This window comes from Chamaea fasciata, unplaced genomic scaffold (assembly GCF_029207755.1).
Source record: "Chamaea fasciata isolate MVZ Bird 193981 ecotype frontalis unplaced genomic scaffold, bChaFas1.0.hap1 SCAF_4, whole genome shotgun sequence".
Lineage (NCBI taxonomy): Eukaryota > Metazoa > Chordata > Aves > Passeriformes > Sylviidae > Chamaea > Chamaea fasciata.
Genome location: NW_027094089.1, coordinates 58,914,576 through 58,986,664, shown reverse-complemented (window position 1 = coordinate 58,986,664; position 72,089 = coordinate 58,914,576). Strand labels below are relative to the sequence as shown.

At 38.0% G+C, this 72,089-nt stretch overlaps 1 protein-coding gene and 1 pseudogene across 2 annotated transcripts; both read left to right on the top strand.

Annotated features, from left to right (window-relative positions):
• Positions 1-12,992: 12,992 nt before the first annotated feature.
• Positions 12,993-68,374, top strand: LOC136288481 (DNA excision repair protein ERCC-6-like 2). Of its 2 annotated transcripts, XM_066181695.1 has the most exons (18): positions 12,993-13,121; positions 15,617-16,041; positions 19,557-19,676; positions 21,107-21,300; positions 23,843-24,004; positions 25,162-25,369; positions 26,775-26,915; positions 28,438-28,551; positions 29,944-30,063; positions 36,625-36,696; positions 37,881-38,026; positions 43,303-43,398; positions 44,750-44,849; positions 47,742-47,894; positions 48,575-48,655; positions 49,981-51,175; positions 51,875-52,029; positions 68,183-68,374. In XM_066181695.1, the coding sequence occupies exons 1-18, from the start codon at positions 13,100-13,102 to the stop codon at positions 68,372-68,374; spliced, it is 3,696 nt and encodes a 1,231-aa protein (XP_066037792.1). In that variant the 5' UTR covers positions 12,993-13,099. The 2 variants fall into 2 exon arrangements, with proteins under 2 accessions (XP_066037792.1, XP_066037793.1); XM_066181696.1 differs by lacking the exons at positions 48,575-48,655; positions 49,981-51,175; positions 51,875-52,029; positions 68,183-68,374 and having other exon boundaries at positions 47,742-47,900.
• A 1,429-nt stretch (positions 68,375-69,803) lies between these two features.
• On the top strand, positions 69,804-71,266 carry LOC136288482 (DNA excision repair protein ERCC-6-like 2; annotated as a pseudogene).
• Positions 71,267-72,089: the final 823 nt, after the last annotated feature.

Here is a 72,089-nt window from a genome sequence, read left to right as displayed (position 1 = left end):
TAGTCAGAGTATTTTTGAGGGAGAAATAGTTAACAATATAAGGAATATCTGACTCATTGGGTTAAAGTCTCAAGGTGTTATCTATTTTTTATGGATATATTGTTGTGCACATATTTAAGTGAGCAGCATTTCCAAACATTCTTAGTTAGCATTTTCAGGCTTTTATTTTACAATTGAGGATACAAAAGAGAAGAGTGACTTGAATATTTTTAACTTATTAAGAATAACCAGAAGATGAGAAATATGCATCCACTTAGGTCAGAAATGGTGCCATATCTTATAGCACTGGGCAGCAGGACAAGCCGGATTCTATCTAAGCAATCTGACTAGTATCTACAGCTCTTAATTTTTAAATAATAGCACAAGCAGTTAGCCAGACCTCAGTCTGACCTCCACAATTACTCAAACACTCACAGAATGAGCAAGGGTGGAAGGCCCTAGAGAGCATCTAGTGCAACTACGCCTACTCCAAGTAGGATCATCTTAAGCAGATTGCACAGGCCTGTCTCCAGATGAGTTTTGACCCTCTTCAAGGACATGGATTCTACATCCCTCAGCAAACTGCTCCAGTGTTTGGCCACTTCCACAGCTGAAAAGCTTTTCCTTATCTTTAAATAGAATTTCCTGTTTCAGTTTGCACCTGTTGCCTCTTGCCCCGGGGACCAAAGCATGGATCCATCCTTTTAATATCCTCTCATCAAGTGTTTGTGCACAGATAAGATCTCCCAAGACTTTTGTCAAGTCTACACAGTTCCAACTACAACCTCTTAAACCTCATGGCCTTGGATTTTTCTCCACTATCTTCATGTCTTTCTTCTCGTAGGGAGCCAGGAACTGTACACAGCACTTCAGACGTGGTCTAACCTGTGCTGAACAGAGCATAAGGCTCACGTCCCTTGGGCTGCTGAGAAATGCTCTTCCTGACACAGCCTAAGACACCAACAGTGTCATGCTGCTGGATGCACCACTTTCACGCTGCTGGATATTCATGTACAAATTGACGTCCATCAGGACCCTTAAGCCATTTTCTGCAAAGATGCCTTCCAACTACTGAACCTCCAGCCTATAGTGTTGCACAGGGTGACTTGACTGCTGGTGTGGGACTCTGTTGAACCTCATGAAATTATTACCTACCCATTTTCCAGCATGTCACTGCCCCTCTTGCATGGGACCACAAGTATTTGGTTTGTTAACCACTCCTCCTGACTGAATATCATCTGTGAGCTTACTGAGAATGCTCTCTGTCCTACCATCGAAGTCCATTAATGACTAATAATCCACTAATTACGGGACTGCAGCTGGACTTTCTGCTACTGATAACACTCCTTTAAGTCCAGAAGATCAGCCTGTTTTCAACCACCTCACTGCTCATTTATCTAGTCCATTTTTCACCAGCCTGTATACTGAGGATGTTACAAGAGAAAACAGTGAAGGCATTGCTGATCAAGACAAATAGCATATACTGTTTTCCCATAATCCGTAAGTCAGCAAACTCCTGAAGTCCAGGGTCATGATCCTGCCATTTGATTTGCCTTGTTGCCTTCTCTCAAGATCCTGGACTCCAATATTTCATGGTCTCCTCAGACCAGGCAGAGCTCCACATATCCCTCCTGTGGTCTGACATAGAAGGTCAGACCTGTGCCCTACTGTCCTGACCTTTTCGCTCTAAATCCTGCCCACTCGGGCGTTCAGCTGTGTGAGCTATCCTTCCACGTCTCTGTGATACCAAGGAGGCTGTGGCCATGCAGCTGCACAGCAGGGCTCTAATGCCTTTTTCTTTGTTCGGTGTGGATGTGATTCAGAGCACCGAGTCAGGCTCATTTTCATGAAAACTCTGAAAGCTTCTTCAATACTGTTCATGGGTAACGTTTAAAACACTGTGGCAAATAAATAGTTGAAGAGACAAAAGGCTTTCCAAAATGTTAATTTGGTGAATATCACATTGTGAAGTTCCTCTTTGTGGCAATTTTAATGCTGCCATGCAATTTGAATTAATGCCAATTAATTGAACCACCTCTTCTTTCTCCTAATATAAACAAACAACATTTCAAAGAATTCTAGGTGCCTGTACTTCCTATGCGTTTTTGTTAGACTTTCAAACACTGAGAACCAGTATTGCTTTGCGGAGGATGCTGTAAATGTAACTAAGCTGCCCCTTTTAGATGTACATCAGTTAATTTTTCTCCTTTGTCTGTCAAAGATGAGTGAACAGGAAGGCCACAATGTTACATGTGAAATGCTTTCAGGGATATAGCATATATTTAAAAAGTGCTTATCCCCATAATGGTATCTGCTTTGGTTGTTATCTGAACCTAACACTTCTCTTGTGAAATCTAAACTAAGTCAGATATGAGCAGAGTTCAAATTTTAATATGGAGTTTGGATATATTCAACTTTTCGGTAACTGCAACAGCTTTCAAAGTGTAATCTTTTACAAATCTTTTCCTGAAGAAACACAATGTGAGATATTTTTGACATCCCAGAAAATAACTTCTAACTTGTGCTAGAAAGATCCCTGAAAGGACTTACGCAGTCCAAAAACTTTTAAAGATATGTGACAGGGCTTAATATTCTCTGGCCTTGGGAAACATTTTCATTACGGGCCCAGTCTAAAGAGGGTATTAAATGAAAGAAGCCCTAATCTCAATGGGATAGGTTGTTTTCTAGCTTCTTCTTCAAAGTGAAGATACAGAAACTGCTTGTATTTGGCAAGAGAAACTTTAAAGGTAAAAAGAAAACTACCTGTTCACACATGGCCAACCAACTGTTCCTGTTAAGGTTGCTTTCCTCCCTTTGCCCTCCCCGCCTGAATGGAAAAGCTTCAAGAGTGTCCCTAACTGTAATGGAGACTTGTCCTAATGACCTCATCAGGATTTTCAGGTGAAATTCTGTTTCCAGCTAAGCCACTGAGGACTTATCATTGACATAAAAGCACAATGGACCCTTGAACGGTATGCAGAATTTTTCTGCCTTTTTTAAAGAGAAATTGAAGTGCTTAAGAAAGAATTTAATGTTGCTCTATTAAGCACAAACACTATTGTAAGAATCAAATGCAACCTCATAGAATAAACACACATTTATTTTCAAACACAATCCAGTTTAAAAGCTTCCTTAGATTTAGAACTTACATTCTTGCTCCATTTTCAAATATGCTCTCAGGATCAGGTCTATTAGGTACGTGAGGTCACGTACAGTTTACATGTTTCTTCACTGAGAATTTTAAAATCTGGCATGCCACTCCTTTCAGTTCTGGGATTTTTTTTTTTGTGGTTGGCATAGTTCTTGTCATGTTCCTTTGAAATGAATGCATGACTACATGCATGTATTTAAAATAGTGTAACATTGGTACTGTATTATGGTCTACCACTGAACAACCTCCTGCAATATATGTGGTGCTCAATATTCATGTAGTTCATAGTTGCAGCAACTGTTGTTAGTGCTTTCATGCTTGCTATATTCCTTTTAGACTAATTTAACTGGCTGAGCAAACACCACCCATCTTTCATTAATCTCTTGTAAAACAACATTCTGGTTAATAGCAGACAACTTAAAGAACAACCCAATGCTGCTCTAGGCTGCACAAGTCTGTGAACTCTTAGAGCAGACAGGCAGCCTTTTGCATGTTTGCTGTAAGCAGAAACACCATGGAGACCTATACCCCCCTGCCTTGCCTTGCTTCTGAAATACTGTAGCATGCAGAATTTTGATCAGTTAGTCTAACTATCCATCTTCATTGTACAGAATTTTGTGGCATAGGCCAAAAGAATCCAGTTTTTTTTTTACTGTTAATGTTCAATCACCTGTAAAAGTTCACCAAAATTATGTAAGTTGAAAGATAATTAAAAGGAATGGAGAAATCATCCCAAATTTTTTGTCTTCTGCATTAAAAATCAAAGCTAATTTAAAAACAGATCTTGCACGCTCCTTACACATTTGCATTTAACTTTCAGAAGTGAAATTTATATAGAACAACTGAATGCATGCAAAGGTATCTTGTCAAAGTAATAGCAAGGATCTGGGAAACCATACCCTTCAGGTATGGAGTATACAATACTCCATTGTATTGGAACTGAGATTTGAGTCAATTTGGATAGATTTCTTGATGGGGCCCAATTTTTTTTTTCAGCAAGAACAGGATAATTACTACTGACTGCATTTGTAAACTGAAAAATGATGAAGTAAGTGAGTCTTCTTCGTTTTGACTTTTTAACCTTTTAGTGTTGTGTGACAACTGAATCCTGTTTTCCCAGGAGTATTTGATTTATGAATTCATTGTCCTTCTTGAAGCCTATTGATTAGTCAGAATACACAAACATAAGTTGACAGGCCTCATGATTTATCAGTTCCTTGAATCCGGCTTCTGCTTATCAAAAGGGATGTCTATCTGTCTTACTTCAGCAATATCTGGTTTAACTAAAATCTTTAATTCTTCAAAATTAATGTTTCATTTCCCCACTTCCTCTTTAAAGTGAGTAAATTCTTTTATTCAATATATAGAGTCTTCTTCATCTATCCAAGTTGTACAACTAGTGTCTCTCAAGACCAATCCATACGCTTTCGATAGTGAAGTTAAGGCTGTTACTCTTCGTAGCATCCTCCAATTCCAAATAAGTATCACTACAGATAAAACTAAACTTATACTAACTAAAATAAGTAACACAACTATAGGGTGGACTAAGGTATTTAGTATACCGGTTGCTGTCGGAGACCACCCAAAAAGCTCATCCCACCAATGATGAGACACATGTTCCTCAAGCCTTTTAAAAACTCCTTTGATGGTCTCTGTGTCATGGTGTATTGTAATTAACATCTTTTTCCCCTCTTCCTTAATTTTTTTAAAGATTTCTCTCAATTCAGGATGTCTCATCAATTGAGTGACTAGAGTCAGATTCATTCTTATGGGCACAGGCAGTATCTTCTCCACAGTGGTTAGGTTAGTCTTTATATATTGATGTGATACTACAGGTGCTCGATAGGAAAAATCACATCTCCTAACAAAATTACAAACATACAAATTGAATTGTGTCTCTTTTACAATTTGGTTATCTACCCTTATGATGGGGCATGCTGTCCTTAGACAGACGCACCCCTGTCCTGTATACACCAGTGAAGTTTTCTGTTTGCCTGGATGTGTTTCAAAGTGACAAATATTTTGGTCTGTATCCAAACAAATGTCTTTGTCACTTTCTAATGTCCCTTCACATATGTATCCTAGTTGTCTCCTTGCAGTACAGAGTTCTAGATTAACAGTTTGCTATTTTCTTTCAATTTCTCGTGCCCACATCCTGTGTTCAGAAGGGTACAATACAGCTCCCTCATGGTTTAACCCTAAGGGCACTATTGGGTGTATTAGGTCCACTGAGGCATTGTGTATGGTTAAAACAAAGACTGTCATTATACTAGTCTCAGGGTTATAGGTGAAATTGACTAACACCCACCAAGACTGAAGCTCCTTCTCCATATCAGAGGCATTGTCCCAAATAATTTTGCGAATTTCGGCAGGAAATGTTCCCTGTCCACCTTCTCTGATAACTGCAGCAGCCACTGATTGCATCCACAGTTGTGCCTGAGTACACCCTAGAGGCAGTGAAATGTTTTCACTAGCTGCACCTAGCGCATTAATTATTGCCTCATGATCTCGCCCTTCTGTGTTTTCCCATTCTGGTAGTACTTGGGTCAATTTCCAATGATTGTTACCCAGTGCAAGTAGAGAGGATTGCAAAGGTTGCTGTAGTTGAACTAAATCATTCCTTACTGAGGCTAATTTATTCCTCAGTACTTCTGAATCTATGGTATTTAGGACTCCCAATCTTGTTCCTAGCAATCTGGTGAGATCCTTCTTACTTCTAAAATTAGAAGGCATACTCTTTTGGAGCCAAGTGGTCCAGTCCAAAAAGGAGTTCTTGAGAGATGGAGCACATTCTGGTTATTTACTTGTACTCCCATTTTTACTCATTCTAAAGATCACTTTGGGTTAATTATCAGCCCAATTTTGGTCTTATTGCACACTCTTCTATTTTGAGTCTAAACTGAGGGCATTTACTCGAGTATTTGTCACAGCATTCAGGACTAATTCAGATGGATCTCATGGGTGGGTGGTAAGCCTCATGGAACCCGTCCTGTACAAATGCATACTTACAACTCCACACATTTCTTCTTTCTCACAAGCTTGCATTTGTGACTTTTAGCACCTTATTTAAAGCCTTATGAGAGTAAGCATCGTAAGCACTCCATTCACACCTGTTTATCTCAGTCACATTGTACCTATGTGGTACTGCATTGATTCTTGTTATAGTTACAGTAATTACTGCAATAATTACAATTTTCCACATAATGTCCATGATAACTATTAGTCTATCTATTTGTAGTTCCGAGTGAGCTTCAGCTTCAATTCGTTATCGCTTGGTGTGATCTTCCAGATCCCTTCTGGGGCTTTCTTCACTTGGGAGTGATGGATCCAGGCTTTCTGCTCTTTGATCTTGATTGCAGTGAAGGTAGTAAGAAGCACCTGGAATGGTCCTTCTCACTGTGGTTCCAAGGTCTTTTCTGCAAAAGACTTAACATATACATACTGGCCCATCTAATTCTCTGTTTTGAGCTCCGACCATATATTTCTCAATTTCTCTAAGTTGTCTATTCAGGGCCTCCATATAACTATGTAGGGTCTCTTTCCCTACTTGCATAGGTGTTGTTCCTTCTTGAACTGCATATGGCCTTCCATACAGTATTTCAAGAGGGCTTAGTTTCTCTTTTGCCCTTGGTTTTGTCCGAATTTGCAATAATGCCAATGGGAAAGCCTGGGGCCAGGGCAAATTTACTTCTTGCCCCAATCTCACAATTTGTTGTTGAATCAAGTGGTTCATTTTTTCCACTTGACCGCTAGATTGAGGGTGGTATGGGGTATGCAATTCCCCATCTATTCCCAGGTGATTACTTATTTGCTGCACAATTTTTGAAATAAAGTGTGGCCTTCTATCTGAGGATATGGTGGCTGGAACTCCAAACCTCGGTATTATTTCTTGTAACAGTGCTTTGGTTACCTCTCGAGCCTTAGCTGTTCTGGCAGGAAAGGCTTCTGGCCAACCTGAAAAGGTATCGGTTAACACCAATAGGTAACGATATCCTCCCTTCCTGGGCAGCTCTGTAAAGTCAATTTGCCATTGTTGCCCAGGTCCACAGCCCTTCCCAATCTGTCGCACTTTAGGCTTCGGAGTATTTTTGGGATTAGTTTGGAGGCAAAGGCTACACTGACGGGTTACTTGTATCACTGTACTCTGCAATTTCCTGGCCATGATCCTTTCTTTTAAATGGTTATACAGGGCATCTATTCCTCAGTGTGTTTTCTCATGCTCCCTCTGTACTAATGCTCACAACAAATAGGAGGGTACTACAAGTTTCCCTTCTTCTGTTACAGCCCATCCCTCCTGGTTATAACTTGCCTTTTCTGCCTTAATGAGTTTCTTATCCTTTTTATTGTATATTGGCTTACCCTCAATAGAAATTTTTCCATCTGGAATTAATGCTGCTTCAATTGTCTCATCAGGTATCTCACCTTTTGCTGCTTCTTTTGCCTCTCTATCTGCCAGCATATTCCCTTCTTCCAATTCTGAACTCACCTTCTGGTGTGCTTTGATATGCATGACGGCTACCTTCTCAGGTAATTGTACTGCCTCCAACAGTCTCAATATTTCTTGTGCGTGTTTAATATCCTTCCCTTGTGAGTTTAACAGTCCTCTTTCTCTCCAAAAGGCTCCGTGGGCATGCACGACTCCAAATGCATGCCTTGAGTCTGTGAAGATATTAATTCTTTTTCCTTCTGCCAGCTCTAGGGCTCGAATTAAGGCAATTATCTCAGCCTTCTGTGCAGAGGTATTCGTTGGTAATGGTTTGGACTCTATTACCTCTCTGCTTGTGGTAACTGCATACCCAGCATGCCTCTTCCCACTGAAGACATAGCTGCTCCCATCAGTAAACCAGGTTTCCGCATTTTCAAGCGGGTTATCTTTCAGATCCGGGCGACTGGAGTAGGTGGCTTCAATGGTCTCCAGGCAATCATGGATCACTGGTTCTCCCATACTTCCGCTGAGGAAGGAAGCTGGGTTCACAGTGTTAGTTACCACAATCTCAACATCATCCTGTTCCACCAGTATAGCTTGGTACTTCAGGAATTTCTGTGGGGAGAGCCAATGCCCCCCTTTCGCTTCCAGGACTGTAGACACTGTGTGAGACACTAGCACTGTCATCTTCTGGCCCAGGGTGAACTTGCATGCCTCTTGGATGTTCACTGCCACCGCTGCAACGGCTCTGAGGCACCCTGGCCATCCCTTAGCTGCCGTATCTAGCTGCTTAGAGAGGTAGGTAACTACCCTTCGATATGGGCCCAGGTTTTGTGCTAGTATCCCTAAAGCGATCCTTTGCTTCTCGTGAGAAAACAAAAAGAATGGCCTACTTACATCTGGAAGTCCCAAGGCTGGTGCTGACATGAGGGCTTTCTTTAGCTGGTCGAAGGCTCGAGCTGCTTCTTTGGTCCACTGAAGATCTTTGCTTCCTTCCGTGATCAAGGCATACAGAGGTTTAACAAGTAATCCATAATTATAAATCCACACTCTGCACCATCCTGTCATGCCTAAGAAGGTTCTCAGTTCTTTCACTGTCTGAGGCTTTGGGGTCTGGCATATTGCCTCGTTACGATTTTGCCCTAAGGTTCTCTGTCCAGCACTCACTTCACAGCCCAGGTAAATTACTGTTTGTCTTACCATTTGGGCTTTCTTCTGGGACACCCGATACCCCTGCAGGCCCAAAAAGTTTAGGAGGCTTACCGTCCAGTCCACACATGTTTCCTGGGTCTGGGTGGCTATTAGGAGGTTATCCACATACTGGAGCAACTGTCCTTCTCCTGGTGGAGGTTCCCAAGACTACAAATCTTTTGCAAGCTGTTCCCCAAATATGGTGGGGGAGTTTTTGTACTTTTGAGGCAAACACACCAAGTGAGCTGAGTTTTTCGTCCAGTTTTGGGGTTCTCCCACTCAAATGCAAAGATTTTCTAGCTGGCTTCATGGAGAGGGAGGCAAAAGAAAGCATCTTTCAAATCTAAAACAGTAAACCAGGTTAGTTCAGGGATTAAACGAGTTAACAATATATAAGGGTTAGCAACTACTGGATACAAGTTTTCAGTTATCTTATTAACAGCCTTTAAGTCCTGTACTAGCTTGTATGATCTGTTAGGCTTCTTCACTGGCAAGATGGGAGTGTTAAAATCAGACTGACACTCTTTTAGTAGTCCTATCTTCAAAAGTTTTCAATAATTGGACTAATCCCTTCTCTGTCTTCCTTCTTTAGGGGGTATTGTTTAACTTTTACTGGCTGCCTTCTTTCTTTAAGTTTGACCTATACTGACAGTGCATTCTTTGCCTTGCTTGGTATGTCAGAAGCCCACACCCCAGGAAACACTCGATATATTATTTTCTTGAAATTCTCTTCTTCATTGGCAACTTCAATTTCTTTGGTTATCATTATTCAGCTTAACAGTTCTACATATTGTTGATCTTTTACCTCCAAAATAATTTTCCTATTCTTAAATATTATTTTTGTCTCCAGCTGCTCTAGCAGATCTCTGCCCAAAAGTGCAGATGGAGCTTTAGGCATATTAAAAAAAATCAATGAATTCCCCATTGTTTTCCAATATATACTTCAATGGTTTGCAAAAAAATAAGCTCTTTCAGATTGGCCAGTCGCTCCTTTTACCATAACATAGTCATTGGTTACAGGTATTAGGGCCTTATTCAGCACTGAAAATGTTGCCCCTGTGTCTATAAAGAATTCTTGGGGGGTTTTTTTTGTTTTTTTTTTTGTTTTGTTTTGTTTTGGTTTGGTATTTTTTAATGCTTTTTGATCTTATTCTAATTCTTAAGTTTCACTTGGTATTCTTCTGGTACAAAAATATGCTGGCCATACTCAACTTTAGGAATTTATACTGGTTTCTTTAAGATCTCTGAAATCCCGTTTTCCAGCAACTCAAATATTTTACCGCTGCGTAGGCTTATAGTTCCACTCTTAGGTACTAGCCACCTGTACCTTTATCGGACCCACAAGCCTTGACAGACTGCACCACGAAGCACAGTCCGCCGATTACAGTAGCAGCCCCTCCTTGGGCAGGGGAACTCTTCTGAACCAGCCTCTCAATTTTTGTGTCTCCTATTCCTGGGCATATATCAAAATCAACACAAGAGAGGAAAAACAAAGAAACAAAACTAAACAAAAACTAGTTTGTTAACCTTAAAAAGGAAAAAGTTAGCTGTACTTTCAGCTGTTGAGGAAAGAATTATGGTTAAAAAGCAAAAAAGGAAAAATCAAAACAAGGCTCGAGGCATAAAAAAGCAGAACAGAATTTTTCAAAATAAGGCTCGAAGCATTACCTGTTGAGAAAAGAACTTATGGTTAAGAAAAGGATAAACGTCTTTTTATTAAAGCAAACAAACAAAAAGCAGAAACAAACAAACGAAAACTTTTCCAATCAGTCAGGCACAGTTTTAGGCTCGCAAAGGAAGCAGACAAGGTGGGGGGGAGATCCTCTATGATTCTGAATACATTCTTAAAATCCCACAGACTTCGGCTGGGACACAGCACAGACCCTCCTGCAGGAAAGCGGGGGCGGGGCTCGATCCCACACTCCCCCTTCGCTCTTCTGCAGTCGCAGCCGAGGACTACAGCACTTCGAAGATATGATCACACACTCTGGCAATTGCAAACTTCCATTCGCCAAAAATCCCTCGGCGTTTTACAAAGAGCTGGGAAACATAGCCTTAGGCTGTAAGTTCAACCTGTTGTCTGACTACCAAGGTGACACTAAGTACCCTTGATCACCGGCTGTGTCAGGCATGGATGCGAAGAGACGGAAAAAAACCTCCTTGCCTGTTTTGTTCCTTTTTTTTTTTTTTTCCTTTTTCTCTCTCTCTCTCTTTTTTTTTTTTCTTTTTTTTTTCTTTTTTTTTTCTCTGCAAACAGTAAACAGCTTATTCACTCACGGCGCTTTTCTACTGAACAACAAACTGATTGAAGTCACACTATCAGTTAAACGATCAAAGCCAGCACACAGCCTGCCGGGGAGACGCCACAGCCTTCCCAAATCCCTCCGCCTTCCCCGACAGCGGTATCCCTCCGCCAATCAGCGGGGGTTTTAAAATCTCTTACGTGCTCCAAAAACACTTACAGAGATTAGTAGCACATTCCAAAATTACACAAACCGAAACGACTACTTCACAAGCTTTCACAAACCGCAACACAAACGGTACAAAATTGATCCACAATCACAAAACCTCGGGATCACCAAACGGACGCAGGTCTGTCCGCAATACACACACATCCGGCGCACGGGACCACGACTCAAAACGGGACCCTTTGCATCTCAAAACTCAGGCCAGCCCCTCAGATTATGCATTACCAAGGTGCACCTTTAAACTACAAGTCGAAACCGGAGCTAGTACTGCTTTAAAATCAACAAGACTCAAGACCGGCGGCTCTGCTGCCGCCGTTGCTGCCCCTTCACTCGGGATGCAGCCACCAACTCCCAGGTTCTTCACCTGGAAACAAAACAACCACCTACAATACTCCGCGGAGTTTTTCCAAAACTCATTCAGGCCTCTGCTTTGCATAAGACGGCTCTTATGATTTACAAGCTGCCTCTATTCAAAGGTACCTGCCTTCAGTATTTGTTCTTTATTTTATTTTATTTTATTTCTTTAAACATACCTTTTTGTCCATGGTTCCAGCAGGCTCTGGTCTGTCTCCGGGGGTGTCAGGGGGGTCGCAGGAGCCCTCTACCCAGAAAATCCTGGGGGGCGCCCAGAGGGGTCCTAGACCCCGATGGCCCCCACGGCGAGAGAGAGCGTCTCCTGGCTGGCTCGCCAAAATGAATTATTAAAAAAATATGAATATCGCCCTAATGCCGATATCCAACTATGACGGACAAAAGACTCTCTAACAGTTTAAAGTTAGAAAGTGTATGTTTAACTACGACGCCGGGCGGCGTGCGGGATAGCTCCCAAACACACGCGCCCCTACAGAAGATCACAGGGTCTTTTTATGTACAGAAGTATTGAATACCCAAAACACAAATGTATATTCATGACTTTAGTACATTCCATTCCCCGCTTCGTATGGTAATTAGCCAAAAGCTATTAAGCACGCGTGGTTTGTTCTTTGAAATGGGTCGGTGGTCTTTTTTATGGGGCAGGGTCTCAAAATGATGAAGGAAGTGAGTCTTCTTCGCTTTGACTTTTTAACCTTCTAGTGTTGTGTGACAACTGAATCCTGTTTCCCCAGGAGTATTTGATTTATGAATTCATTGTCCTTCTTGAAGCCTATTGATTAGTCAGAATACACAAACATAAGTTGACAGGCCTCATGATTTATCAGTTCCTTAAATCCGGCTTCTGCTTATCAAAAGGGATGTCTATCTGTCTTACTTCAGCAATATCTGGTTAAACTAAAATCTTTAATTCTTCAAAATTAATGTTTCACCTCTCACTCATCTCTTCTCGATACTGAACAGGCCCAGCTCCCTCAGTCTGTCCTTACAAGAGAAATGCTCCCCTAATCATCCTCCTAACTCTGTGGTGAACCCGCTCCAATCCTCTCTTCTCCTGAGGAGCCAGAACTGGACGCAACATGACCAGGCAAGCCGCGCCCAGGGACGCGAACTCTACCGCGCCGCAGCCCGCACGGCTCCGCCAGAAAATCTCGCGATATTTGCCGCATGCCCGCCGGCGCCTGTAAGCCCGGAGCACCGTGACAACGCTCTTCTCGCGATACTCACGAGGCCTCTGCCTGTGCCCGGCGGGGCGGGGCGAGGCCGACGTGCGGTCCTGGCTGCGGGCTCCGCTCTCCCCGGCTGCGGCTCTCCCGGGGCCAGCCGCGGTGCGGAGAGCGGGGACAGCCACGGGGCCCTTCCCTGAGGCGTCCCAGGGGCTCCCTCGGCGCCCGCCCCGCCGTGGCCCGCCCGGCGGAGGGGCGGCGGTGGGTCCCCAGCGCATCCGAGCCCCTGGGCTCCCTGTGCCTCTACCCGCGGGCCCCGTCGGGCTTTGCACAGCCAAAAGTTAAAATGTGTGATGATGGTGTCCCAGGTAAGCGTCTTCCGTGTGTCTTGTTCTACAGTATCCTCAAATTTTGTTTTTACAGTAATTTGAGTGTAAAAAAAAGAAAACAAAACCTTGCGCTCTACATGAAGTATTCAACCCTCACTAGTTAGAAAGCATTCGACATAATTTCATAGAAGAGTAGTGGTTGAAAAGAACTAGTGCGTGACAGGAGGCCATTACCACCATGATTTAGTATAGCTAATGTTGACAGTGGCACATTTTTCCACCTGTAGTAAAAGGGGTAAGTTCAGGCAAGCATCTTAAATGCCAGCTGTCATCATTGGTGGCAATGTGCTACACCCATGCTAGAAAGCCATACGAGGTAAATTTTTTTTTGTTCTTATGGTTCTAATTCAAATGCCAAAAACTTGGTGAATCAGGCTAGTTAAAGTAAGCAGTTCATGCTTTGGCTTTAACAGCATTATTTTCTGGGCTTTTATAGCAGTGATGTCCTTAATAGCATTTTATGTCTTAGCCTTTTTCTCATTCTGTTCCCTGCTTCTCACTAGGTTTCGAGCTTAGAAACGCTAGTACTATTGCCCAGTGTAATTTATTCCACTTTGCACCTGAATTCTAGTTGTGATGAGACATATGCAACTCCTTAGCCTCAAGTAAATGCTTTTGTAAAAAACAAAAACTCTGTTGTCTTAAATCATGGTTTGGAGAGTCTCTAAACGTATTGCATGTCCCTTCACTGCTGTAAAAAAAAGGAATTACAGAAGTGCTCTGCTATTTTAAACTTTGATTTTCATACTTAACAGTGTGCTGTACATAGCTGGTTTCAGTTTTTCAGTTTGGTTCCTGTTCTCATGAAATTGCAGACAGAATTGGATGCTGTTTGGAGAAGTTAGTGTGCTAATCTTTTTGCATCGAGTACAGGTGCATCGGTACAAATGCCATAGACTTTAAGGATTCCCTTCATATTATATGTTGAATGTTCAGCCTGTACTTCACCCTTTGCCTCAAAATGTTACATTTGAGCTTGGAGCCTTTGAGAGGATCTGGAATGGCTGAAGGTCTTGGAGCAGCTTATGTAGCAGGTCACAGGGTATGCGGTTGAACTCCAAATAAAGATGATGGGGGCGTTAATGAAAATATCTGCAAAATAGTGAATCAAATGAAGGCTGTGGTTTGTGACCTTGTTAGTGTAAGGATTAGTGGGCCATCAGTTTAGGTCTTTGGATCAAAGTCCATATCAAGCAAAAGTGTGACATGTATCCAGAGCAGACCCACAATATTTTTAGTCAGAAGTCACCACATTCTGGGAATCTGCATGTGTTGAAAGGGGAGTGGAGCTACTTGAAAGAGGGCAGTCTGCTGGGGTTTGCTAGAGAGACACAACCACCCATGGCCCATAAAATCTCTGTAACTAAAAAAATACTTTAGAGGCCAAAGAATTTTGGAATAGGGGTGTTCTGTAGATTTGTGCTATTTTTGTTGTTATCTGTACACCAGCTTGCGGCCAATGCTGGCTGCAGAATAGTGGGCTTGGCTACATGAATGCTTTTGTTTTCTCTAAGTGTATATAATTAAATCTATTTAGTAAATGAGTTGCAGTTACCTTTGATTTAACTAATACATTGTGGACAGTAGTCCTGTAAGCGTATGCTTCCAGGTGCTCAGAACTTGGTCAGGAGAACCAGTCTTCCTGCAGTTTTTACACAGACACATTAAAATGGGTGAAGGTGGAGTTTCTTGCCTTCAGAACATTTTTCCTTATCTGTGTAAAGTGTCTGGGTTGATGTGTCCAGGAACACATACCACCACTGGTCATAGAATGATCAATACCTGCCCTGGTGCAAGATTCTCTCTGGCTCACTCCTTCCTGTAAAAAAGGTGGCTCTCACAGTAATTGATAATGACTTTCTTATAAGTATCAAAACTTACTCCAGCAAATAGATAAGAAACAATAAAGGTTCTGAAATGAATCATGTATCCCTTTCTTCTGGGATGACTGAGCAGGGGAAGATTAGAAATTGTTTATGCATAGTCAGAAGAACACCCCGTTAGCTCTCAGTTCAGATTTGAAAAACCTTGTGTGCAGCCATTATTTGCGAGGTCTTTTTTCTGTGAAGAGTGAAGACCTTGTTTTTTCTAGTAGAGATATTTTGTTCTGTTTCTCATCGTCAGTATGATGTCAGGTCTTTCCGCATTGATACATACTGCTGTGCTTGCCTGTGTGAAGCCACTGTGTAAACTTAATACATTGGAATCTGGATTTTGCTTTTTATTCCTATGCACCTTATGTTATTTCTGAAATAGTGGTGTTAGAGCAAACTGTAATTTTATGTCTAGCTCAGGCTTTGGTTTTAAACAGTAGCTGCTGTTTTGATTCTAGTGCTACCTTTGATAAAGCGTTTCATATGAAGTTGTGTACATTTTGTCAATTAAATTTACATCCATTGTTTTAATAGTGAATAAATTAAGTACTTTGTACATCAGGCCAGTTTATCACAATATGTGTTTGGTTTTCTTTATAGACCATTGGTGTATTGGGGAGAAATGCCTTGCTCCTTGTTCTGAAAATGGAAAACTTCATGAAGGAACAATAACTTCTCTTGAAACGGACAAGAATGGAAAATCATTTGCTATTGTATCATTCTTGGAGTCTGAAGAAAGGAAAATACTAATAACAAAACTTTGTAAAGTCAAAGACAGCAGAGGACCCTGGAAGAGCTTAATATTTGATGAGGTTGATCTGGAAAAGCCATATTTTCCTAACCAAAATCTTCTATCCCCTGCTATTGCTTTTAAATTGTCTGACTATGGTGATTTCATCCCGTATACAATTAACAGATATCTGCGTGGTTATCAGAGGGAAGGAGCCCAGTTTCTGTACAGACACTATGCTAATAAAAGTGGGTGTATTCTTGGAGATGATATGGGCCTTGGAAAGACAATACAGGTATTCTTTTTGTTTGCTATGGTGGGAAAATATAGTATTTTCTGAGATCTGTAAATCTTTTTTTTAAAAACATTGTACTTATGAAGTTTAAACCTTCCTCTGATGTTGCAGAGATGGATGAGGCAGGACATGATATCCAGGACAGCGCTTAGAGCCAGGAGCCCATTGCTGATTTAAGACTCACTCCTTACAGGCCATAAAGCTGGGATGTGGCTCCTTTTAGTATAAGCTTGAGTAATTATGATAGTTAAAATCTTTAGTATGTTTGTTTTACTTTGAGGATTGCTACCCGCCCGTCATGAAAGCAATTTGCACTGGAGTACACTAAAAGAACTTGAGGCCTTATCTGACTCTTCCTTTTTAATATTCTTTTTTCTCGACAACAAATAGTTTCTCTGTTCTGGGAGTGCGAAAGAACCTACACTTTTACTCCCATCTCTGGAAATAGTGTTTTGGTATTCCATGCTGCTTCTATCACTCTTTTGGAAATGCAGCTTGATAGATGGGAGAACAAAGTGTAGCTGGATTTTTTCATTATACTTTAAATCTGTGTGACCTAAATTACATAATTTTTACCTATTTTTTGCCTTATTTTTACCTAAATTTTGCCTTTTTATAAACTATTTTAAGCCTTTTAAAAGCCTTTTTAAGGCCCCCTTTAAGCCCTTTTAAAGCTTTTTAAAGCTTTTTTAAAGTTTTTTTAAGCTTTTTAAAACTTTTTTAAACTTTTAAAAGCCTTTTTAAGGTTTTTGACTTTTCTCTCTTTTTCCCCCCCTCTTTTTTCCCCCCTCTTTTTTCCCCCCCATCTTTTTTCCCCCCCTTTTTTTCTCCTCATTTTTTTCCTTATTTTCTCCCCCCTTTTCTTCCCTTTCCCCCCCTTTGAGGAGTTGGCTGTCTGTCTGGATGCAGGCAGAGTTGTGGCCAATGTGTTGAGGTGGAGGTCAGTGTGGGCAATGTGTTGAGGTGAAGGCTGGTGATGAGTGATGACCCTCAGGATCTGTTTTGGGAGCACTGCTCTGCAATGGCTGCCTCAGTGACACAAAGGGATTGAGTGCACCCTCAGCAAGTTTGCAGATGACACAAATCTGAGTAGTTCAGTTGACGCAACAGAAGGATGGGATGCCATCCAAAGGGACCTGGATGAGTCTGAGAATTGGGCCCATAAGAGCCTTTTGAAGTTCAGCAAGTCCAAGTGCAAAGTGCTGCACCTGGGCTGGGGCTCACTCAGACACGAGCACAAACTGGGAGAAGTTGTAGAGAGCAGCCCTGAGAAGAGGGGCCGAGGGATTCTTGTCAGTGAAGAGCTGGACATGGGCCAGCAGTGTGCGCTTGCAGCCTAGGGATGAATCCAAAGCAGCGTAGGCAGCAGGTCAAGGGACCCGTCAAGGGAGGTGGTTCTGCCCCTCTGCTCCACTCTTCTGAGACCCCCACCTGGAGCACTGCATCCAGCCCTGGGGTCCCCAGCACAGGAGGGATGTGGGCCTGTTAGAATAGGTCCAGAGGAAGCCACAAGGTTTCCTGAGCGATTGAGCAGGTCTCCTATGAAGACAGGCAGAGAGATTTGGGGCAGTTCTGCCTGGAGAAGAGAAGGCTCTTTGTGGACCTCACTGCAGCCTTCCAGTAACCTTTTTGTTCAAGGTCAGGTTGGATGGGGGCCTGAGCAATCTGGTCTAGTGAATGGCATCCTTGCTCATTGCAGGGATTGAAAGTAGGTGATCTTTAACCCTTAGCATTTTATGATTTTATGATCTTGTGTATTTTCTGTAAAACACAGTGTTTATGTTCAAGTTCAGAGTGGGAAAGGCAGTTCAGTGGATATGAAGTAAAATGGTAGAATTCACTTGTTTAGTAAAGGTTAGTACATATGAAAAAATCTAAACATTGAATAACTGATATAGTCCTAGAAAAAAGTTGTCCTATGCTTGTCAGTTGGCTGAAGCTTACTGTTTCTGAATTAGAGGATGATTCATAAGATAAAGACTTTTCTGGAAATCCTTTGAATTTTAATGTTCTTTGTATGTCAGGACTGATTTTTTCTTTAAATGGCCTGGCTATATGGTTCATTCATACAAAGCTGAACTTTAGGTGGAGATAAATAGAATAATATTGTTTCTTAGTGTGATTACAGTAAACTAGTTTGCTATCAAGGCGTTTAGATTGCTTCTTGCTTCATCTAGAAGAGCCAAAGATCTGATAATGATTTGCTGTTTCACTGCCTTTGCTACTCTTAGAAATTTGTGATGCAAATTCTTCCAAGAACGGAGAATGTGGAAAAGACATGGAGATTTGTTGTTCAGTTGAATTTAATTCAAATTCTCAAAGGATTAAAAAAAAAAAAAAAGTAAAATCATTAGTTAAACAACATGTACAAACTCGCAGTTCTTCTGAACCTCACTTCATGAGATACTATGTATAAAAGTGTTTGGGTTACTTTTATTCTACATACCTTTCTTTCACTTTGTGGCCACACATATGATGGATTTCTTCTATCTTCTATACATCTAGCTGCTCTTCAGGCCGGTAGTTTTTCTGCACTCTGCTCTCCTGACTAGCTCTTTCTCACCAGCTTGAGAGGGAGAAAGTTCTTTTTTTGGAAATCAACAGTTGGTAGCTTTACCTTTGTCCTGCTATGAGCAGCTGTGTAGCAGCTGCTAAAAGGAAGTGGTGGGAGCTGGCTGCTCTGAATAAAAGGGATCTGTTGAGTTTTCAAAAAGAAGGGCACCTCTCTGGTGATGCATCTGGTCCTTGCTGCTGCTCAGTCCATGGATACCTTTTATCCCAAGTGGATTTGCGTGTTCTGGCCAGATCTTTCTCTGCCTTCTTCCTGTTTTGGATTATGATAGGAGCAGGTTGGAATAGCCTATGCTGGGATGTTTGTCCTTGTTGTGGGGTATTGTAATAAATATGTTCTCATAATCACCTTGAGTGATTTGAGGGAGATGGGAGAATATAGCACAAAAGAAAAAATGGTTTTGATGTCAACAACAGGAATTTGAAGGAATGGAACATACAGAAAAAGGCATATTTGTACAAAAACAAACCTCTAGGATAATCCTCCTCTTCCTCTTGCAGAAATAATGTTGAGAGGATAGTTAGAGGATATCTGAAACCTTCTGTTTTCTCATCTGAAATTCAAATGACCTGAAAAGGAGGAGAGTTGCAAGACAAGCCTCATCTCTGTTTTTTCCTGGCTTTTTCGTACTCTGTCTCTTGTGTATTTTTGTGACTTTTCCACTTAAGGAATGAAAGAGTGAGATAGAGCAATTAATTGCACTTATTATTTATTCAAGGAATTCTTGGGAATCCAAGGGTGGGAGGGGTCCCATTTAAAACCAGATTTATTTAAAACAAACAAACACCCCCTGCCTACACCGCCCAGAAAAAAAATCTCCCCCCACCAAACCAAAGCACCTTTTGAAGTCCTGTCCAAGATTTTGTCCTAAGTGTTTATTTTTTGTGGAATTCATTCAGTTTCTTATTGTACATTGTCACTGAGAATTGTTTTCTTTCTCAAGGTCATTTCATTTTTGGCTGCAGTGTTGCACAAAAGGGGAACACGTGAGGATATTGAAAATAATATGCCAGAATTTTTACTGAGGACAATGAAGAAGGGCTCAGATCGTAACCCCAAGAAGGTACAACTTTTAGTGATACTAGCTTAAGGATTTTGATGAAAAGCAGTACTTGCATTTGTTTGTTTGTTCTAGGAGTATATGTAGATTAATTTTTAAAATTCAGCTGCTGAAGTAGGATTTCATGCCTTTCCTAATAGTTTTTGGGAAGCCTTCAGTTTTCTAGACTGTCATAGTGCCCTCTCTCTCTTGTTACTATCTAGTCTATTACTACTGTTCATGTGCACACAAATAAAAAAGGACATGTCTGGATTAGATTTGTGGCTAGAGAACATTGAAAAGCCCATGATAGTGAGCAGAAAATTAGTATTGTATGATATTTTTAGATAAAAAGACATGTATATCTATAATAACAGGGTATTTAATTACGAGAAATCCATATATTTGGAAAATGTATTGCTAATTGCCTTGTGACATTCTGTATATTCTTGATTGGCTGTCATAATGTTGGAAGTAAGTCTGGCTGATAATCTAGGTAATCAAATACAGTGACAGCAAATAAAAGATACATGTAAAAGTTCTGTGTGAATTAGATAAATCTGTCAATCATTTTAATTTTACCTATTATAGAAACAATGTGATTTTTATTTTCTATTGTTATTTTTATTTTGCTGGAATAGTTAGAGAATTTGAATGGCATAGTGGGTCATGTGACTGTAGCTCTGAATAATGGATAAATGCTCCTCAGGAAATACGGGCTGAGAGGAAGGAGTAAAGGGGAATACTTCATGTGCAAAGAAACAGGAATGGCTCTGGCTAAGAATAAGAGAAGAATGTCACTTTGAGGACATTTAATGTTGAACCTGGTCACAGAGAGATTGTAGGCCCCATCCATGCTTATGTGGTTTTGAAGACCTCAGTTGGAAAAGCCTGGGTTTGAAGTCAGTGTTGCCACTCTTTTGACTGGAAAGTTGGACTGAACGTGTCCCAAGGTCACTTCCTACCTCATTGATTTTTTTGTCCTGTGATATTAAGTGAACTGTATGAGCTGTCCTAATTTTTTTAACCTTTTCAGGACTATGTGTTTTCAAGACACTAGACTTGTGAATTTAAGGAAGCTGCTCACCCTCTTCATACTTTTATTTTTCTCCATTTGTAGAACATTTTGTGGTATACAGATGCAGTAACAAAGCAAAATGGTAGTTTCACATCTTACTGCAGTTGTTATAGTATAATTTGAGTAAGTAGTGCTTTTTAGCATTTAATTTTGGTATTACAGTATTTTTCTGCTGTATTATATACATACTCAGAGTAAACTAATTATTTTTGAATTTATATTAACTTTAGATATTTTCCATACATCCTTTGAAATGAAAGAATTAAACAGTCAAGCTGCTCAGAGCAGTAAAACAGTCAAGATCTTCACTTCTGTTATTGAGAAATTGCTATGTTGTAGTTTTTCGAGTGATACTGTAATATATATTTGTTTTCAGACTTTCCTCATAGTGGCCCCTCTTTCAGTGCTGTACAACTGGAAGGATGAGTTAGACACTTGGGGATACTTTAGGATCTCTGTCTTACATGGCAGTAAAAAAGATGATGACATGAGTCGCATCAAGCAAGGGAAATGTGAAGTTGCTCTTACAACATATGAGATACTTCGCCTGTATTTGGATGAATTTAACAGGTAATGGTTTTAATATGTTTTTGTACACAGTGAATTTTAACTTATTGTGCATTGTTTTTTTCAAGGACTTTTTTCTGTATAATACATTTACTGTTAAATCCATTGACTCACTGTGCTGCAGAGAAGAATCCCTGTTCTATTGGATTTATCCTGTACTACTGAATTTACTCCCTACAATTTTGGTGGGTCAGCCTTGGCTGGACACCAGATGCCCACCAAGCCATCCTTATCAGTCTCCTTCCCGGCTGGACAGGGAGGAGAAGTTAAGATAAAAACCGGCTTTTTAGTTGAGATAAGATAGTTTACTAAACCTAAAGCAAAAATATAGGCTTGCAAAGAGGGGAAAAAAAAAAAAAGGTGTTTTTTTTTTTCTCATCAGCTAGCAGTGTTGAGCCACTTCACAGGAAGCAGGGCTTCCACATACGTAGCAGTTGCTGTGGAAGGCAAAGGCTGTAAATAACAAATGCCCCATTCCTCCTCCTGTCCTTAGCTTTTAAATCTGAGCTGATACCGTATGGGATGAGTTACCCCTTTGGTCGGTTTGGGTCAGCTGGCCAAGTTTTGTCCCCTCCCAGGATCTTAGCCATGCCCAGTCTACTGATGTAGGGGGAATGTTGAGAGACAGTGCTGATTCTCTGCTTGTGCTGCTCAGCAGTAGCCAAAGCCCTGGTGTGTTAACACCGTTCCAGCTACCCACAGACCTGTGAGAGCTGCTGTGGGAAAATTAACTCCATCTCAGCCAGACTCAATACAACTATCTTTGTAATGGGACACTTGGTAGCAGTAATTGTTTGAACAGTTCCCATAAAACCAGTCTTTGCTGGTAACACAGTTATGAAATATTCTCTGAAAGATGCAGGAATTGCCTGCCTGAAAACTGTTGACAGCTAAAAGATACATAGAAGATATTTTTGTCTCTTAGTACAGTGTAAGGAGAGCAATCACCTGGAATTTTTAGCAAATGTTCAAAAAAGTGCTTTCCTTATTGTTTGCTCTTTTCACCAGCTTGATTAAATTATTGAGCCCTAAAAGCTTTGAGATTTAAACCCACACATTTCCCATCCAAACCTAGAGGTCCTTTTCCCTTATGTTGTCTTAGAAGTAGGGTAAGAGTTGTGTCAGTGATTGGTGGTAGCAGCCTGCCCTCAGCAGCTGGTATAAGTGGATCTGCAGATCTTGGCATTTCAGGTGTTGGGAAAGGCCTAGGCCTGAGTGTACCCTAGTTGTCTGGAGATCCATCATCAAAACAATCAAATCTTCATTTCTGTGCTCAGGTCTGAAGTACAGAGAGTGGAGAAGTACACATGGAAAAATAGTTTTGTTATCAGCCCCCTAACTATTTGTGTTCTTTCTGAGGAACTCTTCATGCTTGATCAATAGACTGTGGTCAGGAAATAAGTGCATGTGTGGAGCAGATCTGATGTGTGACTGTCTGCAAAGAGATTTCTTCAGCATGCAGATTTACCGAATTGCAGAGGATGTGACTGGATGGGCCTGTGATCTCAATGCTAGAGGAAGCTTTATGTCTTGCATCACTACAGTGGTGGATTGGCTTCAAAAGCTGCTCTTAAATACCTAGCTTTCAGGAATAAGAATACATATGCTCAGTTATGCATGTAAATCAGTATGAGAGATTTAAGTGGAACGAGCTAGGATATGAACATCTGTTAGACTTTTCAGAAACTCCAAATTTTAGCATATTTTGGGAATGTAGTAACTTGAATATGAATGAACATATTTAGTTGGTAGCAAAAGTGCCACAGGATCAGCCTTCATTAGTGAACTAAATGCAGCTTGCTCAGGAGGTAGGCTTTCTACTAAACATCTCTAAACATGTCTGTTTCCGCTTTTTGCAGCTTGTCAAACTGGATATGGTTGTGTTCTGAAATATTCACATACATAAAGTTAGTAAATCTCTTCCTAGGGACTTGAAGACTTTTTTTGTTTTGTTCTGTTTTTGTTTTTTTTTGTTATCACAGTATACAGATAATTCTACTCATAAGTTTTATTCTTAAACTGGCTACAAAATATCTTTTGGTCACTGCTTATAGCTATGTTCCTTCTCATCACAATCCCAAAATATTAAAGTTCCTCTGCTATATTGGTATTGTATAGATATTCGAGTGATACTTTCTTGTATCACTCCATGCAGAAGTGAAATGTTTTCAGAAGACCTTGCAGACTGAAACGTTTTCAGTTCACTGGTTGTAGTGGATAATTTTTGTTGGGAAAATGAAGCAGACCTATGTTAAGTGCATTTCACTCATTTACTTTCAGAGACTTACTTATTTTTTGTTAATCTTAATTATGAGTGGAGGTAATTTTAGTGAGATGTGCTGGATTCATTGGTCCACAGATTGAAAGCTGCTAAACAAATAATATAAAGAAATGGAGCAGTATAATATAAAAAACCAGGGAAATCAAAAAGTAATAATGTGTTATCATGCAATCACAGCTATTTGTGTGGCTGACTTCGTTTTTTGCATATATGTGGGATGATGGGACAAGTAATGTCAATTAATGAAATCTTTTTGATCTGCAGTGTAGAGTGGTCTGCTGTGATACTGGATGAAGCACATAGAATCAAGAATCCAAAGGCTCAAATAACTCAAACCATGAAGTCACTAAAATGCAGTGTTCGAATAGGTCTCACTGGAACCATTCTTCAAAACAATATGAAGGAGCTTTGGTGTGTTATGGACTGGTAAATAAAACGTTTTGTTTTATGGTTAAACACCTCTGTGTGTTAACTGTGTAGTGCGGTTGGGGCAGGACTGGATGATATGGACCCATCTGCGTTATAAAAAAACAACAAAACACAACTCTCAACCTCAAAATACCTGCTTTTTTTTAGGAATATAACTTACTGGGGAGGTAAGCTTCTGATATTTTACAGTTACATAATACATTTGGAGTTCATCCCAGCTGGCTTCTTTGGGGAATTTTGGAAGTAGTTAAAATTATTCTTCCTCCACCTTCCATATTCCCTTTTTTTTTTTTTTTTTAAATTTTCCTAAGAACACGCTTTTTTTCTTCTGTTCTTGACCCAGTAGGTAGGGAATCATTATACAGCCTTAACCAACATAGTGCCTTTGCCCTGTCCAGTATGTGCAGGTCATTCTGACCTACTTGGAGGATCAAAGTAATAATATTTTCCTTTTTTTTTCCAAAATGCACATATTTGAAAAGTAACAGCCTTCTCCAGAAAAACTTTTAATGGTCAAGGAGATGGGCAACTGACTGTAGACACAAATCTAAGCCTCCTGGGAATGCTTTGCAGAGGAAGAACAAAGCAAACATACGTTAAAAATGATATACAGAACAGAAATAGCTGGAGGAGTATTTTAAGCTTAGTGTTGCTTTTGGTTCATTGAAATTATGCTGATGTTGTAAGTAAATTGTTCCAATGTGTATTGCTGCCAACAATTACTAAATTCTTTTTACTGTTGGGTTTCTCAAGATTTTATTTAGTTAATCGTAATACCTGCATATTTTGATTTCATGAAACCAGTAATAATTGAATACATGACTGCTTAGCTTCCAGTTTAGGCTCCTCAACACTAGCAGCCTTGTAGTTTAGAGGTTCTATATACTTGTGACTTCTGTTGTTCTGCTAAACATTATTTTTTCTTGAGATTACAACCCTTTTTCTAAGCGGTATGTCTTAGCATTTGAGAATTAGAGAAAACAGATGAAAAATGGCATGTCTTAAAATAGTATATGTTTCTATTTGTACTTAAAATTTTTAGTGGTTTCTCTAGTGACTGCTACCTTAAGATATTTTGCTGTTAGCCAGAAAAGAAAATTATGGTATGTTTAAGTCAGTGAATCAATCTCTCATCCCCTTTTGTTTTTTAATAGGGCTGTACCAGGACTTTTAGGTAGCAGAGTACATTTCAAGAAGAAATTTTCTGATCCAGTGGAGCATGGCCAGAGGCACACAGCAACTAAAAGAGAGCTAGCAACAGGTCGTAAGGCTATGGTGAAGCTAGCAAGAAAAATGGCTGGCTGGTTTCTGAGACGTACCAAAGCACTTATCAGTGATCAGTTGCCAAAAAAGGAAGACAGAGTAAGAGTGCCTTCACTTTTTCAAATACAATGCTAATGAATATATCTCTTCTTTTCTGTTTTCTTGTTTTATCTTCCTTCTTGCATCATGTCTGTGGTTTATGGTTTTTGCTTCATCTTATTAAGAAGAATCCATAGCCTTGGAAAAAGTGCGCTTGAAGTAGTGTGCTTTGTTCACATACTTACTATGAGTGCACATTGAAGTGGAGTTAATCAAGCATGAAAATGCTCAGCTAGTTTTCTCACTAGTGATTTACATGTCTGTTTTATGTGTGTTTTTGTCCTTATCTCTGCAAGCCCAAAGCAATTTGTGTAAATTTCTTGAAATTCTATGCAGAACTTCTTAATTTGTATCTTGGCACTTTGTCTGTGGAACAGTAGACTTTTAACTCACTTGTTTTCGATCTTGAAATAAAAGAAGAATCTCAGACAAGCTGATTCGGTGATAGATCTGTAGTCCTGTTCATCTGATGCAATTGTATATATCATATGAAGTGATAATACTTTGTATAGCTAAGACTTCTGATAAATCTTTTCTTCTGTGTAGACAAATACGTAAGTTTGCAGCTGGTTTTATTTTCAGAATTTCTGGGTTTTTCTTCATCCTTAGTTTATAATAATGACATCTAGGCTGTCTTCTGAAGGAAAGATTAGCACAAACATCAGTCAGTCGCTTTTCTGAATCTAGCAGGTTTTATTCTTTTCATTATCTTGTTAATGTGAGTGTATGTTCAAGATACTGCTGTATTATTATAGCTCAGCATGGTGCTGCTACTGTGTGGATAGCATAGGTTAAGGAATGATCTTGGGATTTCTGTCTCCTGCTGCTTAAGACTAAAGATGTCATGGAGACGCCACCCATGGTCTTAAAGAAGAGGGATCAGAGTTCTGGCCATAGCACTGTGTAGATCCTTGCCTTCTCATTGTTGTTTTGTTTGTCCCGCTTGTGGTAGTGCCCTACAACAGCTAATGCCTAAAAAGGGGAAAGAAAGGGCAAATTAAGCACTTTGCAAAACAGAGAGAAATCTGAAATAAAATTATGCATTTACTTCTCTCACTTTTCCTTCCTCTTCCTATTCAATAACAAAAGCCATATTTAAAGGTTTTGAGCAAAATAACAGGAGGTTCTTGTAGAGTGATACTGATATTCTTTGTAGAATTCTAGGGTGGAATAAAATAAGTATGCAAGTATTTTGGCTACAGTTCCGTGCTCTTTTGATGTCCAGATCCACGGGGTTTTTTTTTCATTTGGTGGTAGAATAACTTCCTGTAATATTTGAGCAGGTGCAGTATTTATTTCTAGTGTATTTTCAGTGGTCTGTGGCTTGTGTTTTTCGATTCAGTGGTTTTTTGCCTTTCATTGTATGCTGCACATGGTAGTGTTTCTTGTGTTTTCTCTTCGGCAGATGGTGTTTTGTTCCCTAACCGAGTTCCAGAAAGCAGTGTACCAGGCTGTGCTAGACACAGATGATGTTACCTTGGTCTTAAGAGCAGGAGAGCCCTGTAGCTGCAATAGCGGCCGGAAAAGGAAGAACTGTTGTTATAAAGTAAGAACTTGGCACTGTTTGGATTTTCAAGCATAGTCTTCTGAATTTCTCCAGAGACTCTCTGCCGATGAAAAGCTGATTGAACTCTTTGCCTAGTTGTAGCCCATCTATTTGGGAAATTCCAGCTAGAAACATGGGGAGCTGCATCACCAGCATGATGGAGTTAGACACTTTGGGGTTACTGCAAAGCTGCTTTTATGCCCCGAGCAGGTGATTGTTATCTGTGCAGTAAATTCTGCATCTTTTGTATTCATAAATGCACCTGTGATCTAGTTGATATTGGCAAGGGTGCTGCATTGAGATGTTCAGTATCTGTCAGGCATGCTGCTCCCAGGTGCCTCAGGTGGCTTGTGCAGGAGCTGCAAATGGGAGGCACCCTGAACTCAGCCAGTTGCCTCGGCAGTTCCTTGTGTTCTAACTGCAGTTGTGCCTTTCTGTGCCATTGAACACTGACTTTGCCTTGCTTCGTGAGGGGAGAACTGTAACAGCAACCACAGAACAGAAGCTGAACTTTGTCCATGAGTAACGGCTTTGCAAAATTCTTCAGTCTTTTCTGGACTTCTTAAAAGAAGCTGGACTTGATTAGTCTAGCTTTGTATTTGCTTTGCCTACCTCACTCAGTAGGCTCAGATTAAGCACATATTTTAAACATTCAGGAGCGTATGTCACATGCTTGTTTCTCCCTTTTATATCTCTGGCCTGCTCTGATTCTAATGTAGTGTTTAGGGGTTTTTTTCCAAATGATGTAGCTTTTTCAGTCTCCTGCATCTTTCTTTATGAGCAATCCCCTTAGCAGTTTTGTTTAATATTCCATGGATAGTCCTCTTTGAAGGCTTTTGTTTCTAGTGATGTTTTGAAGAAAAATATAAGTGTTGGTGAATTTGATTCACAGAAGGGTACTAGGCAGACCTGCAGATAGTTGAGTGCTCTTATGGACTGTCTTATTCCAAAGTTAACTGTGAAATTTAGTAATTTGAGAAGGCAAAGGTAAATAAATATTGCTCAAGCCAGCCAGCCACAACTAGGAAGATAGCTGATGAGGCTGCTGCTAGTTACGCTGTATAATGTCTGAAGCTTGAATTATGCTATTTGAGGTGTTTGTAAAGCTTTATAGGCTTTTGCTGGAGAGAAAAGTAAAGTTAGCAGTTGAAAGGTAAGAGGTCATTCTGACTGCTCTTGCTTGATTTAGTTAGTTATAAAGTTACCATCTTCTTGTTTACTGAAGAGTTTTTGGTTATCTCCATGTGATGTCTGTGGAAGTTACTATCTGAAATGTTTAGCAAGCAATGAAGATAGCTCTAGGTTTTTTTCTTATTGAGCTGTTTCTATTAACAGGGTCACAAAGCTGCAGGTAAAACAAAACTTGGTTTATTTTTATCACAAATGCAGTATTCTTCTCTTGGGGATCAGTTACAGTACTAGGAATTGTTAATGCGTTAAACCTGATAAGAACAGCATTTATTTGAGATTATTACTTCTTTTCAGTAGTATTTCTTTGCATAAACTGGGTTTTCTTTTGTAGGTAAATGCACATGGTGAAACAATTAAGTCATTGCGCTTCAGTTACTTAATGATCCTACAGAAGGTTGCAAATCATGCTGCACTGCTGCAGACAGACAACACTAGCAAGCTGCAGGTTAGTTCTAAAAATGGACTTGGGAAAATGAATGGGGTGAAAACTATTGAATGAAACTTGCTACTGGCCTCCTTTATAAGTCTTAACTAACTGCAGTTAGGATATTTTGTGAAATTTCTTTTCCATTCAGTCATACAGAATGCATACTTTATAAAGATGTAATACAAAACAACATGTTCATTTAGTTGATTCATATCTGAAAGTAAGGGTTATAAAACATTGAAGACATTAGGAGGGAGAGTAATTTTTAATGATTTCTAATAATGCCGTTTTTGTCACATTTATGAAGAATGCCTATAAGAGGCATGACTTTGTGCAAATAAACAAATAACAGATAATTAGAATTTTTTTTCTCTAGTACTTTATAGTTAAGAGCTGAGTTTGTTTAAATAATGTGAAACATGTTTTAGAAGAAATTACTCAATGAAAGGTCAGTATCAGCTTATCTTACTGCTATGGCAAGCAACAAGACCAACAAACGACAGTTTTAGAAATGTTTGTTTGTGAGCCTTAAGACTCAGGAATGCAGAAGGGGAATTAGGGATGTTACTACTTTCTCTTAGACTCTATCAAGGAAGAGAAATCAGAATGTCCTAGCTAATTCTGCAAGTTTGTTTCATTGGAGCAGTTTTGCATACAGCATATACCCTGATGTTTTCATTGGGCTTTTTTGTGTATTGCGTGTGTAGTTATTCTTGTAATAACATTTGATATTTAAATAACCTCTGAAATAACAGAATACAAATATTTTGTGACTTACAGTCTTCTGCATGATGCATAATTATTATTTTTGCCAACATCTACTAAATAAACTAATATATGGTAGTGTTTTTTACCTTGAGTATTGAAGGCCCTTGCATGCGTTCTTCTTAGGCAAGAGATGTGATCTTTTCTTTCTCTCTGGAAAAGCGGACTTAAAGTGTGAGGTCGTGTTTAAGTTCAGAGCTAAATTTAGCAGTGGAGCTTTATGTGGCTTTTGAACAGCTTAAGTACTTTTCCTGTACAGTTTTTGTTATGGAACAATATGTAATTCCCATCCTGGCTTGTTATGCCAGAGGGTCAAGAGAAATGTTGGTGCACAACTGTTGGGTAATACAAACCTCAGGGCAACAGAATTTTTTGAAACTGACAATTCTGGCCAGCAGAAGAAATTTTGAATATGATTCATGAGTTCACATTAAGAATATCTTTTGTTTTTAAATGAAATAAAGCAAAACAAAGGATATGTTTTATCAGTTTTTTATCAGGCAGTTTTGTAGTAAACTAAATTGAAAACCGCATAGCTCTGCTTGAGGTACTTTGACAAATCATGTTTCAGCCTGTTTAACTTCTTACATGCCTTAATATAGCTCTGATTTTAAGACCTATTCAATCTTTCTGCTTTTCTTCCAGGAAGCGCATATCAAACGAGTTTGCAGCCAGGTATTTTCCAGTTTTCCAGATTTTGTGCAGTTAAGCAAGGATGCAGCCTTTGAAACAATTTCAGATCCAAAATATAGTGGAAAAATGAAGGTAAACCCATTCCTTAGAAGAAAAATAAGTGTTATTAATAGTAATAGATTTGGCTTATATGATATGGATATAAGAACATATACACCTAATTGTTTGGTGAGTTTTAATTATTCTGTTTATGGTTGATCATACAGCAGAGGGGATCTTCTGTCATGGATCAGTATTTTTCTGGGCAAAGACTGGATAAGAGTAATCTGTGATGCTTAAATTTTCTGTGATTTTAGCTTCACATGTTTGATGGTGAGCATGGAAATTACCCTTATAGTCAACAGAACTATTGTTCATTGAAACCATGGATTCCAGTGACAGTTGGAAGTATTTGGCAAAAAAAATGAAGCAAAACAAAATCATCATGGGCTTAATGGGCACAACTTCCATTCTGTGTGTAGTTCCAATCTCTCCTCTCAAAAAGTGTTTGTTAGACTTTGAAAAGGTTCAGAGGATGGTTCAGAGAAGGGCCACAATGGTGGTTAATAATGGTGTTTCAGGAGCAGCCAAGTAGGCTGGGACCCTCCAGACTGCATAGAATGTCAAAGGATAAATTTAAGTAGGACCTACACAATCATTAATAGAATGGAACTGGTGAAGGTGTACTGAGTGCATACTGACTCCTTTAGCTCTTTGGACATTAAATGAAATATTAGTAGTTGTGCTACCCATGACCAAAATAAATGTGTCTAGTATGAATTTGCAAAACTCCTCATCTCAGAAACTGTCTTTGTCTGGTTTCAAAGAGGAACAAAAGATGACATGATGATATATAATGTAAATGATGATGATGTTTAATGTAGATGAAAAGTATGTCTAATATAGCTAATTATAAAGAAAACCATACTAGTTTTAGTAGTGCTCTGGAGCTGAGAGTAACTGGAGGGGGGTTAGAAGCTATGCAGAATTTTGGCTCTCCATAACTGAATACTAAGATTTTCTTCTTGGGATTGGTGGCAGTGAGAGGACTATGTTGCTGTAATAGGAATGGCTGTTACCACTTACTTGTTACCTTGTAAGCAACATCTTTCTTTACTGTTAATACATATTTGTGAAATGCCTACTGTAGTGGTTTGAAAGCAAAACCAGTGAGATGCTCCAAGTCAGAAATACAATTTAATAGGAAGAGAAAAAGAGACGTAAAATAAAAAAAAGGCAATAATATAAAAGACCACTGACAGAGTCAGAATACAACCTGACACCCTGTTGGTCAAGGTGTTGGAATCAGTCCAAAAGTAAGCCCTCCTGGAGTGGCAGATGTGGTCTTGTTGGATGTAGAGATGGTCCTGTAGAGAAAAGGAGTCCAGAGATGGGTCCAGTCTTCCTTTGGGAGTCCCGTGGGAACACTGGATATCTGATGACACCTGTAGCTCCTTTTTATCTAGGTGGAAATGGTTTGGCTTCTCCTCCCTGGGTGGAGCATCTCACAATGGGATGATGTAATGTGTCATGTCATTGGTGAGCTTTAATGGCTCGTTAGCAGAAGATATCCCCATGGGGGTAATGGGAGGGTGAACAGAGATAAGAAACAATCCCCCACCCTGTTTTAACAGCTGGCTTGTTATCAGAAAGGCAGTCACCCCCTCCCTCCTGGAGTTACAGCAGATAAAGAAAAAATATCTCCCCAGCTGGGTTTCCACAGATGGAATAGAGTAAACATTTTTTGGTTACAAAACCCAAGACACCTGCATATTAACTTCATTGTGTACACTTAATTATTTAGAGAAGGTGAGATTAGTTGTTAAATTAGCTACCCTCAAGTTTTTAATACATAGCTTTAAAAACCAAATGCATCATCTTCAGGAGCTGAAGAATTGGTCATGAAGCAATTTTGTTACTCATAATTTTACCATGACATCATTCATGTTACTATTTTACATTCTTGTTATTATTTTATTTTACTTATTTATATATATTTATATATATGTATATATATATATACATACATACATACATACATACATACATACATACATACATATATATATATATATATTTATTTAACTTTTCCATGGCATTCACCTGGAAAAGCTGGCATCCCGTGGCTTGTGCATGTGCACCCTTTGCCAGATTAAAAACTGGCTGAGTATCTGAGCCCAGAGAGTGGTTATGGATGGTGCCACATCCAGCTGACATCCAGTCAACCAGTTGTGTCTCCCAGGGTTCAGTGTTGAGGTCAGTCCTGTTTAATATCTTTCCTGATGATCTGGATGAGGGTATCAAGTGCACTCTCAGTAGGTTTGTACACTTAAGATGGGTAGGATTGTTGGTCTGCTGGAGGTTGGGAAGGCCCTGCAGAGGGATCAGTGGGCTGAGATCAATGATATGAGGTTCAACAAGACCAAATGCTAGGTCTTGCGTTTGGCCACAACAACCCCCTGCAGTACTATAGGCTGGAGCAGACCGGCTGGAAAGCTGCCAGACGAGAAGCAATATGGTGGTGCTGGTCAGCAATATCTGGGCATGAGCCAGCAGTTTGCCCAGGTGGCCATGAAGAATTATTTCTTGTAGTAGAAATTTTGTGTCTAGCGATATCGGGGAAGTGATTCTTCCCCTGTGCTTGGCGTCAGTGAGGCTACACCTTGAGTGCTGTATCCAATTCTGGGCCCCTCTTGGCAAGAAGACAGCTGAGATGCTGCTGGAGCATGTCCAGAGAGGGGTGAAGCCTGGAGAAAAGGTCTCCCCTGATGCTCCTTATTACTCTGTACAACTACCTGAAATGAGGTTGTGGTAGGATGCTGTCCTGACTCTGGCCAGAGTTAATTTTCTGCAGTAGCTCTGAGGGGGCAGTGCCTGTAGTGGTACAGGTATGGCCAAGGGGTTGTTCCCAAGTTCAGAGGGGAGCCATGAAGATTATTAGATGGGTGGAACACCTCCTCTATGAGGAAAGGCTGAGGAAGTTGAGGTTCTTGAGTATAGAGAGGAGAAGGCTCTTGGGTAATCTTACTGGCACCTTTCACTGATGAAGGAAATCTAAAGAAATCTGGAGGGGGTTTTTTACAGTGATGGGACAAGGAATAGATAATGGCTTCAAAGTGAACGAGAATAAGTTTACATTGGATAACAGGAAGAAAGTCTTCACTGTGAGAGTAGTGAGGCACTGGAGCAGGTTCCCTGTAGAAGCTGTGGATGTCTCATCCGTGGAAGTGTTCAAGGCCAGTTAGGATGGGACTTTGAATCTAGTAGGTGGCATCCCTGCCCATGGTGGCGTGGTTTGAAATGAAATGATCTTTAACCCAAAGTGTTGCATGATTCGGTCATCTTTGTGCTTGAGAGGAGGATAATGGATTATATACCTATCATTGAAAATAAGCTGGGTCCATTTTGAGTCCATTTATTTTAACTTCGTGATGCCAAAAACTGCTGGTTCATCCCTTTTTGGTGTGGTGACTTGCTTTTTTGTTTTCTATTCTTAATTGTAAAATGGAAGCTCTTTGTCATGATTTTGCATTTGATGCTGCGAAAGCAAAATCATTCAGGAAGTATTTCATTTAGAAAGTTGTCAAATTGCCATAAGAAAGTAATCACAGAAGAGTCAACTGGTACTAGAGCTTGGAAATGGCTTTATCAATTTTGAATGTGTTTATTTGGAAATAACTGAGACAACTGATGTAAGTAAAATGTTTTTAATAAACTTGTTGCACTGTACTACTTTGCATTTCCTGTTTCATAAATAAATTCTAGAAACTAAGTGAAATTCTTCTGTAACTAATCTGGTAGTGTAGACTGAATAAGTATTACTTTATCTTTTAGCTTAAAATTTAGTACAGACTACATAGAAATTTTGGTACAGGTGATTATTCTTTTGTAGATAATCTTAGTTGCAAAGTAATAGTTCATGGTATTTTTTAAAAATTTATTCAGGGAAGGGGGAAAGGCTGTGATTTTTTTTTAATGAAGTTTATTAGCTAAGCAGCTGTAACTGTTTTGCCAAGTTCAAAGGATTCCATCTGCTTAGTGTATCTGTTCTCCAACCAACCAGAGTTAAAACACAGGGAAACATTCTGTTATTGGAGATTAATTACTTTGACCAGTAAAACTAGATTTGCTTGTACACAAGGGTTAAAGAGTGGCCTGTACCTGGTATTTGTGTCCTACCTGTTTCTGTGGCTGCAGTCATCTCTCTGTTTTGCGAGCTGTAGCATTAACAACATGCGACTCCAGGTTTTCTGTTCTGAATTTTGGATTACAAGAGCCTGGAAAAAACAGTCCCTACAATCCAAATGTACATGTATAATCATTGATGGTGTACCTAATATGGTATAACGAGGACACTGTATCTGTGTTACAGTGGGAGGTGGGTAATACACAGTGATTGAAAGCTTCAGCCTTTTTTTGTGAAATTATCCCCTCCTTTTCACCCATACTGTGTAACATACGGTTTGCAAGCTTTGCTGATGCATTTTATTATTAGGTGTATTTCATGCTTAGGTTTTTAAATAGAAGTGGTTGAGTATATGAGAACTGAGTGAAAGGAGTGCCCTGCTTTGTTTGGAAACCACTGTCTTTCTGTCGTGATATAAAATAGTGGGGATTTGCAAAGTGTAAGGACGAGCAGTTCATTGCTTTTGAAATGCAATGATTTCAGATTGTCCGCACAGAAGTATTGGGGACTGCTTGGAAAAGAAGACAAGTGAGAATAGCTTTACAATCCTGCAGTAATTCTCAGACTACTGTGTTTGATTATTTCTACAGTTTTGTTAACATTGTGTGTCAGAGAGACTCTATAAGTTTTCTAAGAGTAAAGGGTTATTAAATGTCTGGGCATTTGAAATATTTTTTTAACTGCATACATTCCCACACACATCTATTTGTGGGATTTTGGAATACTGTTTTTAATACAAATCTCTTAGGAATAACTGTTGTATTGATTTAATTATTTTTGCTTGGAGATATCATCATTCAGTAGGAAAATGGAAGTCTATTGGAGCACTTGGCAAGAAATTGTAACCTCTAGCATTAAACATAACCCTGACCAAGGCAGGCCTGTCTTTGAAGGCTTAAAAAATACTGTAGGCTAACTTGAACATCTCTATAGAAAAAAACTTTCAAAAGCAAGAGGTAAAATTTCAGCACATACAGACGACTCATAATGTGTAGCAATGGGGTAATGTATGTTTAAATCTATGTGGACTCTCACAAAGAACATGTGACTTCTGCTTGAGTATGGTCAAGTATTTCTGTTTCGGACTTAGAACATACAGGATAATATTGTGGTGTGCAAATGTAGAATTTGCCTCTCTTTGGTGCAGAAGTATTCATTACTTTTCCGTGTTCGAGTTATTTCTTACTCCAGAATACCTAAATTCCCAATGGGAATGAAATTGATCCATTTTATTTAAGTGAATTGTGTGGATTTATTTTTGTATTCTTCTATAGGAAATTCACTATTTGACCTGTACTTTAATAATAACAATAATAACACAGAACGAATTCCTTCTAGTTTAAAAGAATGTCACTTTTGTTTCTTTTCTTAATGTGGCTAAATAAATGCAAATGTAAGTAGTATAGCTCTTGTTAAATTACATGTGTGTATTTTTTTCCCCAGTAAAATAAATCCTAGTTTATACGTTCATGTACAATGAAACAAGGCCAAAAATTCTGTGATTTATACCTGGTTTTCACTTGTAACAAGCTGGCTAACATTTACTAAGGAGATCATAAGTGACATATAATTACCATTTTATGTTCTCGATGTTGTCCAGAATTGTAACGTTAATACAAACATTCATCATTATTTGATTGTCAAAGATTTGTTAGGCTTGTAGTGAAATGACTCTTGATTAACAGTTTATCTATTTTTCAGTGAACAAATACAATTTCAAAAATATTTATTGCCCAGTGGGAAAAAGCTACAGTCATGGTACAGAAAATTCCTCTTTTCCCATTTTGTATGGCTTCTGCACTGTACTCTGGAGCTGCCATTGCCAGATGTGGACATGCTTCTTTTGAAAATAACAGTATCACTATTATACACAATGTTGTGGATTATTTGCTTCCCCAGCACAAGAACGTTGTGTGTGGGCCAATTATTGGCATTTCTAGGTCTGTGCAGAGTCTGGGAAGCTGGATCCTACTGTAAACAGAGTAACAGATGAGAGTGGGAGCAGGGAGGGGCATACATCTCACTGATTATTTTAAGAAGACAGGTTCCAAGAAGCTCTGAGCTCAGATGTAGGACAGAAAGTTTAAACAGACCTTGGAGTTTCCAGGATAAGTGTGTGCGTTTTTTAAATGAAGAAACTCAGAATCTGAGCTAGCATGTGACATAAGTAACTTTTTGTTGCAGTCTATGGACTGACACAAGTAGCTTCTGAATCTTCCTCTTAGTGTTCTGATGACTTTTTCACAGTAGGATTTCCATGTACATCATTGAAAAATGTGAAGTTCCAGCATCTCCATTACCTTTGGCCCATTTATTATGTTAGTAATGATTTTTGTTATGGCTCTGTTTGGCTTTGCAAATAATTAAGTACAGTGTAGCCTCTTTGGAGGTTGAAAACATGAGTAAGTGTGTGTGAGATGACCTTTAGATAAAAATTTCTTCATTTTTCTCCTGTGGTTCACTTACAGGTCCTTCAGCAGCTTTTAAATCACTTCCGAAAAAATAAAGATAAAGTTCTTCTTTTCTCCTTTTCCACAAAGGTGAGCTCTGTGTGATTTTTATCAATTAAGCACAGCAGTAAGTTCTGAAGTGTGAATCTGAAAGTTGACATCTTGTCAACCACATTTCCTTATTGCTTCTACTGTGAGGAGTAATTAGGAGGACAGTGTGCTGTACTCCACAAGCATATTGAAACATTGTATTACCTTATGATAAAAATGGTAATAGCAAAAACAAGTGTAACACTTCTGCCTTTCCTAGAGCTTTTTGAAATGGTTGTGTTACTTCAGATGCAGATACCTGAGTTCTGCTGGAATGTCTTGAGTTAGAGCACTGTCACAGCTCAGTATGACTGTCAAGTCATAGAACCTTTATGTTAGCACTGAAAGCTGTTAAGTTTCCTCATTCTGTTGACTTTTGATCATTGTCAGCAATCAAACTTCAATTCTTGCTACCCTAGTTGATTTGAACTTAAAACTGTCTAATTGGAGCCGTATATGAATACATATATGTACATTTTAATTTTAAGGTACTTGCTCTTTGGTTGCCTTATTGGAGAATAATGTGTTTTCTGATATAGTGCACTCTATATCATTGTAAGTAAATATTTGTAAATACAAATATTTGTAATGATAGCACAAAAAAGTATTTTAAAAAATAATAATTTGAATGGTAGTTCAGGAGTCTTAAATACTTCATTTTTTTTGCTTTAAGAAAGAATGCAAGTTTAATGTTTAGATGCAGTAGTAAAGTACGTATGTGTCTTAGGCTGTGTTTTATGGTGTCCAGTACCAGACTGACTGCTGGTTACTGCAGTCTTATTTCACTCCATGGCCCTGAACTCTGTGCACTCTGCTGGCTGTGGTGCTCATTTACTGTATTTCAAGTAACTGCAGCCTGCTAAGATGGGAGGAAGCTGCTTAAATGTACTGCTTGCTGATTGGGTTGGATTGAGTGACGGTTTCAAATGAAACAGGCAGCCAGGGTTGGATGATGGAGTCAGACCACAGCAGACCAATATTAATCACCTTGAGTGCTGTAGAATCATGGCCAAAGAGAATCCTGAATATTGATACCAAAATGGCAAAGGTTTGCTGTCATTAGCAATGGGTGGTGTACTGAAAATATATTCAATAAACATGGCCCCTGTGATCATGTTTAACTAAAAAGGTACTATTAAGTACTTAACTTTTTCTTTTCCTTTTTTCTTCATTTTTACACTCAGTTGCTAGATGTGCTGGAACAGTACTGCATGGCATCTGGGCTAGATTACCGAAGACTTGATGGAAATACAAAACCAGAAGATAGGATCAGAATTGTAAGAGAGTTCAACAACATTCAGGAAATTAACATATGTCTTGTATCTACAATGTAAGAAAATTTAACTTGTAGTTTGCTTCAATATATCTGTCTAGTGTTTAGTAAATCAGTTACTCTGCATTTTTCTTGCTGAGCTTGTGAGGCATTACTTTTTGAGAAAGTGGAAGTATAGACTTACTGCTTTGGTCTGAAGCTTCTTAAAATAAATGGACACCTTCTCCCTCGCCCCTTCCTGCTTCATGAGGATTTCTAAGATCAGAAAGAAGTGTGTCTTCTGGATCCTAGTTTTAAATTTCTGGTTGTTGTAGGATTGAGGAAACAGTTTTAAACACTATTATTAAAACATTATAATTATGTCATTATCTACAGAAGGCTTTTAATTTTATTGTAGGCAGACTGAGTTTCTTGTGTTATACTAGTAGAACTAGCAAGTGAGTGAGAACATGAAGTGCCATATTGGACTGAAAAATTCTCTCACTATTAATCATGTTAATTAGCTAGCATGACTATTTAAAATATTTCAAAAGAAGAAAGAAGAAGATCTTTGATTGTCTTTTAAATATGTATTTACCTATCAGATTTGCTTATCAATTTATGACGGGTAATCAATTATTTTGAAATAGATTATTATGTTCAACTGAAGTTATTACTACTACAATGACTATTTATTTGTTTTATTCAGGTTATTTCAATGCTTCATCTTGGCTGAAGTTTTCTGCTGGGCAAAGGTAGAAAAGAAGCAAAGAGAAGCTTTGCTTCTTTTGCCTCCTACCCAGAGGGGAAAACTCAGTGAGACTTCATGAAGTATTGTTGAATATATAGTCACTGTAGTTCTTATTTACTGGAAATGTATATGTTGGAGTTAGGGGGATCCACACTACTACTATTTAACTAGAAGTCAGATGTCATCTTTTAAGGCTGTTGCAGGTGGATGTCAGAACAGTCTTCAAATACTCTGGTGCTTATGGCTTGTAATCTCTGTCAGCTGTGGAATCTGGCCATCAGCTTCTCTAAGACCTTTATGAGTCCATACCCCTTGTCCTTGAAGACAGAGAGAAATTTCAGAATCTCTACCATTAGGAAGGACTAATTTTTGTTTCAGTCAGTACTATAATCATAGCTCTATTAGTTCACTTTCATTAATTTATGTCAAAATAAAAATGAAGGTCAACTAAACAGAGACGGGCTCTCTCCTCTCTGTTTTGAGAGCTTGTGTATAAGACTAGTGAGCCTTCTCTGCCTGCTGATGGTTGCTGGAGAAGTGTCTTGATTCTGTTGTTTCTAGTTTTACTTATCTTACAAAACAAGTGAAAGGAACAAGCCGTAATGGAATTACAGTCAGTGTAACTAGTATGTTGTAAGCAAAGCGGAGGGTGCAATTGTTTGTCTAGTTTATTACAGATAACAGGAAGTGATCTTTTTTCCTTGATACACGGTAATGAAAGCATCTTTACATTTGTAATCCTTTGGAAATTAGAGAGTGATATATCCTAGTTCTACTGTTCTAGAGAATAATCTCTCCTCTCACTCAGATTTCAGTGTGTGTGTATATATATATATATATATATATATAAATAAAATCTCTTTTCTTTTCAGTACAGGGTACATTTGTACAATTGGTTCATACTCTTCTGTCTGTACTTTTTTGCAAAGCTTCTGGCTGACTGTTCTGTGTAGTTTACTTGCATGTTCTGAAGGACTCATTGCTCAGAGAGCCAAATGTTGATTTTCACTGAAAATACTTGCACAGTCTTTTGGATCTGTAAATGCATTCTGCAAAGGATGAATTCTCTGCACAGTGATCTTGAGACTGTCATTGTATTTACTGACACAGTTAACATGCAACTTATAAAACATAAAGCACCAATCAGAGAATTACAGTGCAGCAGTGATGATAATTTCATCATCTGTTAAACTTGCAATGTCCCATAGAGCTTTGAAAATCCTGGTGTTAATTGATTGATGAAGTTTTTTGAGAAATGGGACCTTTCTCAAAAAAAACCATGATTAAAGAATAAAAAATAAAAGTTTCTTTATCTGTAGATTTGACCTCACATCTTGCAGTTAATGTTGGTTAAGTTAATTGACCAAGCATAGACCTATGACTATCCCTAATGCTTTTATTGACAGCTGTGACTAATACAGTTTATGGATAAATGTATTTTACAGGCGTTGAGAGAAAATATAATTGATTTCTTCGGAGCTTGTACATTTCATCAAACCATTAGATCATGAATTTCAGGTTGAGCACTAGGGAAAAATAGTATACATCTGTTGGAACTTCTAAGCCTCATGAAGAATCACAAGAATACTTGTGATTACTTAGAAGAAGAGAAGAAGATTTTTAGGTATGCTTAGAAACATGAAAATAATTGCTGGAATTGGTGTAAATTGATGGGAGAATGTCAAAGCTTTCAATTCCAGTGATGCTGCTTAGACAGAGGAAGGGGAACTGTATATGTGCAGGACCAAAGTCAGCACAGTTCAGTTCTGTCTTAGTGTTCTGGAATAAATAAAAGCAGCAAGTATGCCTGCCTTTAAATCACTGTTTCTGGATTTTTCTGTGCTAGTGTTTCTCTAGATTAATTCTGTCAGAATTAATTGTTAAAGAAAATCCATTTCTGCTTCTCAGTTTTCCTTTTAAAGAGAAAGTGTATAGAGAAGTGTATAGAGAAATTTGTAGGTAATTTTTATCATGAAAGTGTAGTAGTTTGAAGGCAAAACAAATGAGAGGCTCCAAGTCAGAGATACAATTTAATAGAAAAAAAAAAGGAAAGAAAGTAAACTAGAATAGATGCAATAACACAAAAGACCACTGACAGAGTCAGAATACAACCTGAGCGTAGTGATGGAAGCAGTCCAGATGAGGTGGTCTTCCTGAAGCAGTGATCCTGTAGAAAGGTCTGGTAGCTCGGGTCCTCTGGGAATCCAGTGGGTAAGCGCCCCCCTGGTGTTCAGAGTCTCAGCTTATATCCAGGCTGGAATGCTTGGTTCCTCCCTCTGGGCGGAGCATCTCACAGTGGGATGGTGAGTCATGTGATAAGGCCTGATGGGCCCATTAACAGGAGATAGTCCAGGAGGGAGTTATCTGTGTGTCATGTGGCAAGGTGCTGATGGGCTCATTAACAGAAGATAAGCCAGAGTGGAGGAGGCAGGGAGCACTGCCTCACCTGGTTTCAACAGTTCATGAAGATGGTGATAGAATATACTTCAACCCAGGACAGAAAGGTTACATATCCACTTCCATTACTGTCCATTAGTGAACTGCTGTTCGTACTTTTTACTTTTACAAGGATCCATTTAGCTTTAATTCTTTCAGAGCAGTGTTTTGAACAACTTTTATGTGTGCGTATGATACCATTCAAAGAACTTTCAGCCACAAAATCTCTCTGAAACAGAGAACACAGAAATTATAGAAAACCTAGCTTGGTAAACAGAATTACATAATCAAAGCTTTCATAGAACCTTTCCTAATGCAGTATTGTTCTGTATCTTTAGAGGTGTTAAGTTGTGCAGTTTTAAGTAAGATGATTTTCTGAAAACTTTTCTTTTTAACAGAACTCTTTATTTAAACCATATCATAGTAATTTGCCTGGACCAAATTGCAGTAATGACTAGCAGCTAGTTACAACGAAAGGTAAAATGGAAGACATGGCTTACAATGCATAAACTACTGCATTTGTTCTGTCTGTGAAGGATATAGGAGCCATTCTTTTCTGTTTTGGATTACCTGAATTTTTGGGTCATACCTAAAAACATTGTAAGGTTAAATTATTATAAAGCTAGGTATCCTGTTTTGTTAATTTTTGGTTTTACAGTTGGTTTTACATCTTGACTTATGTTTCAGTCCAACTGCAGAGCTGGTTTGGAAAGATGAGAGGCTGAAACACAGTAAATTTCAAAAATACCATAATGTATTCTGAAAGAAAAACCCAACCCAAACATTGTTATTCAGTATTTCACAGTATGAGAATGCAAATCCTCTGGAAACATCCTTTAATATTGTTAGGTTTCCATATTCCCTCCCTTTCTGGATATAACTAACCCAAAGCTACACCATACTTAGAAGGAGAAGGCCACAACTACATTTATGTTGACGTGTATTCCATGAAAACCAAAAAGTGGTAGGGCTCTGTAAGTTTTTTCTGTGTCCATTCACTCCTGTACCTGAAAACTTAACCTTTCTTGTCTGCTTCAAACAAGCAAAATTTAAAGTAGTCTGTTAAACCAGGTGCTTGAAAAATTAAATGGGATTGACTTTTTCAATTTTGCAGTACCTCTTTCAGAGAAACAATGCACTTGGAATTAGTGATGCCTGTGTGAATAATTGTTTTAATAGTTTACTTAATTATAGTATTTAGCATGTGCTTGTGTAGGAACTGGTGTCTCTTGTATGATAGTTGGTTGAGCAAGTCAGAAAAAAATTTCAGTATTTGCCTGCTTTGCAGCTGGATGAGAAGTGGTATTTTCCTCACTTTTGCTCCTATCAGATCATTGGCACGTGCCAAACTCCAAGTGACTGAGCCATTTTGTAGGGTTCAACAGTTAGCTGCCTCAGGTTAGATATATGCTCAATTTCTTCTCTGGCTTGCAGATTTTACCTGAAAACACTCTTCAGCTGTTGAGTATTAGAAGATGATGCAGCTGGTACCCCTGTGGTGCCTAACCTGCAGAGCAGACAAGTTTCTGACCACAATTTTTTTCCTTTTAATGTCTGCTATGAATGTTGCTCAAATGCAGCTGTGTGGCCAACTGTGTTTTTAATAGCAGAGAAACTTGCTGTGCAAATAACATTTGTGTTAGTTGTTAATACTTACAGGTATAACTTACCTGAGATCATGACCAGTTTAGTGGAAGCTGCATATCATTATTGTCAAAAACTGTGTACTGGGATCAGAGGAAGTAAAATTTCACTTGTAATTTTCCTGCTTCTATGATGTTAACTGGCATAAAACTGGTTATGAATTTCGTTATAGTATTTGGGGGTTGTCCTCTGTAAGACTTAATGGGAATGTAGTAGCAACAGCGATTTTTACTAAGTAGCGTTGATAGCAGTTGCTTATGCCTCAACTATTCATACAGTCTGTAACAATCTTGAGATTTACATGAGAAAACTGCATTTTATGGCAGAGGTTTTTGAGTACTTGGTGGTTATTTTAGTACAACAATAACACAAAGCTGTACTGCACTATTTTCAGTATCTTTAAGTGTGTTCTTTTTTTTAAGTTGAGGAAGGGTAGGCAAATATGGACCTAATACAGAACAATCTAGTTGCAGTTTTTTTCTTACTGTCATATAGGTCTGGTTTTTCATTTTTATGTTTTCAGGGCTGGTGGACTAGGTCTTAATTTTGTTGGTGCCAATGTTGTTATACTGTTTGATCCTACATGGAATCCAGCAAATGATCTTCAAGCGATTGACAGGTACACTTCCAAAATACAGAACTTGATCCATGTTGTAGTCTTCCTTTCATTCTGTAACCTGATTGTCCAACTTAAACTTTTCCTCAAGTAAGAAATTTTTTACATCGTCTGTTTCATCCACAAGAAAATAGGAAAAATCCAACTAAATTAGTTTGTAGCTTTGATGTGATTATTTTTAATCCTAAATTCTACAACTCTTTTTGCTTTATTTCTTTTTGGCAGCATTGGGCCAAACAAAAACTCAACAAAAAATTCCTTGTGGTTGCTATAACTTTTTGTGATCTCTAGATTATGTGTATGTAAATGACATATTTCTTGTGTTTTTCATGAAGAATACATTTTAGTTGACCCTAGTTCAAATGATGTTTTGAATTCCAAAACCCTAAAAGACAGGGGTGCTTTATGTTCTCTTCTGCTTCGCCATTGTGAAGATTAATGTCTTTTTAGCAGTCACATCTATCTCTGATATTATGGTGTTGGAGTATTTCCAGTAATACAGATTTTTGTTACAATGTTTTTTGACTGTAGGGTATTTCCCTAGGAATCCAAGGCTGACCTTTTAGTAACTGAAGTAAAGAATATTAAAAACCTATAAAGAATATTAAAAACATGTAAAAGAATATTAAAAATTCAGTTGATTTCTGTATTTTCATGCAGAAGTACACTTGTTTCTCTGATCTCATGCAATTAAGTAATTCTATTTTAGAGGTCTTTCTGTTTCCTAGGATGTGTTTATGAGCACCTCTTCTAGGGAAATCAGAAACATGTGTTGGGGACTGTCTTCGTAAGATCACTCTGTAAGATTACTATGAATTGGTTTAGCCTCCTGTGAATTTTGTGGAATATAGTCTATTATAAATCTCAGAATTTACCATATGAAGAGAACACTGCCAGTTCATTTGCTGTTTTTATTATGTTGTGTCTTGTAAAGTGATATGTAAAGGAACAACAGACTGCTCCAGGAGTTAATTCCTGTATAATGGAAATAGAAGAGTGCTTGGAGGAAAAATAGGTGGAGACACAGACAGAAAAAATCAAACAAACAAACCTGAGATAAACAGAGTGAATGTGTTTTCTCAAGTAGTGGGAGGCAGTTCTTGTGATACAACATGAGGAGAAAGCTTTTTAAACTGAATATGCCTGGGGAGGAATATAACATAGTAAAGGAAAAGGAAATTATTTACTGAGGAAAATTCAGAAAAGTAAGGAAGACAACCCAATCAACATATGTATGACTTAGAATAGTTCTGTTTTATTAAAATGCTTTATATATTCAGTTTATTTATTGTTTATTACTAGCCCTAAGAGATCTCATTTCCTAAAATGTTTTTAATGTGCCATGTCCTTGCAGAGCTTATAGAATTGGCCAACACAGAGCTGTTAAAGTGTTTAGATTGATATCCTTGGGGACTGTGGAAGAGATGATGTACCTGAGACAAGTTTATAAACAGGTAAAGCTCACAAACTGTTTAAATGGGGGGCTCTTCCTAGCAGTTTCAGGGACTGAAAGCTAATCTAGCCTATCATAAAATTGTAGTTTACCTTGTGTATATGGTGTATTGTTAAAGAATGGAACAGAATTATATTTGTATTCAAGTTTTTCTGTAACTATTGACAGTTTAATTATACAATGTTTTGCAATTAACATTATGCTATTTAATTATGCAATATTCAGGTTAAATAGGGAACTTTTCATTTGAAGACTTATAAAGTACAACTGTGATAGTTGTAGTTAGTATCTGCAGCAGTCTGATTCAGGCAGCTTTTTCTCATGAAAGTCTGTAGAAGGTAAAGCAGAAATCTTACTGATGCCATAGGAGAGAAGCAAGAAGCATTGCAACTTTCCTGGTTCTATAAATTTGTGTGTAAAAGGAGAAGGAACATTGTTGATTCTGTTATGGAGATGAGAAGTGATGCTGCTTGCTGTAACACACAGCCGGGTTCACTTGCACTTTTTAGATTTTTTGACTTGCGCTGATAAGCTTTGTTCTTGTTGCAGCCATGACAGGGCTGATTTTTGCAGCAGCCAGAAGGGGGCGTGGCCAGGGCCTAGAAGTTATTCCATACCAACTCCCGTCATTTTTCGAGAATGGGAGAAGTGATCTCCTGGATTGTGTACTGTGATGGAGGGAGAGGTTGGGTGTTATTGGGGGTTTCCAAGTGGTGAGCAATTGTCTAGGTATCATTCACCTCTGTTGTACACTCTGTGATTCATAGTGCTGCTGTTACTGTTTGGTTCTTACTTCATTGTTGTTTCTGGTAAATTGTTCTTCTCACAACCCCTGATCTTCACCCTGAACCTCCAATTTTCCTGTTCAGCCTGCTGCAGGGGGAGGGGGAATATCTAAATTGGGGAATATCATTCCTAAACCACAGGCTTAAGTATTTAAGAACAGGGAAAGAAGAGTGTTGGGTTTGAGGAACACATAGCCTAGGCATTGTTTCCTGGTGAGGATAAGAATTGAAACAAAAAATAAGCAAACTCAAACATGATCAGCAAAGAGCAGGCTGCAGAATAGTAAGAAATTAGAAGAAATAATGAACATGTTTTTCTCAACAGAAGTTGCAAGTTAAGAAATGAGATGATTGATTTTTTTCAGTTCTGATGTTACAGGCATGTAAACTTGGAGAAAGGAAGAAAACCATTGGAATACAGTTGTCCTGAAGAATGCATTGCATAGAAAAGATAAAAGTAGGTCGACTCAGGGGGAGAATGATACTATATAGTGAAGAAAACTTCATTAGACTTGAGGAATTAACCAAAAAATTTGAAATTTTATCCATAAAAATGAAAAGTTGTTAATGAGTCTTCAGTGATGAGCTCTTGTAGCTGAGTTATTTACAAGGAGGAAGTTGGAGGCTGAATGAGTGGGAAATGCAGCAGTAAAGAGATGGTCATTAGACTCCTCAGATCCGAATAAGTGACAGATTAAAAAAATGTTCTAAGGTCATCTGATTTCAGAGAGCAATAGTCATAAAAGGAATTTATCTTCAGGAAGATCAAATCTTGAGCTGCTGTTAAGTAATGTGTATGGTTTGCATTAAAATACTACTTTTGGAAATGTAACAGTGACTTTTATCTCACTTAAAGTCAGCGTTTTGTAAAAGTCAAAAAGTCATTAGAGTTCTGTTTATTTTTGACAAAATGATCTAAATAAGAAAGAGGAAACTTACAGAAGAATTAAAAGAAGTAGGTGATGGGCTGTATAGGTAGTTGGGGAATTTTCAGAGATTCTGTATCAAAAGCTCAGAATAAGACCTTTCAGTAGTTGGAATATACTAGAAAGGCAAGTTAAATATAATGCATGGTCAATCCTATAACAATATTTGAGCAACAGTGGTCTAAAACCATGAAAACTAATAGTTTAGTTCTTTAACACATCACAAGCATAAACTGCACTGCTCTATGGACATTAGTAAGGTTTAAAAGAGTGTTCATTGCAGAAACACTTCTAAACTTTATTTATTGTTTACATGCACATTCGTGGAAAAGCTTAGAGAAGATCCACTTCTGTTGTGCAAAGTACTTTTGAGAATTCGTTTAAGCAGCAAGTGTCAATAGGAGAAGTCTCAGAAAGTCTCAGGCTAACAAAATGAGCAATGGAAGATTAAAGCGAACTATATTCACCAAAATCCTAAAGAAGGGGAGCCTGCTTTGCAGAGATCTTTGGAGTTGGTGATCTCTTAAAAAGAGAAGACCTGGATATTGTCTGTTTGCATTTCCAAAAAGCATGTATAAGTCTTGAAAGGACGTATAAATGTTTTTCTTTTTTTTCTTTCTTTTCTTTTTCTTCTTTTCTTTTTTCTGTTTTTCTATTTTCTTTTTCTTCTTTTTTCTTTTTTCTTTTTTTCCTTTTTTCTTCTTTTTTTTTCTTTTTTTTCTTTTTTTTTTTAAAATTGATTTGTATTTTTTAAATAGAATAAGCAGCAATAAACAGTAATTAAAAGTCTGAGGGTTGGGGTTTTTTGGCTGTACTTGGACTGCTTTCCTTCAGCAAGTAAATATACAGTGCAAAGGAAGGTGCAAAAAATACTATTTAGAATAGTGGAAGCTAAGCTGTCAAGATATAGAGCAGTGTCAGTAATACGTATAGTAGGTATCTGATAATAGGCAAGAATGCAGTAAAAGTCTTCACATAGTCAATTTTTTTTTTTAATTCAGTAAAGCCAAGCAGGTTTGTGTTATACCACAATCTATTATACCAACATCTGCCAGAGAAATTAAAAAAAATCCTCTCTTAGGAATTTCTGCTTGTTCCAGCTAAAGCTGTGTGGGTGCCAGGAAATTCTGACATTTTGTTGTAGCAAACACTTCTGGAATCTCTTGTGTTGTTCTGTTTCAGCAACTTCACTGTGCAGTGATTGGAACTGAAAATGCCAGGCGGTATTTCGAGGCAGTGCAAGGATCAAAGGAACATCAAGGAGAGCTTTTTGGGATTCATAACCTTTTCAAACTTAGGACTCATGGGTCCTGTCTTACCAAAGACATACTGGAGGTGTGAAGTACTACCCTTTTACTTCTGGATATTAGTTTTACATTTTTCCTTTCTTCATGAGACTTTTTGGTCATCATTTTTAATGGAAACAATATAAAACAATGGTGGAATTTAATCAGTTCTTGTCTGTGTGCAATGATTTGCATGAAATAGGCATCCTTTCTCATTCTGATAACAGACCAGATAAATTTCTCAAACTTCAAGAATGGAAAAAGCTTGGGTTATAATTTTCATGAATTGCCTAGTATATATATTTTGTATAAAAACTACATAACTTGTCGTTTGATACTTTCATGCAGCTTTGTGCACAGATACCTTTTGTTCATCAGTTACTCAGACTGATCTTTTATGCCAGAATTTTTATCGTAAAAATTTTTTTTTTGATCACATTAACCTCTTTAGAGTACTTTTTGGGGTGTCAATAACTGTTTAAAAAAAAAGTTTGCTGCAGCTAGCTTACATCTTCAAATTTACTGCAGCTTTATTCCGTGTTTCTTCTTCTTTCCATCCTTCCCCTTATTTTGTTATTTTTCCTCTGCTGCGAGTTTAGTCTGGACCTTGCTGATTCTACTTCTGGTGCTTACGCTTCTGAAAAAAGAAGCAAATGTCTTTTTCCTGCACTTGTCTTTGTGTGTAATAAAAACTGTGTCTGTTTATGTTAACATATTTGATTGTTTTAGAGGGAAGGACAAGTAGAAGCAGGAGTTATGACAGCAACTACATGGCTGAAGGAAGAGAATCTTTCATGCAGCTCAGAAAAGGTGAGATGTCTTTGTGAACTGTAGACCAGAGTATGACAGGCCTCTACTTCCCACTATTGCAGTGGCAGATGTGGGCAGTATGTCATTAGGCTGATAATACTTTTACCCTGTTGTTTAGAAGATTTTGTTTAGGGAATTGTGGAGAGGAGTATGGTTGGTTTAGATGATTGAAAGCTTCAGGTTTTGTGGAACTCTAGAAGTCCTGGGCTATTTAGTTGTTGTAGTCGGACAATCAGAGAGTGATTCCCACCAAAACAGTGGTCTGTTCAATACTGTCTTTTTTTTTAATGCATGTAATTATCTCATGGTTTCCTTCTGGAATAGGATCTTATTTTATTATTTTTTTTCAGCAAAGGTCAGTTTTAATAGGAGCATTGCATTTGTAGGAATGTTTTTGACGGAGTGCCATGTTCAGGTATTTAAAGTAAAGTTATCATTAGATTAGATTGCACTGAAGTAAATTCTGTGAGTAAATGTCAGTATTTAATGTGTGCTCTTACACTGATCTCAGTCTCATATTGGTAATACATAACCGGATGGTCATGATCTCACATATGACTTGCTGACAAACAGAAACATTTTAAGCTTATGTTAAATGCTTTTTGATAAGCTGAATTATATCAGGATTAATATATTAATTTTAAAATGTCTTTTTGAGCGCAACATTTTGGTATTTACTGTTCCGACTTCCATTTACACACTATCATAATTCTTATCTCAGCATTGTGCAGTTTCAGAGCTATGTTCTGGACTTTAGTTAACTGTAAAAATGTTTTAAGATTGCCTGGGCCTAATTTTTTTTGATTAGAGTAGGCCTTGATGAACTTTAGAGTGGAATGTTAGCCCCCATATACAAGGAAGTTAACCCCTGCACTGATACTTATTTTTCTTATGAATGTCATTACACACAATGTTAAGGTTTGAATCACAAAGTCATCTCCCAGACAACCCTTGAAAGATGAAAAGTAGCAATGAGATTAGTACAAACTTGAAAAATATGGATGTGGATTGGGAAGGCATAAGTTGTTTTAGCAGTGTGCCCCATATGTTGTCTCAATTACATAATACTATTGGTTATTTTCAGTGTTGTTCTACTAAGAATATTGTGCTGCCAGAGACTTCAGTAATTTCTCATTATGAATTACTTTGCATTTTGCAATATTATTTTGCATATTTTTTTGCTTAAGTAACAGCGAAAATCCACTTTTTTTTACACTGCTTTGGAGTTAGGCATGTTGTGTATGCTATTAATGTTAAATAACATGTGGTGCTTTTTTTTGTTTGGTTGGTTTTTTTGTTTGTTTGTTTTTTTGGTTTTTTGTTAGTGTGAACAACCAGACTGTCAAGAAGATGGAGATCCCCAAAGCATTGAAGCACAATTAAAAAGAGAAGAAACTGATTTTTGGGATGATTTCAGTGATGATGATATTCTGGAGAGTTCTGTGATAAAATGTGGTAGAAGGAAGCCACACAATGAAAATAATTTTATGGTAAAAAAAGGACAGCTTTCCTTAATGCAGTGTGGATTCTCTAAGTTGTTGCAGAGAGAAATTGAAACTACCAAAGGAGGGGATGATAATTATAACTCTCATTATTCAAGTTCTGATGATCACACCCAAAGAAAAAATGCAAATAGCAAGCATGGTGGTTTTCAGAAATGTCAAGCCAGTGTGCCTGTTTTGGAGCATGAGAAAGCTGTTCTTTCTCCAAATGGAACTGATAAACAAGATATGCATAGTACAGACTGGCTTGGTTTATCAGGCTCTGAGGAGAAAAGCAACAGAAAAAGTGACGATCGAGGCATTTCAAAACAATGTGATATAGTCATGGAAACTGAAAGTAGTTCTGAAGTGGATGATGGTATCATCTTTCCTACCCAAGTTCAAGTCTGCCAGCAACCAGTGCTTACTGAAGAAGTTGAAATACATAGCTCAATATCTGAAAAATGTGAAGAGTTAGCAAAAGAAAAAGCTGCGCTTGGATTTAAGGGAAACAGTAGACAATTTGGATTCCACTGTACGGAGTCAAATTTCAGCAGTGCCATGTCTTTTGAAAACATCAAGAATGACATAGATTTGAAAGCAGCAAGTGACATAAGTGATGAGTCTGACGATATTGAACTTTCCCATAATTCTGAATCAAGAAAGCTGGGAACTTCGAGCTTTCCAAATTGGAAGGAAGGATGTGTCGTTAACAGTGAACTAGATAATGTCTCCAAATCTCTGCTACAAGCAAAGAAGCCCCATCGAAAAGGAAAGGAAAGTGGTTCTCAGAATATAGATGACTTCTCATCCTCTGAAGATAACTTTCCAGTTGAGAAAATTCATGCCAGGAAGAAAAGCTATAGGTGTAAACAGCAGAGAGACAGAATTCAGTTTGGGCCTAAAATGTTGTGTCCTATTCAGGATACCTCTGTTGGACAAATGAGGTCTAGCAATTATGCTGTGCATAGAACTTATGCAAGTAAAACTGAATTTGATCATCAAGAGAAAAAAATGGAATCAATGGACAAATACTTAGGTAACTATTAAGTTAATTTTATTTTATTTCAAATAAAGTAATAACATATGTCTAATTTACCATTATCAGCAGATTTTAAGTTCTTCTTGCTGTACATGTTTTTCTGTTACAGGATGTAGTAAATGTGCTGCTAAGTTATTATTTAGTAATATCATTCTATATCTTTCTCTTTATTAGTCTTACTTTTCTGTCTTACAGGGTGACAGGCTGCTTTGTAATTCTTGGTTAAACTCTTACCATCTCTCAAAATATGCTGAGATTGAAGATTTATTAAAAATCCACAAACTAAATACTTGATCTGTAAAATCTTAAGAGTCTTGACAGGGCTGTTAAATAAAATGTACGGAAAAAAAAAAGTGGTGTGGGAGTTATAAACACCACATGGATGACTTGGTTCCTAAAGTCTTAATTTTGACCACTGATGTTGCAGCCATTAAGCCATAGATGCTTTGGAACATCTTTGTCCATCTGAAAATAACCACACTGAAATTGTAGTAATAAACCATCTGGATAAATCCAAATACATAATGATTGTTTTTAATTTCATAGAACTGAGACACTTGGTGCTGAGTGAAGTCATAACAAATTTTTCAACTTTAATGTAATTTTTTCTTTAATTACAGTATCCTTCAGTGCGAATGTGTACCTTGAGAGTTTTGGAATAACCAACATCTTTGTATTTTTCTTATCACGTATCAGATGGTGTTCAAGAAGTGGAATATATTCATTCAAATCAGAGTGTGGTTGGATCCAGCAACGCTGAAAATCACTTGAGCCGGTGGGCAGTACGAGATGTATTTGAGTTGAAGCAGTTTTCCCAGCTCCCTGCTAATGTAGCTGTCTGTAGTGCCAAGGTATATTTTTGGAAATGTCATTTTAACTTGTTTTTAATCCTCATTTTTCATCTTAAAAGCCCTAAAAAACTTGCTTTTTTGTTACTGGCTACTATGAATGATCAAAGACACTGAGGATGGGAGGAAGAGAACGCTCAGTTGGAAATCTGATAAATTACTATGTTTTTTTGGGGTGGCTTTTACATTAACCAGCTTTGAAAGAGTTGGGAGCTAAACAGCACAGCACCCTCTGGGATTTTTCTGTGAGAGAAATGGTAAGATTAAAGATTGGGTTTTTGAAATGAAATTCTGTGCCATGTTTTTCTGATTTGAGCCTTGCAAAATCTTCAGTTTGTCCTGGATCCACTTTACAAAAATCCAGTTGTCACAGTGCGTTCTGGAACCCCTGTAGCATAGAAACTTGAACATAAATCAATTTGCACACTCTGTTTAGGAGGTGAACATATGCAGTTGCTATGGTTGGGTCAAACTATCTATGTTTAATGTCTTAAACATAGAACTAGAGTTTACTGGGAGTTCTTATTTGCAGCAACAGATATGTTTAATGCTTTTTGTTGGTCCTGTAGCTTGTTTAATTGCTTTTGGAATACACACAAATCTGGAATAAATTCAGGTACAGCTTCCAGATTTTTGTTCTTATTGCACAGTGGTTTTAATCTGCTCTGATTGTCTGGGTACTTGATAACGTACTTGCTTTGTAGTAAACATTTGCAGATTCCTAGACTGATTTGCAAGATGAACCACAAGCACAGAATAAGTAATTGATGAATGTGCAGCTTAGTCTTTACCGACATGTTAGCTATCATTACAGAGATTGTAGACATACAACTGTGTTGTTCTGCGGTGTTGAACATCCTCAGTGGCTAAAAGAGTTTCTCCCTGTGCTGTTGTACTGTATTTAATTAAGCCATTAGCAGAGTTGCCAAGAATTTTTATACTGGGAAGATCAAACCAGGCAAACCAGTAAAAGTAAGACCTTTTCAATTGTAATGCATTTGATTAGTATGTCCCTTATTAGCAGAAAAGTCAGTCAAAAACACTCAAGAGTACTGTAGGAGGGTACTTACCAATTGACAATGGCTGACAACATTATTAAAACCAAATAAAAATGAAAGAAAACTTTGAAGAGAGTACTTTCACTAGGTGTCTATTGATCCACCTCTGTTCAAAAGTAGTTTGTGGTGTTCATGTAACTTAGAGCTTATTATGTAGAATTATGTGACTGCAAGTATTGCAAATTAACTTCTCTTGTTTAACTTGTCAGTCAGTTTTTTTAAGATATGCACTTTTCAGGCAGAAGCAACAGTAGTATCACTCCTCTTGGAGAGCTAAGTAGGAAGAAGAACATCAAAAATTATTGAGAAAGCTGCCTCTTTTTTCACTTCCTGTTACTCACTTGCATAAAGGCACTAATGTAGAAATAAAATCTAGATGACTGCCTAATCTTAAATGTGGCATTCTGAGCTTTCTGTGCTCTGCTTAAAAAGAGAGCTTTCTAGACAACTCTGAGAGGTTCTCTGCTTAGAATTTTATGCTACTGTTTTTCTTTCTTCATTACTTTGTATTTCCTTTGAAGGGATTTTGTGGAAAAATGTGGTCACTGTTGTGCTTCTAGCCATCAGGCTTTGCTGGTCATTTTTCACTTACTTGCCATGAAATGAAGTTAGGACATTCACTGTCTGAGCATCTACTTGTTTTATCATAAACAATGCTACTTAAAAAAAAAAAAATCAGTAGATTAAAGTAGCATCATGTGTAATACTAAAAATACAGCTGAATCATTTAAATTTCCATCATCGTTTTCAGTAAGTAAAATTACAGTTTTGAATGTTGGAATGTTAATTGGAAACTGATAGTTATTGAAAGAAATATAAAGTTTTGTCAGAAGTTTTAAAATTTCCTATTGATGTAGATTTCAAGTATCATTGGTCTAGTAGTTTCTCAGAAATGTTGGGTAGCTCTTTCTGTTGGCTGTGGGTATCAATGATATTAGATTCTTAATTAGAAGCTTTTTTACAGTGTATTTATCTTGAAGCTTTATGTGATAGCATTACAAAGGCACCTGAATAATATTTATGCTCTAACAATATTTATGTCCCATCTTAAGCACAGTTAATTGAATTATTTTATTTCTAAGTAGAAGTGATCAAGAAAAATTATTTTCATTTCATAGACAGATCTGCTAAGTACCAAAAAGTATAATGTCCTTTGTGCTGTTCATTTTACCTATGCCAACTCTATCTTTCTGCTGTACAATTTCACTCAGTAAGCAGTCTGTAATAATACATTTTGACTTAAAAAAAATTAAATACGTTTTTCAAGCAATGACTTAAATCTCTGTGAAAGAGGTTCAAGAATTTTGAAAAAATGGAAGTATTCTGTTGAATTGGATGAGTTGTAAATTGGGAAATAGAAAATTCCTACAAATCTTGGTGGAAGATTGACATTTCTATTTCAAGCTTACATAGAAATCTGGAATGACAGGGATAATAAGCAATACATTAAGCTAAAGTAATTAATAAAGAAAACCCCTTGTAAGAACATTGACATGTTGATTTCTTGCTATTGGCTAGCCATCTAATCACATTTTGGGTTCAGTACTTCTCTTAAACTTTTAGAAGTCAGGTCTTTAGTTTCAGTAGCCAATTTATGGAAATTATGTAAGTACAAGTAACAGAAAAAACAAGTTCCTGGAAGGCACTATAAAACAGTGTTTTCTTCCTAGTTGTCTACCTGTAGTAGCTAAAAGTATAAATCAGGTTTATTAGTGTTTCATTTATTGTTGAATTGTGGAAACTAATGTAGTTGCTTAAGTTGTAGTAACTGCTTAAAGCTGGAGCAGGCTGCAAAACCTGTGAGATTTCTTCTTTGAAAGTGAGAGAGGTTCCATGGAAAGGAGATCCTTGAGACCCAGGTTAGAAGGGATGGGAGGCAGCAAGTCTTGTTCCTCAAAAGATAACTGAAGGTATGTAGAACATCCTAAGAACATTAGCAACTAACAAGCTTGTATTTAAATTGGTTATAAGAAAAGTCTAAGACCTGAACACCTTTTCTTACCTCAGATTTCACCTTGGTGATATTTTCTTTCCTTGAGTTTAGATCTGCACAGTTGGCACTAGTGTAATTCTCAGTCAAGTCTCTCTTAACCTTTTAAACTGTGGACTTCTGTGGAACTTATTTTTTTATCCAGTAATAAGTATTCAGTCTGTCCTTAATTTTACCTGGCCTAGTATTTGTACATCCTAGGTACCTTTTCTGTGAACAGGTAGAACATGTTATTTTAATCTGCTATTGCTCTACACCTTTAAAGGCTTAAGGAAACAAAATTCTTTTTATGAGAAATAGGTCGCACTACTATTTCTTTTTTCTTGCTTGCTTCGTTCTCCAGGTTCCATAACAGTCCTGGATTCAAGACTGCAGAGCCCTTTACTCTTCTTTTCCCAGAGCTGATGGGGAGTGCAGTCGTATTGTCTATATATGGTTTTTAAAGGAATTTTGCTAACTGACTAGTTTAGCTAGAATGTTCTCATTTATAATACTGAGTGCTTATTCAGTCTGTATTTCTACAAGTACTGTTTGACTCTGGAAACAAGAGTTTGGTAACAGCAACCAGAATATAAATTATGCCATCAAGAAACAAGACATAACTACTCTCTCACAACTTAGCAGCTCTGAAAGGTGAGATAAAATCCAGAAGTAATAAATGTAACAGTATAAACTATGCATTAATTGTACAAGCAAGAGAACCATAGTTTGATATGATATGATTATTAGTCATATTTATCACATTTATCACATGATCCTGAAGAAAGGAAAATAAATTGTGGAACATATTCTTTTTATCACAGAAGTCCATGGAATTGCATAAAAATAGAAGATGTTCTAGCTGTTAGGTGAGTTGAAACAGTGTTGTCAGTGAAGAAAGACATTGCCAAGTTGTTACAGAATGGGTTTTCATAAATAATCATCTACAGCAGTAAAGATTCCTTTATAGTTTATTTTGCAAGTATGATGAGGTAAGTACTTAAAAGACTAGGATTAACTGGGGCTTTTTGACAGATATGGCGTGATACCTCTTAAATGCAGAATGGTTAGAATTAGAAATATAATAAAAATATTGTAATACCAATAGTTCCTGTATTGAATGTAGTTATCCTTTGTGTGAAGATTGTCTATTCTGACCGTAGCCCATGACTTTCAGTATTGGATTGCTGTAGATTTTGAGAAGAAAATACATAAGAAGTATAGATTGGGACCCTCAAAGTTCATCTAGTTCAAACCCCCTGGAATTAGCAGGGACATCATCAGCTAGATGAGGTTGCTTATATCCAACCTCACCTTGAAGGTTTCCAGGGATAGGTCATTGTGGTGGGTTGACCCTGGCTGGGTGCCAGATGCCCACTCAGTTGCTCCATCACTCCCTTCCCCGCTGGGACAGGGGAGAGGGTAAGTTGGAAAATGACCAGCAGGATGAAAATGAAGCAGTTTTATTACAGCAAAAGAAAGAAACAAGCAGAGATCTGCATGCTAAAGAGCTATACAGTCTCTACTTCCCAGCAGCAGTGATGTTCGTACACTTCCTGGGAAGTCGGGTTTCAGAAGGCGAACGTTGAAAACTCACGTATGCCCTCCCTTCCTCCTCTCTCTTTTAGCTTATATATCTGAGCTGATGTCATATGGTGTGGAATATCCCTTTGGCTAATTTGGGTCAGCTGGCCTGGTTGTGTCCCTTCCCAGGGTCTTGCCCACTCCTGTCCCCTTTGGTGGGGGAAGGAATGTCAGAGGGAGAGCGCTGCTCAACAGTAGCTAAAACACTGGTCTGTTATTAACACCCATTCAGCTACCAGTGCAAAGCACAGCACTGTAAGGACTGTGAGCTTTACCTCAGTCAGACTCAATACAGGCATCCATCACCTCTCTGGACAGCCAGGTGCAGTGTTTTATGATCTTTACTGCAAAAAAGTCTTCTTCCTTGTGTCTTACCTAGATCAAAACCAGGCCCTGCTAGATAGCCTTTCTCCATCTTTCTTACAGACCCCTGTTAAGTACTGAAGGGTCATGGTAAGTTCTCTCCAGAGTCTTCTCTTCTCTAGGCTAAATAATCTCAAGTCTCTCAGCCTTTCCTGATAGGAGAGGTGTTCCGTCCCTCCAGTCTTTTTTGTGGCCTTCCTCTGCACTAAGAGCAGAGAGACAGAATCACCTGCCTTGAGCTGTGGCCACACTTCTTTTGATGCATCACAGAACAGTATGACAGTCTTCCCTCAAAGAGCTGATATTTTTAAGAGTACTTCTTATGCAGAAGGAACTGATGTGTCAATACTTGGAGGTACTTAGAGCCTCGATAATCAAAACAAAGCCAGGGATTTCTGTTCCATGCAGAAGTGTGGCAGACAGCTGTTTCTGAAGAAATTTTGGAGATATGGATTACAGTGTGTAATAGTACATCTTATCTTCCTTTATAGTTATAAACTTTGCTTGCATGTCCCAGAGCCTACGTGACACAGAAAGTAGTCAGGTGTGTCTCTGTGCAGTTTGAGATCTCATGCTACTCATAATCTTTGCTGAGAAGTCATGAGTGTTAAAGTGTGAGTTTCGTTTCTATTTGTGATGCTATGATGCAGGGAGAATCACACGAGGCTACAGTAAACACCTTGAGGTAGAAAATGCATGTCATTCAGTGTGCCACATGGCCTCTCCAGTAAAAGTTACTGAGAGCTGTTCATGACAACAAGACACACTTGATGTGCCGCTTCACTGAAGATTATTCACAGGAAGGGTTTCCAGTCTACTGTATACAACTGTGAGGGAGGAAGATTATATTGCAAGTTAGTCTACTGGAATAAATAAATAACTTGGTTTTTTCCAGGATTTTTTTTGTTGGGTTTAGCCTGATTTGATGACATTGAGCAATCTGTGTTCTGCACTTGCGTTGAAATTCAAGTATTGTGCAAATGGACTTTTTAAACATTTTGTTTTCATTAACAAAATGGAAGATTGCTGTCTCTATTATTACATCACTATATGTTAAGAACATAAATGGAAACCAAAAAGAACTATCTTGTGTAACCACAGAAAGAATCATATGGAAAACAAAAGCTTCTTAAAGCAAACATGTGAAATGAACTTGTAGACTGTATATGGTGCAAAGCCAGACTGTAATTTTCAGAGGAGACCTACATTGACTTCAGCCTTTCAAAGAGGAAAAAAAGTCTTGAGTAATTCATGTGATATTTTGCTCAAAATTATTCTGACATTAATTTTGGGGAAAGAATGGAAGTGTTAACAAACTCTGTAAGGCCTTAGTCATCTACTAAGTATTTTCAGAGGTTTTGATTTTTGTGGTCTTTTTTTTCCTGGTGGACTCCAGGTTCCAAAGCAACCTGATTTTCAGTGCAGAAGCTTTTTATATCTTTAGGTTTTTTGGTAGCTTGCACTGAAACTTTTATTTGTGAAATTTTTTATTAGCTACTATAAGAAAGAGAAACCTCCCAGAGGCAAGGTTTAAATATCTTATTCTAATGTTTCTAGTCTATTTTGAATTAAATGACTGCATTTCTTAATGAATTTCCTGATTAATTTCTGTGTTAATTGGCAAAACCAGCTTATGTTAAATGTTTTTCACAGTATGGAAGTCTGGGATAGTCTTTCTCTAGTTCTTATACAGCTGAATTTGTGTAGTATTTCTTCAATTGGAGTCCAGGGTGTGGAGGGGGGGCTGTGTGAGCATGGGCAAGTCTTTGGAGAAGGCTTCTGTCTTTTCACAAAAAAGATGGAAGATGGGAACAGGAAATACTAAGCAATTTGAAGAACTGATGATGTCGCACATTAGAGTGAGTTTGCACTTTTTACTATCTGCACAAGTATTAGTACAAGAACTTGTACTGTACCTGTTTAAAATGTGAAGTCTTTTTTTCTGTCAACTGCATGTTTTCAACTTAAGTTTACTTTAAGTTTTACTGAAGAGAAATGTACAAAGACAGCCATTCAATTGAGGATTAATCACTATGGCAACAGAAATGTGGTGACTAAAAAGGGGGAGGATGTATTCTCCCCTCAGCTTCCTGCCAGCTGTCATATTCAACCTCTGCGGCACGAATTCAGGCCAAAATATAACTGTGACCAGCTCTAAGAAACTTTATCTGTATTTTTATAAATTTGTACAAGAATTGCACTGTAAAGGAAGGCTTAATCCCCTGAATTGGATGACAGACATTTGGCACTGTTGCCGGTGTTTGACAGAGAAATAACGAGATGCTTTGCAGTAAAACCTGGATTAATGGTAAACCCCTCTTTATGTTATTGCAATGTGGTGTAAATGGGAAAACAAGGCATGCTGTCAGCCTAGGAAAAAACAATCCCCTTTTTATCTCCAATGCAGATTTAAGTACTGTTGAGAATACTGTAAATACAAAAGTTGTGTCATTAAGAACTCTGCTTTATCTTATTTGTGTTACATTGACATTTTGTAGATTATTTAAACAAAGACTTTCTGTCAGTTGTAGGAACTCTGATTGCAGTGTGTTTGCACAGCTTTTAGATTCAGCAAGTTTAGATAGTTGTTTACAAAGGGTAGGCTTTTGGGAGATAACATGCCTTTGTCCTTGCTCTTCTAGGATGGGGAAATACTCAACTTTAAAGTACTTGTTTCCAAATGATTGGCCTGTAATGCTGCTTTCTTGAGTTTACTGGTTCAGTTTGCAGTGGAATTAACCATTCCACTATTCTGCTTTTGGTTGTGTTTTTATAATGTAGTGAGTTAATATGTGGCATTCTTTGAAGCTTGTAGTGGAGTTTTTATTATGATGTATGTGCATAGCCTTTGGTTTTCCTACTCTTTGATGGAAGGTTGAGAGGGTGAAGGAAGATGGGTGCAAGTCCACAGCTTCTGTTGGAACAAGCAATTACCTTAAGCTTTGAATTCTGAGACAGACTGAGTATCTCCTCTCATTCTCACCAGTACTAGTAACTCTATTGATTCAAGTTCAGCTTTTTGGTGGAAGACAATTATATGCCTTATGGGAGTTACTCTATGTAAATGTTCAAAAACTTAAGGAAGATTGCTCCAAATGAAAAATTTTTGCCTGATTTAGAAGATTACCTGATTGTAGAAGAAACAGACTCAGAAGTAAATGTGAAATAGAGAGGATGCAATCTGATCTCATGATATAGTGGTAAATTCTCCAGTGCCAAGCAAAAGATTAGAGTTTATGGAGGGTCCTTGTCTCTGTTTATGAAGTAAAGCTACATGTGACATGTAGGGGGAAATGACTACATTTTACTCTAAAATTTGTGTAATTTTATCACCTTTAATTTTATTGTTATCTTGGAGCTTGTGTAATATTTTGGAGGAGTAATTTGGGTTCATAATAAATCACAGAATCACTAGGTTGAGAGAAACTTTCAAGATCATCGAGTCCAACCAAGCCCTAACACCTCAATTAAACCATGGCCGAGTGCCACATCCCGTCGTTTTTTTTAACACATCCGGGGGTGATGACTGCACTTTCCCGGACAGACAATTCCAGTACTTTATCACTGTTTCCATAAAAAAACTTCTTTCTGATATCCAACTTGTATTTCCCTTGGTGCAGCTTAAGACTGTGTCCTCTCGTTCTGTCAGTTGCTGCCTGGAGAAAGAGACCAACCCCCACCTGGCTACAACCACTTTTCAGGAAATTCTAGACAGTGATAAGGTCACCTCTGAGTCTCCTTTTCTTCAGGCTCAACAGCTCCCTCAGCCATTCCTCAGAGGGTTTGTGTTCCAAGCCCTTCACCAGACTCGTTGCCTCCTCTGGATGTGCTCAAATGTCCCTATGTTCTTCATAAACTGAGGGCCCAGAACTGGACACAGCACTCAAGGTGTGGCCTCACCAGGGCCCAGTACAGGGGAAGAATGACCTCCCTGCTCCTGCTGGCCACACCATTCCTGATCCAGGCCAGGATGCCACTGGTCTTCTTGGCCACCTGGGCACAATGCTGGCTCATGTTCAGCTGCTGTCACAACAACCCCCAGGTTCATTTCCTCCTGGGCACTGTCCAGCCACTCTGTCCCCAGCCTATAGCATTGCAGGGGGTTATTGTGGCCAAAATGCAGGACTCAGCACTTGGACTTACTAAACTTCATCCTATTGGACTCTGCCTATCTGTGCAACCATTCCAGATCTCTCTGCAGAGCCCTCCTACCTTCCAACAGATCAACACACGCTCCCAGCTTAGTATTGTCTGCAAATGTACTAATGAAAGACTCAATACATTCAGCAATGTCATCAATAAAAATATTGAACAGAACTGGCCCCAGCACAGACCCCTGAGGGACACCACTGGTTCCTGGCCACCAGGTGGATGCAGCACCGTTCACCACCACTCTCTGGGCCCAGCCATTGTCTTGGTTTAGATAGACAGGTATCTGCCAGGGAAGGTTGGAGTCTCCCTTGAAATGTAAGCCCCTCCCCCCTCTTCCAAATTATCATACATTTGTAATTAAAAGGCTGTCAGGCAAAGATTTTGGGAATAGGTGTAGCAGTTCTTTACCAGTGATACAAAAATACAAATGTTGTCAAACAGAAGACAAGCAAACAAACAAGAAATCCTAGAAAACCCTGACAGAGTCAGCAATACAACCTGACACCCTGTTGGTCAGGGTGTTGGAAGCAGTCCAAAGTAAGCCCTCCTGGAGTGGCAGATGTGGTTCTGTTGTAGTAGAGATGATCTCATTGAAGAAAAAGGGTCCAGTAATGGTGAGATGGGTGCGGTCTTCCTCCTGGGATCCGGTGGAAAAACTGGATACCTGGTGGCACTGTGGCTCCTTTTTATCTGGGTTAAGATGATTGGGCTTATCCTCCCTGTGTGGAGTATCTTGCAATAGTATGATGTAATGTGTCATGTCATTGGCGAGCTTTGAATGGTTCATTAGCAGAAGATATCCCCATGAGGGTAGTGGAACAATAAAGAGAAATAAGTAACACTGCACCATCTGATAAGTGACACTAACGCATTTGGGCAAAGATAAGCAATTCTGCTCCACCCAGTTTCAACAGATGGAATAGAATAACATGTTCTTTACAAAATGCAAGACAGTCATCCAGCCAGTTCTTAACCCAGCAAAGAGTGCTCCTGTTCAACAGATTTTATAACTTGAAAAATATTTCTGCTGTTAGTCTGCTGGAATACATTCAAATATTAGATACACTTGTAGTTATAGCCAACATACTTTGTTTAACTCAGAAAGCTTGATGTAAATATCGTTATCATAAAGTATTCTAAAATTTTAGGGTAGGTTAGGTTCATTTTCTAAGACATTTAAGGTACTGACTGTTGCCTATACATTACTTGTAATTCTCATTTTACAGCCTTATTTTGTTACCACAGCAAATGTATTCATTCAGAGACTGCTTTTCCATTAAGAAAGCTAAATTCAAAGGGAAAGCTAATGTCCACATCAGAAATAATTCTGAAATATTGTAAGATTCGGGCTCATTTCAAACTGTAATTTATAATTCACCGTAAGTTTCTGATGTACAGTTTGTTCAGTAGTGTGTTCTTTGCAAGTAGAAAAGTAATTCTGGTTTAATTAAGAATCCTGAGAAAGTAGATACATTTTCTGCTAATAGTATTCATTGTCTTCACCATGTGGACCTCATTTTTAAAGAACCTGCATGAAATTTTATGTGGACACTCTTACTATTTGTCTTCCTTGACATACAGAATAATGTGGGAAGAAGTTCTTGTGTGACATGTACATGTACAGATTGCCTTTAAAAGACAATTGCCTTCCAATTCAAACTACTCTATCAGTCTGTTTAGAAAAAAGAAGGAAGCAAGACCAAGAATGGACAGTCAAGTATCAAACGTTTCTTGCTACTTTGTGTATGTCCTGACAGCAGAGATGCATCCATAAAATAAAAACAATATGTAGCAATAGCATATAGGAGGATCATAATAATAAATATATATATTTGGAAAAGCTGCCGGGGAAAAAAACCCAAACGAACAAAAACCTCCAAACCAGACCAAAAAAAACCACAAAGAAAACTGCAAAGGGGAAAAAGAGTATTTGAAATAATTTAGAATTGTAGTTTGTGCAGATAAAGGCACTGGAATGCAGTATCAAATCATCAAAATAATACCAATCATCCAAAACCAACTTCAAGTCACAATGTATTGGGAAAGTCATGAGTTTTCTCACGTTTTGCGAGAAGTGGAAAAAATAAATTACACGTATGGCATAATGGTTTGTTACTTGCTTTTAAGATGCATTTTAAGAAGTCAGTCATACTGAATTTACTGTGTTTCTTTCTTTTGTATTTATGGGGCGAGTGCAAAGCAACTAGACGTTTTAGAAGGCTATTCTTGTTTATTATAAAAATGTAAACAATGAAACTGTGCAATGATAAGTATCCTGGAAATCTGACAGCAGTGGTTTCGTGCATGCCTAAGGAGAAAGGGGTTGTTACACTGGGGGCAAGTCAGAGGGATTATTGATGACTGGAAGTCAGTATCTGGCAAGATAGTTATTGTAGGGATACTTTGGGTAATTAGGCACTAAAAAGAGGAATGTACTTGAACACAGTGCAGCTACGGCTGAAGAATAATTATGCAAACATTTTCAGCTTCAGATTCAGGCTTGTGAAGGATGTTCATTATCTTCCAAGTCTGGTTTCTTAACAAATTGCCAGAGACATGAGACAGCTTGAAAAACAAGTATCCCTGAATCTCTGTTTTCCTTTCCTTTCTACTCATCTTACTCCCAGCTTCTGGCCACTTACTCTCCCATACCTTTTCATCTTCCTGTATTTATAAAAATGAAACATACGGTCCTTTGCCTTGCTTGAAGGACTAAAGAAAAGGAAGTTACTGGCTAAAGGTGTCCAGTCATCTCAGTCATGTCTGATGATGCATATACATGGACTAGCATTCCTTGCTCCAGAATATAGAGCTGCCTCTTTATGCCTTTTACAGGAAGGACAGATACTGAAGTTTTGTACTGTCAAAGACAGACAAAAATTGGGTTTGGTAGTTGTATACTGTTTTTAAATAACTGCTGTAACTAGGCATCAGGAGACAGATTGCCGTAGAGAGCTAACAGATCCAAGAGTTGTAGATTCAAGATGGAATCTTGAAGTGGAAGTTACTGCTGCATTGTAACAAATTTTTGCTTGATACCTATGTTCATTCTTCTTGAAGAGTGTTAGCCTTAAATGAGTTGTGTGACACTAAATGTGCCAATAGTCCAGCATTTTTGCTAGAGTCTTGATTGCTGCATCCTCTTAGATAATATTTAATTCAAAGAAATCAAAACTCATTATTGGAATCTAAGACTTGATATATTCTTTCAAGAGTAAGGGAAGTACATATCAAAAGAAGGGTTTGCAACCATCATAGACTAAATGGAGCATGAAAGGTATTTTTCAGTTGTACTAAGAGTCCCTGTAGTTTCTGAATACTTTAGAAACCATTTTCTGCACAACTACTTAATTATCTGTCTTCTTCCCCATTGCAATATATAAAAAATGTGTTAAGAGTAAGTGTAGTAGATCAAGGGGAAATAGGAGAAGAAAACAAGGATAAGACGGGAAGGACTGGCTACAATTTTGTAGGGTTTTCCATAGTTCACAATAGCACTTCATAACTTCATTTTATTGTACTTTCATTAACTTTTTTCCTTGCATTTAGTGGGATATTTCTGGAGTGCAACTTTTTCTTATTTAGTTTTTTCAATTAAGAAATATTGCCTTCAACTAAACCACTTGCATGGTCTTTGTCTTATATGTATGCCTTTGAAAGTAAATAAAGTGTGCATTTCTTTTGAACTTGCTGTGAAAGTTTTCTTGATATAATGGAAGTGTGCAAAGTTTAATAAAGTAGGAAAAACATTGCATTCAGTAATTCAGTCAAAATTTTTTTATCTTTGATGTTAATGCAATTATTTTGCTGCACCTCCTAATCCTCCCTGCCAAGTTTGTGAAAACAGAAATGTATAATGGTGTTACAGATAATTCAGTATAGACAAACATAATTTGTCCGATTACCAGCAAGTATTGGTCAAGTTTAAGTGAAACTTCTCCACTTTAATCCATAGAAGTTTTATAATATGCACTGCGAAGGCATGTTATAGTATTTAAATATTTAGTAAGGACTTTCTTTATTGTTGTGATTCTTTCTGTCAATATTCTTTTATCATACAGCAGACACTGTATGCTATAGCGTACAGTGAAGGATTTTTGTTTCCTTTATTATTCCATCATATAGTATCCAAATATGACATATTGAATGTCGTATGAAGTGTGACATTCAATAATATAAATAGATTAAGTGTGCTGATGTCTGTAGAAGAACAGGAGTCAGAGGCTCCTAGCTAAATCAAGGTGTCTTAATTTTAGTCTTGCTTTGTGAGATTGTCTCATGCATATGGTAAGTTTGATAGATAATTTGCGCAAACATGACCAGCCCTATACAGTCAACATGGCATTTCATTGAGAAGCAGGGAGTGTGGACACAGTAATTTGTCAGTGAAGGGGTTTGAGGGACAGAAACAAATATGTATATGTACATATACATGTACATGTACATGTACATGTATATGTATATGTATATGTATAGCTGTTGAAAAGAAATTTTCATTATGAGATCAGTGATTCAGAGGGAAAATATTGGAAGATAATTAAAAAGATACTGGCCATGATAGAAACAAATCTAGGAGGGCAATACAGGAAGTCAAATTCAAAAGAAAGTAAAATAGTGTAGAATGTTGACAGTACTGGAATATTGACTGAAGTTTTCACTTTTTTGATAATAATGCTAATAGAAAGAATATTTTCATCTCATTTTGCAGATCTTACTTGTACATAGACCCTGTCATCCATTGTAGCATTCAGAATAAAAAGCATCAGATTTGACCTTTAAGAAACATGAAAACATCCAAAAAACCTAAGTGTTTTAGGTTTATTTTTAAGATGTTTATTTTTAAAAAAAAGAAGTTCCTGGATTTAGGCACTGGTAGTTGGGCTTCCTAAAACATTTGCCAGTTCAGCAGAGTTGGTGGTTGTGTTTCAGCCTAACTGGGTATCATGTAACCGACTGCCTTTGATATGGGGGGCTGGGAGGATTTTCAGGAGTAATTAACAGTGGCTGCAGACTTTCACTGGAGTTAGCTCATGTAGTTCTTGAAATAGCTTCTGTAGTGGTTAGAAAGCAAAACAAATGAGAGGCTCCAAGTCAGAGATACAATTTAATAGGAAAAAAAAAGGAAAGAAAGTAAAATAAAATAGATGCAATAATACAAAAGAACACTGACAGGGTTAGAATACAACCTGAGCAGAGTGATGGAAGCAGTCCAGATGAGGTGGTCTTCCTGAAGCAGTGATCCTGTAGAAAGGTCTGGTAGTTCGGGTCCTCTGGGAATCCAGTGGGTAAGCGCCCCCCTGGTGTTCAGAGTCTCAGCTTATATCCAGGCTGGAATGCTTGGTTTCTCCCCCTGGGTGGAGCATCTCACAATGGATGGTGAGTCATGTGATAAGGCCTGATGGGCCCATTAACAGGAGGTAGTCCAGGCGGGGGTTATCTGTGAGCTGTGCAGCAAAGGTGCTGATGGGCTCATTAACAGAAGATAAGCCAGAGTGGAGGAGGCAGGGAGCACTGCCTCACCTGGTTTCAACAGTTCATGAAGATGGTGATAGAATATACTTCAACCCAGGACAGCTTCTTTTACGGTAACATTTTTCTGCCTGGAGTTAAAAAAGCCCCACCTTTAAACAACTTATTTAAGAAGAATAAGAGCTATTCTTTGAATGTATTTGGTGGTATTTTGACGTTGTTCTTTTGGGTGGTACAGTGTACCTAAAATTTTATACTTCCAGAACTAAATATTGTCTTTTGTGCATTTATATGCAATTAGCAATGCTTCTAACATTAAATGTGGTACTCTGCAAAGACAAGCATTTTTATGACTTTTAGAGTGTTTACAACATTTGGCTTTTTTCCTAAAGATATTAAAAATCTTCTGTGTTTGAACAGATGTGTATTATTGCCTCATATACTTTGGTCTTGTTTAATGAGAGGTAGATTGATGCATATTTATAGGGGTTTAACATAACTTTAAGACAGGCATTGACATGGTTAGTCTTGTGTCCTATTCAAGTTATACTTTCTTGAATTAAATTATACAGCCCTGATTTCCTGACAGAGTGAAAAATAACCTAAGTCTTATGATTGTGAGATCATAATACTATGAGTATTTTTCATGCAAATAAATACATAAAAATGAATATTTTTTAAAAACTATGATTTCTTTCTTCCCTGAAAATACATTTTCTAAGTAAAATTCTGTATTACCCTTGCATACTTAAAAAAAAAAAAGTTAACAAATGTATACAGAACCAGCAAGAGAACTGTAGAATATTTATGCTGTAGGTAGCATCTACTAATTCAATCTTAATTTTGTTACTAGTATTATACTATTATTGGGAGAATAGGGTTTTTATCTTAATTGGGGTGGGGTTTCAGGGTTGTGTAGAGTAACATAATAGTGAAATAAAATTTTAATCTTTGGAGCTGTACATTTGTCTTAAAGTGAAAATATATGTCTGTAGGTTCTGTAATATTAACATCTCTCTCTGTATGCTAGCTTGAGGTTACTTACTACAGTAGTGGGGTGAGAACACCTGTGGGATTCTAAAGCTCAAGAACATTGTGAACAGCCCATGAAAATAAAGGAAATGGACACAGATCAGTTAGAAGAACATTGAGAAGAAACAGTGTAGATCTGAAACCAAATTTTGAACAGCAGATGACAAGGTGTGAATGCCGTTTGTAATTTCATCTCTAAAGTAGTGTTAGTAGGGAGACTGAGGATATCACTAAGCAGTTATGTTTTGGCAAAGGGGAAATTTTGATGAGAATTTGTGAGAATTTCAGAAAAATAACTCGGATTTAAGTAGGATCATATTTTTGTGCAAGATGTCACAGAACCAAGACTTCCCTTCAATGTCCCTGGAAGTTTGCGACTGAGTAGGGAGTCCTCATTTCAGCTCTGAATCCCAATCCTGGTGTTCACTCTAGTAATGCTAGTTACAAGGGACAGAATTGGGTGCACTTGGGTGCATTGTTACGTCAGAGGCACGGCTGTTCTAATGATTTCGATGTCTCATTTTACTAGAAAAATTATGAACTCCCAGAAGGCAGTACTTCACAGAGGAAAGTGATTAAGGAAAGGCAAGAAATGTTGATGAACAATAAGCAACATCATCTGTATGTTATGCATCCTGTGACCCAGAGAAGCAAAAGAGTACACAGAGTAGGTTCAACCACCTTCTTCATTGGAAAGACACCCAAAGGAATACGCAGGTGAGATTATTTTGGTGAGCAGGAAGTAAAATTCTAAGGTTGAAACAAACTTCCCTTTGAGTAGTTGCATTTGTCTTTGTTTCAACCCTACTCAGGGAATACTGTTAATTTCTATGGGAGGAGTGGAACTAGTGGGAAACTTCAACTTACACTACTCTGTGAGTACTATAATGAATTAATTACATTATTTGAACCTACAAATTACTTGAACATGTTGATTCAATCATCATGTATTACATAACTGTGTAGATGTCATCATCATGAGTGTTCGTAGTATGTGCATCATGGGCTACTACAAAACAGTGTTTAAACTGTACAGAAAGGAGGCATTTTATAATGTTAGCTTCTGACTGCCTACTGATTTTGCCCAGGTCTCATCACTTTCATTGTATGGCTGTTAAAAAAACTTGGCTTCATGTTTCTTTTTTAGCATGGGGCTCAGTATTTTTCGATATCTCTTTTAAGGCTTTTCCCCCCCCTGTTATTTTTGGAGGAGTAATTTTTGTTTCCTCATTTTCTTTTTTCCCAAATGATTGCTAATATTAATATGAATATTAAATTCCTATGTTATGTAGATAGAAGTTTGGTAAAAATATCTGTGGTTTGTGGAAATAAAGAGTGAAAATCTGTAGCTAGCTAACAAAACCTACAGAATAGGTATTTGGTATGTATTTTCAATTTGCCTTGAGACAAGTAAGTTACTGTATGAAAGTTGGTATCTAGGTAATGCCTGTAAGCATTCAGAGGCTGTCATATCAGCTAGCTGGTCTCAGGTATCCTAACTGTTATTGTCGAAGTACCTATAATTGTTGGGTTCATTTACTGTTATAGACATAATTATAATAATAATGAATAAATAATATTAATAATAATAATGAATAAATAACAGTAATAATAATAATAGACACTTACTATTATAGACATAATAATAAATATTTATGAGGCAGGTAAAAGACAATCCTTCATTATAAAAATGTTCAAAATCGTAGTTAGTTATGAAAAATTCATTGACATAAAATTTTCAAAGGCAGTGAAGTGACTAAGGCTGTTATTCCAAGATCATAAAGCTATATCTAGCAAAAAGCTTAAACAATTCACTCTTTAGTATTGAGCAGGTTATCTGTTAGCACCTGGCCTGCAGTTAGACTTTGTAGTACATGTGGACATGCCACAGCGTGAATGAGATGCTTGTGTATCTGTTTGTTGTAACTGTAGGGCAGAGTGGGAAGCTGTCTGCAGTCACCACCCTCAAATAATTGGAGCTAGCCAGTCAAGTGGTATTTGAGGCTGACAGGGTTAAATCTTACTGGCTTTTGGAGCTCTCATACAGGAAAAGCAACATGTTTCATATCCTTTCTCCAGCATGGGATTGTAAACCTACCTCTCCAGCCTTCCAGTAAGGTTCCCTGACCTCAGACTAGGGCTAACTCAACTAGAGTGATTTATTTGAGTAAGAACTTGGCTTTTTAGCAGCAACAATATTCCATAACTGATTGGGTAGGATGATCTGGGTAGGTACAATGCTTGTCTCCTGTGCATGCATTTTTCCAATTTTTGTTTAGCAAGTCTTCTTTAAAAGGACTTGGAACAGCTGTTTCATCCCCATTTCCCCCACCCCTTTGTTAACAGTGTCAGCATAAGACATTTTTCCTTCTTGATAATTACAGGAGACAACTTGACGAAATGGTATCCCACTTTAACATGGGATCAGTGAAAGATCTTGCAGAACATATCGCAAAAGCTACATCAGAAACCAGGCAGAAGATGTTGAAGGACTTCTATGTTGCCAAGCATCCAGAGATGGAGTCTTTCTTCTCACTTGAAATACAAGCAGAAGCTTCACATTACGGTGAGGAAAGAGAGCTGGGTACAACGCACTCCAGAAAAAGAAAATCCATTGTTAATTTTGGAAGATCTAAGTCTAGACCTTCGTCACCTAACGGACTACTTCTGAGTGGAACTACAGAAACACAGACCCAGGAGAGCCATAAAGGAGAAGCAGAACAGCTTCACAAAGACTCCTACTTGCAAGATATGTTTGTTGATGCAAAATATAAACAATCACCCACTGTTGCTACTCAACATATCCAAAGAAGAAACAGTCAGGCATTCAAGGATTTTATGGCATCTGGCTCATTAAGCAGTAAATCAGAAATAATTGAGGTGCTGCCTGCAAAAAGTTGTGAAGGACAGCCAGACCCAGAAGGAACACAGCTGCCAAAAAAAAGATCCCTGTCTCTGTCAGAAGATGGGGAGAGAAAAGCTCAGATTTGCAAGAAAAATTCTTTTGTGGACTTACTTGGAGATACCTCTATTCTCAATGAAATCTTCAAAAATGATAGAAATGAGTCTACAGGATCACCAAGGAGATTCTCTTCAGGACAAGCAGAAAAATCAAAAGGGAGACCAAAAGATTTCTGGGATATGCTGAACGAACAGAATGAGGAGAGCCTCAGAAAGCTCACAGATATAGCAGTCATAGAGAAGCTTTGTGAAAGAGCCCCTCATTCCACAGTGACAGAAGAGAGAGAAGTGTGTGAAGGTTCTCTTTGGAAAAGAAATGAAACTTTTTTGTGGAAAAAATACAGTGAAGATGATTGAGATGAACTATCCACTGCTAAATCTTGTAATGTAGTAAAATGAAAGTTTTCTATGTAAGTTGCCCTATAACTATTTTATTTGAACTGTGAGAGCATTGTGCCACAAAACATGGTAATTCCATGAAATTGAAGGTAAAGTGATGAATTCATATTTATAGTGATACAGAATTACATTTTGCAATTGTGAATATGTATGGAATTACATATGCAGTGTATAGTACATATGTGCACAGTTGTGCTTATGCAATATATATTTTAACCTATGATATATAATGATTTTATATTAAACTTTTTAAAAATTTTCTGAGTGCAATTTGCTTTCTTTAATTCTGATTATATTCCTAGGCTCAATAGAAGTACTTAGTAATTTTTTCCCTTTACTTAAATTTGGACGTTGTCAGTCATCTCAACACAATTTAGAGATAAAGGATTTGACAATGATACTGCATATATTTTCTGAGGTGCTAGAGACTGGAGGACGTCCTGAGACAGGGATGATGTCTATGTGTCTAGTAGCTTTTGATGGATTCCCATCCTCCATGATCTTGCTCAGTCTCTGAAAATGTGGACCTTTGAAATCTTCATAGTGTCCTGTAAAAGTGAGTTTCTCAGCTTGTTTGATGTGAAGAACCACCATTTTTTTTTATTTGATCTTTCTCATTAAATGATGTTAGGTGTCAAATATCATCTCATTACACTTTCATCTCCCTTTTTTTTATTTTTATAGACTTCTGTCGTGTCTTTGTCAGGGAATATGCAGCACAGTATATGTGTTGGAAATACACAGTACAGTGTATATGTAGTTAGGAATTTCAGCATCTTGACAGGTTATCATCTTGAATGTGGAATGCTGGATGTAATAAAACTTCTAAATGAAAACTGTTTGTCACAGATTGGAAGGGTGTAAGATACTCATTGTCATATCTCATTTGCCACGTAGTCTGTCACATGCTACAGGACCATGTGAAGAGTACCTTGTAATACATAACTAGAAGAGACCATGGCTTCATGTTGCTCTGGAAACCTTAACCCTAATTTTTGATTTTTGTAAGCGTTTGTATGCAGGTTTACATTGAGTGTACTGTATAAATTGTTTTATGTGAAGGGTAAATGTTACAA

What these genes read in the sequence shown, in the direction of transcription:
- LOC136288481 (XM_066181695.1), top strand. Translation starts at nt 13,100, where the DNA reads ATGTGTGATGATGGTGTCCCAG. An exon ending in TTTTCTCCTTTTCCACAAAG is followed by an intron (nt 36,697 to 37,880) that starts GTGAGCTCTGTG and finishes TTTTACACTCAG; the next exon opens with TTGCTAGATGTGCTGGAACA. An exon ending in ATCAATGGACAAATACTTAG is followed by an intron (nt 51,176 to 51,874) that starts GTAACTATTAAG and finishes ATCACGTATCAG; the next exon opens with ATGGTGTTCAAGAAGTGGAA.